The following is a 60,948-nucleotide window of genomic DNA, read 5'->3' on the forward strand; positions in this document are numbered from 1 at the left end:
CTTAAGGGCTGATTCTGAGGCCAGAGTGCTGTTTAGGACATCCACCATTTTATGAATCTGCTGAGTATCTTGCTTCCCATGTTGGATCGCTCTCCCCTTTTTTTATTCTATCGGTTCATATTAGCAGGCACTAGACTTGTTTATGTGATCCCTTTGACTCTTAGTCCTTTCATTATGATCAATTGTGAACAGAAATTGATCACGTGGACTAGTGAGATGGCATTGGTACATGCCACCTTGATGGGATTGAATTGGAGTCCCCTGGTATGTTTCTAACTCTACCATTTGGGGCAAGTCAGCTTGAGCATGTCCGAAAGTGTACATCTCCTCCCTCTCTTACCCCCACCTCATATTTAACAGGAATCACATTTCAGTTAAATTTCAACACTTAAGAATAACTGTGTATTAATTACAGAATTAAACCAGTCATATTAAGTAGAACAGACAAAAAAAACTACTAAGAGGGATAATGTATTAAGTTGTTCATTAACAGTCAGGGCTATGCTGATCAAGTCACCATTTCTCATAGTGTCCATTTCACTTCAACAGGTTTCCTTTTTGGTGTTCAGTCAGTTGTCACCGATCAGGGAGAACATATGGTATTTGTCCCTTTGGGACTGGCTTAATTCACTCAGCATGATGTGTTCCAGATTCCTCCATTTTGTTGCAAATGACCGGATTTCATTGTTTTTTTACCACGGTATAGTATTCTAAAGAGTACATATCCCATAACTTTTTTTTTTTTTTTTTGACAGGCAGAGTGGACAGTGAGAGAGAGAGATAGAGAGAAAGGTCTTCCTTTTGCCGTTGGTTCACCCTCCAATGGCCGCCGCGGCCGGCGCGCTGCAGCCGGCGCACCGCGCTGATCCGATGGCAGGAGCCAGGAGCCAGGTGCTTTTCCTGGTCTCCCATGGGGTGCAGGGCCCAAGCACCTGGGCCATCCTCCACTGCACTCCCTGGCCACAGCAGAGGGCTGGCCTGGAAGAGGGGCAACCGGGACAGAATCCGGCGCCCCGACCGGGACTAGAACCCGGTGTGCCGGCGCCGCTAGGCGGAGGATTAGCCTAGTGAGCCGCGGCGCCGGCCCATATCCCATAACTTTTTATCCATTCTACCGTTGATGGGCATTTAGGTTGGTTCCAGGTCTTAGCTATTGTGAATTGAGCTGCAATAAACATTAGGGTGCAGACTGCTTTTTTGTTTGCCAATTTAAATTCCTTTGGGTAAATTCCAAGGAGTGGGATGGCTGGGTTGAATGGTAGGGTTATCTTCAGGTTTCTGAGGAATCTCCAGACTGCCTTCCATAGTGGCTTGACCAGTTTGCATTCCCACCAACAGTGGGTTAGTGTCCCTTTTTCCCCACATCCTCGCCAGCATCTGTTGTTGGTAGATTTCTGAATGTGAGCCATTCTAACCGGGGTGAGGTGAAACCTCATTGTGGTTTTGATTTGCATTTCCCTGATTGCTAGTGACCTTGAACATTTTTTCATGTGCCTGTTGGCCATTTGGATTTCCTTTTTGAAAAATGTCTATTGAGGTCCTTGGCCCATCTCTTAAGTGGGTTGTTGGTTTTGTTTTTGTGGAGTTTCTTGATCTCTTTGTAGATTCTGGTTATTAGCCCTTTATCTGTTGCATAGTTTGCAAATATTTTTTCCCATTCTGTCGGTTGTCTCTTCACTCTCCTGACTGTTTCTTTTGCAGTACAGAAACTTCTCAATTTGATGCAATCCCAATAGTTGATTTTGGCTTTGACTGCCTGTGCCTCCCAGGTCTTTTCCAGAAATTCTTTGCCTGTGCCAATATCTTGAAGGGTTTCTCCAATGTTCTGTAATAATTTGATGGTGTCAAGTCGTAGATTTAGGTCTTTAATCCATGTTGAGTGGATTTTTATGTACGGTGTAGGTAGGGGTCTTGCTTCATGCTGCTGCATGTGGAAATCCAGTTTTCCCAGCACCATTTATTAAACAGACTGTCCTTGCTCCAGGGATTGGTTTTAGATCCTTGATCAAATATAAGTTGGCTGTAGTGTTTGGGTTGACTTCTGGTGTTTCAATTCTGTTCCATTGTTCTATCCATCTGTTTCTGTACCAGTACCATGCTGCTTTGATAACAACTGCCCTGTAGTGTGTCTTGAAATCTGGTATTGTGTTGCCTCCGGCTTTGTATTTGTTGTACAAAATTGTTTTAGCTATTCAAGGTCTCTTGTGCCTCCATATGAATTTCAGCATCATTTTTTCTAGATCTGAGAAGAAGGTCTTTGGTATCTTGATTGGGATTGCATTCAATCTATAAATTGCTTTTGGGAGAATGGGCATTTTGATGATGTTGATTCTTCCAATCCATGAGCATGGAAGATTTTTCCATTTCTTGGTATCCTCTTCTATTTCTTTCTTTAAGATTTTGTAATTATCATCGTAGAGATCTTTAACATCCTTGGTTAAGTTTATTCCAAGGTATTTGACTGTTTTTGTAGCTATTGTGAATGGGATTGATCTTAGCAGTTCTTTCACAGCCGTGGCATTGCTTGTGTATACAAAGGCTGTTGATTTTTGTGCATTGATTTTATATCCTGCCACTTTGCCAAACTCCTCTATGAGTTCCAATAGTCTCTTAGTAGAGTTCTTTGGATCCCCTAAGTAAAGAATCATATCGTCTGCAAAGAGGGATAGTTTTACTTCTTCCTTCTCAATGTGTATTCCTTTAATTTCTTTTTCTTGTCTGATGGTTCTGGCTAAAACTTCCAGAACTATGTTAAATAGCAGTGGTGAGAGTGGACATCCCTATCTGGTGCCAGATCTCAGTGGAAATGATTATAGCTGGTTTTGATTCTGACATATCTAGTTCTTCCATCATGATTTGTTGAAGAGATCTTGTTGCATTTTAATGTATTCTTCTATTTTGGGAATTTTATATCAAGATATTAATATATTTAAATTTTATCACCTTAGAAGGCCATCCTGAATTCTATGTCTCCTATACCTTGTGTACTCTTCCCATTAATCCTCAAACTTCTAAACAAGGGTTTCATCCATCCATTGTCTCAATTTTCTGGTCCCTCATTCAGTTTCCCAAGTCTTCATTCACTGAAGTGATTTGTCCAAGAGCAGAGTGTGAGTTCATGGTTAACACAACACTCAAAACTCTCACAACTATTTTTAAGTAATACTTTGCTACCTATATTTCTATTACTATAAAAATTATATTTAAAATATTTCTACACAAATAATGTTTGACTTTTAGAAGCCAGTGTAGAGTTACATTAATAAATACCATGTCTTTACAATTAACCCTCCTAAACAGGCCACTGTCAACCTTGGACAGAGAGGTGTGAGGCACTCATATTTCTCCATCCAAAGCCATGATTTCTCAGTGAACTTCCTTGTATACCCACAGGGTAGATTAATTCTCAAATTCTGAGGAACTGTAACACTTTGAAACTGAAATAAGTTTTCATTTTTTAAAATTGTTCTGTTCCATTATCCTTAATTTCTAGATCTCTACTAAAAACTCTTATTCCAAGCATGTAAATCTGAACCTAAGTATTTTAAGGTTTCATGGGAATCATATGAAGGTGTGTTATAAGCTCAGATTTCTTTGTTGCAGTTCACATCAAAATGGATGAAAAAATCTCTCTCCTTAATAGTTGTAATGTTGTCCAACATTAAAATGTATATTTTATGTGCATATATTTCCACATACATTTAATGTTTACAAAAATGTATTATACTGCACACAACTTGACATTTTCACTTGAAATAATATGACTATTTCCCATGTCCATAAAGTTTTATCAAATTTATTTCATTGAAAGTGTAATATTACACCCTCCAATTTCCTATAATATACTCAGGAAAGTAAACACTAACCATAGAACATTTAGATTGCTTTGAATTTTTATATATAGTACTGTTACCATGAAGATTTTATAGCACACACATTAACTATTTCTCTGTGATAAACTCTTAGAAGTGGAATATGTATCTCAAAAGTTTTACACACTTTAAAGCTTGAAACACAAAAAGTTAATAGTTTTGTATGAAAACTAGCACAGAGATATTACCCCATATCGCAAGTATTTGGGAACACAACTGTAATTGGGACCTGGCATAGAGACGGTCTTATAACCAAGAAAGAAAATATTACACAACTTAGCAGGTAAATCCGTATCACAAAGAAACTTTATCATACCAGCTGTGCCTGATATTCATATCTGAGATGATTCAAAGATAACCTCAAATTAGCTAATAAGTAATAAAACCTTGAAGTACAGCTGGAATGATAAATACACAAAGGCTAATAACATATAATAATAGAAAACTCTTCTGTATGGGACTGAAAAGAAATTGAGAGATTGACCCAACCAACTTGTCTTACTAATGAACTGAAACTCATAGGGAAAAATAAGTCAGCTTTTGGAGCCACAGCTTGTTCTGAATCTCCCATCTTTATGTCAATGTTATTTCCAAACATAGTGCTGCTCCTTCTCACATATAATGCACCAAAGCACAGAATTATGGACTTTCAATATGACCTCCCCTGCTGTGCAATTAGTGTTTTTTATTTTTATTTGGAGGTTTTTTTTGCATAATCTGTGTTACACACACACACACACATGCATGCACACACACACATTTCATCATTTTCCAGTTTGGACATAATAAATTTGAATTTTATCAGAGTGACATCAGCAGCAGCCCAAAGACTCCAGCCACTGACAGACCAGTGTTATCTGACTGAAGGTCTAGTGAATGCTGGAACTCATGTGTAATTGTAAAACCTGATCAGTCCAATGTGTATCAACTTTTTAAAGACAAATGGAATGTAATATAAGAGTTAAAGCCAGAAATGAGGTAATGAAATATCACAAGCAATGTCACTTGTATTCGCAGTGTCTTGTTCTCCATGTAACATGTGATAGAGATTAGAACGTCATGAGGCTCACCAGAGTCTCAGAATATTCATCCCTGATGCTTAACCACAACTATCTGTGAAACTAAACAACCTTATAAAGCGTCTCTAGGAATGTGGATTTCAGTCACAGCAGTTCAAGCTTAGTGAAACTTACAGAAAATAGTATTTGCCAGAAAGTTTTCTAAGGAAATCAAAAGTAAACTTGTGTTATGGTAGACATTCAGCCAGGAAAAACAGTAGTCTAAATCACTAAAAATCCCACTGATCAATTTATCCGGAACAGCTTTATATCTGCTGGATTATCACCTCTCAAACTATGGGCTGGATTCAGAAATCAGCATCTCTTGTAGTTATAGCAAGACAATAACTTCCAGATTTAAGGATGTTTAAGGAGTTTGTATGAAGCCCTTTTGTCATCCAAGGGATTCAGTGCCCATAAAAGCCAAACCTAAAGAGGTCTGTGGCTCCTTTGACCTGTGAAGTTGATGCACAGGCCCCTTACCTCATTATTTGCTTAGAGGAACCAAGAGTTATGAATAGTCTCTTCCTTTTAACCTAGAGTTGGGAGGTGGGCAGTTTAGACCATATGACTGACATCTTAGAGATAATAGAGAATAACACTAAATTTCAAAGATAAAGATGATTGCTATACAGCAAACGAATATAAAGCTTGCCTCCTCTTTCTCTTCTTCCTTGCTTTTTTCAGCCAGAACCAAGCCATATGATAAAGTCCATAGCACAATAAAATCTGTCTCAAGTGTCAGAATTCATATGCTGGCACTTGCTAGCTCCCAGGTTTCTTCCCTTGCAATCTTTTCAGTAGTACATGTGGCCAGGCAACCTTCTCATTGTGGTCACAACGCTCTATACCCAAAGCTGAATACCCCAAGTACTTTCTCCTTTGCAGATATGATCCTTCTTTCTTTGCCATTCCTAAGATGATGGTGTGTTTTGCTGGATGCTTCTATAATATCTTTCTACTTCATTTACTTTTGTGTAGTTGAGATGAGACTGTTGGTCTTCATGGAGAGAGAGAGAGACAGAGAGAGAGAGAAAGAGACAGAGAGAGACAAAAACAGAGAGAGCACACTCCCATCCTCTGGTTCACTCCCAAAATACTCAAAAGGGTCAGAGCTACGCTGTGGCCAAAGATAGGAGCCAGGAATTCAATCTGGGTTTCACATTTTGATGGCAGGGGTCCAATTATTTGAGCTATCACCTCTTGCCTCCCAGAGCCTGCAACTGCAGGAAACTGGAATTGGAAACTAGAGTTAGGAATAGAACCCTGGCACTTCAATGCATGATACTTGTATCTTAACCAGCAGCTTAACCACTAGGCTCAATACCTTCCCCTTATTTTTTAACAAGACTAAGTAGTCATAGTACAGGACAGACAACAAAGGAAGAATGTTTTTTGTTTTAAGTTATTATCTCAACTTCTGACCTAGAAACACAAATACTGCATGCTCCCCCCACATATGTGGGAGCTAAAAAGGAAAGAAAAAACTTCAAAAAAAAAAAAAACTAGAATGTTGATTACTAGAGGCTGGTAGGATGGTTAGCACAAGTTATTTGTGTGAAAAAATTTGGGAAATTGGAGGCCAGCATTGTGGCATAGTCAGTAAAGCTGCCCGCTGTGATGCCAGCAACCCATAGGGGTGCCAGTTTGGGTCCTACTTTTCTTCGCATCCAGCTTGCTGCTGATGGCCTGGGAAAGCAGTGGAAGATGGCTTGTGGGAGACTTGCGTGAAGCTTCTGGCTTCTAGCTTCAGCCTTGCCCAGCCCTGGGCGTGGCAGCCATTTAGGGAATAAACCAGCAGATAGAAGATATCTCTACCTCTCTCTCCCTCTCTGTGTGCGTAACTGTGCCTTTTAAATAAATAAAAAAATAAGTCTTGAAAAAGGTTTTGGAAATTGAGTGTGGTTTATGGATTGTGACAAACATACTAAAGTAAGATGTAAATAATAAAGGAAGTTGGGTTTTGGTGTTTGGGAGCTGTATGTACAACTCTACAGCAAAACTACTAGAAAAACCATTGGTACACTGTGATACTCTGAAAAAAGGATAAAAATAGTAAAAAAACAACTAGGAGCCTGTGATAGTTCCCTGGATTCTCTCTAACATTTGCAGAACACAGACTTGTTTCCACTTGGAGAGGAGAAAGCACAATAGCAGCTTCTACACCACATGAAAATGTACACACTTACTTATTGTGTATGGTGCCAAGAAGGGACCCTGTCTATCATCATTCAGTGTAAATCAGTAAATCATATTTTCTGATCTTAGCCAAAAAATAATGACTGCATAACTTTTTGTCATTTCTTCAGTGATAAAATCACTAACTTTTAAAAATATATTTTGGCCGGCGCCGCGGCTCAATAGGCTAATCCTCCACCTAGCGGTGCCGGCACACCGGGTTCTAGTCCCGGTCGGGGCACCGGATTCTGTCCCAGTTGCCCCTCTTCCAGGCCAGCTCTCTGCTGTGGCTCAGGAAGGCAGTGGAGGATGGCCCTGCACCCCATGGGAGACCAGGAGAAGCACCTGGCTCCTGCCATCGGATCAGCGGATCAGCGCGGTGCGCCGGCCACAGCGCACCAGCCGTGATGGCCATTGGAGGGTAAACCAACGGCAAAAAAAGGAACACCTTTCTCTCTGTCTCTCTCTCTCACTATCCACTCTGCCTGTAAAAAAAAATACATTTTAATCATACAAAAATATGAATAGCTACATTTATGCATCCATGAGTCTTGACTGAGTTCTATGGCAACCAGCTGAGATTATGGGTCTGGAGAAATGGTATTCTAATGGGTGAGGAAATTGGGAGTAGACGTAGACAAGAGTAGCCAAGTACAAGAAAAGTCACCTAGGCGATGTATACATTCTACACTTTTCATGATCTTTCTAAAATTATTTTGGTCTTACAGTACTGAGATTTTGGAGCACTGGCTGGTGGGAGAGATTGACCTTGAATAAAATTCTATTTGTGTAACTGCAAAATAAAAGAATTACAAGGAAATTCACCCAGAGATTTGGGGATCTAGCTGTAGTCTTAGGACTAACACACAGATATCAGGCTCCACCTCATTCTAAAAGGAGCCAATAATGATATCTGATTCATACAAAAGCCTTGGAAATGTACATGGTAAAATATATATACATAGTAATGTTCCTAATGGCAAACACACAAAACACCTCCCATGGGTAAACTGTGATGTATCCAGACCCTGAATGACTCTTAGCAATAAACTACATGTTGGACTTTTAGAACGACTATATAAGAAGCTTGAAAAGTCACTTCATCCACAAAACTTGGCAAAAATTTAGACATACATGCACAGAAGAGAAATTACCAAAGTCCCAGAAAAGTAGGCAGAGGACATTCAATAAGGTGAGAAATACTTATAGAAAATTTACAGAGTTTCAAATTTTTTTTGACAGGCAGAGTTAGTGTGAGAGAGAGAAAGACAGAGAGAAAGGTCTTCCTTTTCCATTGGTTCACCCCCAAATGGCCGCTACTGCTGGTGCACTGCACCGATCCAAAGCCAGGAGCCAGGTGCTTCCTCCTGGTCTCCCATGCAAGTGCAGGGTCCAAGCACTTGGGCCATCCTCCACTGCACTCCCGGGCCACAGCAGAGAGCTGGACTGGAAGAGGAGCAACTGGGAGAGTCCGGTGCCCCAGCCAGGACTAAAACCCGGGATGCCGGCATCGCAGGCAGAGGATTAGCCTAGTGAGCTGCAGCGCCAGCCAAATTTTTTTTTTTTTTTTTAAAGGCAAGCTACTATTTCCTCCAGTGGTTTTTACAAATTCTTCACAACACAGGTCTGCCTGACCACAAGAACATCATCTCCATTTCCCCTCTCAGCTCCAGCACTGTAACACATTTTTTGTCAGATGGGAATGAATAGGCAAACTCAGGATTTTTAAGATCTTTACTTAATGTATGCTAAACTGATCTTCTGTATATAAAGAGAATTGAAAATGAATCCTCATGTGAATGGAAGGGGAGAGGGAATGGGAAAGGGGAGGGTTGCGGGTGGGAGGGACGTTATGGGGGGGAAGCCATTGTAATCCATAAGCCGTACTTTGGAAATTTATATTCATTAAATAAAAGTTAAAAAAAAGATAATAAAATGACTTGGAATGTTACTGTAATAGTAAGTACATGTGATTATATAATTTTCTAGATTCACAGAATTCATATCACCAAAAATGACGCCTAATTTAAACTTCAAACTCTGGGTAATGATGACATAACCTACAAATATGGTAACAAATGTCCCATTGTGTTGTTGGGTGTTGATAGTGGGGAGGTCAAGGTGGGTTCACCTACAAATATGGTAACGAATGTCCCATCGTGTTATTGGGTGTTGATAGCGGGGAGGTCATGCATGCATGTGAGTATGAGGTATTTGGGAACACTACTTTCAGCTCAAGTTTTCAGAGAACTTAAAATTACTCTAAATAAAAATCTTTACTTTTAATAAAAGTATATAAAAATATATTATGCTAACATAAATTTTAAAAACCACAGTAATTATATTAGTAATAAGCAAAGTATGATCAAAAGAAAAGAACACTACCAGAGATATGTAATGTTATTTCATATTAAGGAAATGTTGATTAATAAGGACAGCATCACAATTTTAATTGTACATCTCACTAACAACAGAGATTTAAAATGGGTGAGACAAAATCTTAGAGAACCACAGGAAGAAACAGGAAGAAAACTGATCAAAAAATTATAATCAAAGACTTTAATAGCCCCCTCAATAATTGATAGAAGAATTAGAATAAAATTCACCAGAGATATAAAACAATATGACAGATATAAAACAATATGAAACAATTTGACAGAATCAGCATTTGTAGAAAACACTGCCCCAAAATATCAAATTATTTCTTCTTTCTAAGTGTATATAGAACATTTCCTTACCTAGACTGATCATATTCTGGAACTCAAATGAGTCTTAATAAATTTAAATTTAAATTCACACATATATTTGTACACAGATATGAGTATATACATATTCATAATGGTCAAAAACTGGAAGCAGTCCAAATGTCTCTCAATAGATGAATTCATAACATAAGTGTGATATACACGTACAATGGAATACCACACAGCAACAGAAGAGAATGCACTATTAATACAAGCAGCATGATAAGTATGAATTCAAGTGAAGTACATTCAAGTGAAAGAAACAAGGTCACAGAAAGCTCATATGATGGATTCCATTTATATAAAATTATAAAATGCAATTTATTAATAATATTGGACAAAAATTAGTGGTTTTGTGGAAGACAGATGTGTAGAGGGAGGGAAAGAATGGTAACCTAAGAACAAGTGAACTTGGGACTGAGACATGTTTACTCTCTTGACTGTGATGATCTTTTCATGAATGTATATACACAGGTCAAAGCTGATTAATCGCACACTTAAATATGGGCAATTTATTACTTACCAATTGCGCCAAAATAAAATCATTTTAAAGTCCAAAGTGTCAAAAATAGTAAATTTATTCTAAGCTAATATCAAAGCCCATATTATTATTATCTAAGGAAAATAATTTAACATATAGTACATAACTTTCAGGACCTCAATTAATCACAGGTTACACTGAAATAAGTCAGGAAACTGACCAAGATTACCTGCTTATTTGGAAAACCTTGACATGTATTAGGGCACTCCAGAAATATCAGGGGGTTTGATGGTGGATTTACATCATACAAAGCAGTATATAACTTCTCATGCATTGGAAATAAAATATTAACTGGTCTTATTGCATGGATCAAAATTAAATAACAAACCAATATTGGAGAATACATGTCCTCATTATTGATCATCAAATAAATAATACCTTTAACTTTCTTTAACGCTTAATGCTGGGCTGATTTATATGAAGTATATTGTTTTTGAGCTCTAATTTCCAGAACATGAACATCTAATATCATGATTAACAAAGAAGTCCCCACAAGATGTCCGCGGACAATTATTCCCACGATTCTTGTTCTATTCAGAACACTGAATCGGAAAATGCCACCCAAGGGACCTCTTCAAGTTGTGAATATAAGTCAGCCTGAGTAAAAGCACTTCCACAGATACAGTCTCCACCCAACAACGGACACTGTATCAAGCAAACATCAGAAGACTAAAGGAGAATTTGATCTTAGAGAAACTTTGTGTTTAGTAAGTCATCTCATCTCTCTAATTCCATTCTTTAAGATGATTATTAAAATATATCTATGTATCTATTGCACACAGGCCCACCATGCTTGGATATGTGAATAGCTTCTTCAGATTCTGACATTTTCAGAACACTATTCATAATGTTTTCTACTCCTTCCCTATTCCTACTTGCATTTCTACGGTCTAAGAACAGTGCATGTATGACATGAATGCACTGCTTCAGAGAGGCTTTTAGAATTACAGTTGCATAGAAGAAAAATTATGGCATAGATACAGGAGTGAAAAGGTGTTCACTACTGGGTGGGAAGTAATATTACCATAGAATTAGAATTAAAACTCACAACTAAGAACAAGTACTGGGGTGAATTTTTGCTTTTCTTTCTGTGTACATCCCACAATTTTCCATAGGAATCTATTAAGTTTTATGAGTTGAAAATTTCCCTTTGTAAAAATATTGAGAATCACCTGTAGTTTTAGATCCATTATTATAGAAATAGTGTAACGAAGCATCATTGCATATTGAAGGAGAGGAAAATTACGTGCTCATTTTCATTCTCCTAAACCAGACACAATTTGCCTTCTTTAATTTTTCAATTCCACCGATCCCAGAGTGAATACTGGCCATTTTGTGAGAATTCTACTACTGTTGTGGGTAAGAATGCTGGATGTGCTTTTATAAGTTGTCCTATTATCTCTTGTAGATTCTCTGAAAATATCAGTAACTTCTCCAAAGAAGGCAATATGACAGGTGAAAAGGTTAAACTCTGGGAAAGCAAGTAGCATATCTAATGTGGTGTTCACATTTTTACATCATGCAGATTTCTGAGTGTGTGTATGTTCACTTGGAGAAAATATTAGTAAATATTTTAAAGGAAGTTTATCATATGAATTTTTGCTGGCATAAAGTTCTCAGCTAATGCAGTAAAATTGTTTCTGATAAGCTTTGTAAAATGTACTACTTTAAAATCCCATTTAATAAAAAGAAAGGGGAAAACTAATATTTGTTTTACCCTCCACTGAGTATTACAGGAGTGTATGATTTACATGTTATTTTTCAATTATTGATTTATTTGAAAAGCAGAATGATAGAGAGGGAGGAAGGGAAGAAAGGGGGAGGAGAGAGAAAGAAAGAGAGAGAGAGACAGTGAGCACATGAATATTCTGGTTCATTCCCCAGATGGACACAATGGCTGGTTCGGGCTAGTCCAGGCTGAAGCCAGGAGCCCAGAACTTCATCCAGGTCTCCTATATGTGTGACAAAGGCCCACGCACCTGGGCCACCTTCCGTTGCCTTCTCAGGCACATCAGCAGAGAGCCGGATAGGAAAAAGAGCAGCCAGGATTCAAACTGGTGCTCCTATATGAAATGTCATTATTAGAGGCAGTAGCTTACATCACTGCAACACAGTACTAGCCCCCGAGTGTGCTTTAATTCACCTTCAAACACATATGTTAGATTTAGTGTCCTTTTCCTATAGATAAGGAAATTGAAGCAGTAATAGATTTTTCATGAGGTCACAAGTTCAATAAACATAGAGTAAGATTTTAGCTTACATGTAAATAATTTAAAAGCCTATGGTTATTATCTTATTTCTCCTAATATTTTTAATATTAACAGTGGTATAATTGGTTCTCTAATATATGAAATGTTAACAATTTCAAAACTAATAAAAAAGGCATTTTCATTTCTTATTGGTTAGTTCATTCATCTTTCAGCAAATTCCAGTTGAAGTCCTGGTTTTGCCCCTAGCTATCTTCTGCCACTTGTTCAACATGTACAGAACTAGTCATTGAAAACTTTTCCTAGAAAAGCGTGTGATGCTCAGAAGACATTCCAAGGAAACAATCAGGTTGTTTCAGTTTCTCAGGGGGCAAGAATATATTAGTGTAACATCAGAGTCTTTTCCTTAGAACATGAGCAATTCTTTTCTTCTATAATGATATGTTTATTTATAAGCTGTGAAATTGTATTAATATACCTTTAATGAAAAGCAAACATACATAATAATTTCTCTAGGAGAATTTCATTCATGATATCTATAATTTATATTCCAGAGTTCTTACTATAAGGGATTAGAAAAATGGTGCTAACATGAAGTGTTTTCATTGTTCACCCGCTATCCATGGCCACACCCTGAAGATTTATTTTAAATTATAAAAACACATGCAATACACAAAAACTTAAATGGGAAGAGAAATCCTAAAAGGGGAGAAGATATGGGAAAGCATCATTCTACCATCTAACCTGAGAATTTTCAATTTATATAGAAATCAATATAAGCACTAATATTATCATACTTAAAGATAATCAGTGATCACTGAATTTAACCTCAATCAGCACTAACACTCCAAGCTATACTTTGCTTATGTATCTAATTTATTTCCAGAAAAACAGATGAATGATAGCTACACAGACAAATAAATAGACAGGCAGACAGATAATGTCTGTATGTGTGTTGGTCAGAAGATGGTAATATTTCAAACCCTGGCTTTTTCCAAGCAGGCAGCCATGTATTTCAGTGAAGGCAGATATTGATAACAAAGTCCATCAAGTCAAAATCTACATCTGAACAGCCTCCCACTTTCTGCATAACATCTCACTGTTATTTTTTTCTTTTTCTAAATTTATTTATTTATATAAACAGAACATATTTCATGTATTTCATATATACAGTTTTAAGAACATAGTGATATTTTCCACCTTCCCTCTTCCTTCCTTTCTTATTTTTCTTTTAATTTTTGCAACAACATAATTTCAATTTACCTTGTAATCACAAGCTTAATCATCCACTAAATAAAGAATTCAGTAAGAAGAAAGTAGAAAGACTACTGTTACTCATATGTATAGACAAAGACTATGAACAATAATCTAATCTCAAGATATCAATTTCACTCATATACATTACATTATTTAATCCCTTTTTTGACTAAATGATTTCCATTATGTTGCACAAAGGTATTTCAAAAAGTTCATGGAAAATGCACAATATTCATGGTATCACTGCCTGTAGGACCCCAGCAATAGATACTCCATGATTCTCAAGGTATCACATTCTATGATTAGCATCCAGTTAGTAGGTGTTTACAAGTCTGCTCATTCAATAAATACATTAGCATGATGATCTGAATACAAAACAAGGCACATACTTTATCATTCAAGGGAAATTCAAAAAGTTCATAGAAAATGGGATTAAAATGAGTTTATTTTTATGCAAAAATTTTTTGGAATCCATACAGAGTTTTCCTGTAAACGAATTTTCCACTAAATCCTTCATGTGATCTTCCATGTTGTTTTACTCCTAAAGTTCCAGCATATGTTTTAGAGAGGTATGCTAAAAATTTCATTTTATGATGTATTACAGAAGTTCAGCTGAGGACTGAAGAAACTATTTTATATGTAGTGAAGAGACCCTGTAATGCTGAAATATCAACTTACTAGATTTCAATATTAGTTCATATTCATCTTCCTAAATATACGGCCTAATTTCTGTGAGCAAGGGTAATTACTGTTCATCAATACTCACCCAGATTCTTCTCATTGGATTAGTGGAATAAATTAATTTCTAAGTGACACCAAGGTCTTTTTTTCCAGGTTTTCTTTCATCCTCACTCCCTTCAAAAAATGTCTACTTAAAAATGAAAAACATGTATTGCTCTCTGTATCCTGGAAATCCAATCTTAAGCATTTTATTATTTTTTGAAGCACAATGCCAAGTATATAAGGCAGCACTTCTCCTCACAATTGTTCTTTTCACTCTCATATACATATGCTAAATGCCAATCCAAAAAACACCAAATTCAAAAAGTCAAGTTGGTGTCAGTGTTGTGGCACATCAGTTTAAGCCACAGCTTCTGACATTAGCATTCTGTTTCAGAGTGCCTGTCCCACTCCTGGCTACAGCAGTTGATGGTCCAAGTACTTGGGTTCTTGCCACTCATGTAGGATACCAGGATGGATTCCAGGCTCCTGGTATCAGCATGGCCCGTATCTGGCTGTTGCAGCCATTAGGGGAGTGGATGGAAAAAATCAGTCTCTCTCTCTCTCTCTCTCTCTCTCTCTCTCTCTCTCCCCTGCCCCTGTCACTCTGGCTTTCAACTAAATACATCTTTTAAACAATTAAGTCCGTTTTCCCATTCCACTAACTGGTAAACTATCCTTCTCTCTAGGTTCACTCGGAGGACACACTTAATAACATGGATTATGGAAATCAGTCCATGGTATCAGAATTTGTGCTCCTGGGACTTTGCCAATCATGGGATATTCAAGTCGTACTGTCTGTGATATTTTTAATACTTTACCTAATCATTGTATCTGGAAATACCATCATCATGTTCTTAGTCATCACTGACCCCTGTCTCCATTCCCCAATGTACTTCTTTTTGGCCAACCTGTCTTTTGTTGACATGTGGCTTTCCTCCAACACCACTCCTAAGATGATCACAGACATTCTCAGGGAGAACAAAACCATTTCCTTTGGAGGATGCATGTCCCAGATCTTCTTTTCACACTTCATTGCAGGACTTGAGATGGTGATACTGGTGATCATGGCCTATGATCGCTACGTGGCCATCTGCAAACCACTCCACTACTCCACCATTATGAGCCTACAAAAGTGCATTGCACTGGTGCTAACTGGCTGGACCATTGGTTTTGTGCATGCCATGAGTCAAATTGTTATGATTGTGCAGCTACCTTTCTGTGGTCCCAAAGAAATAGACAGCTTCTTCTGCGATAGACCATTAGTGATCAAGCTCGCATGCATGGATTCCTCCAACTTGAAAATCTCAATGAATGCCAACTGTGGCATTGTGGCCGTGTCGTGCTTCATTTTGTTACTGATATCCTACACATATATTCTTCTCACTGTGCACCGAAGCTCAAAAACTGGAGCATCGAAGGCCCTCTCCACCTGCACTGCCCACATCACAGTGGTGGTGCTCTTCTTTGGGCCCTGTATGTTCATCTATGTGTGGCCACTCAACGTCACCTGGATGGACAAATTTCTTGCTGTGTTTTACTCTGTTATTACACCTCTCCTTAATCCAATCATTTACACTCTGAGAAACAAAGAGATGAAAAATGCTATGAAGAGATTCAGAGGCTACTAAATGGATTCTAAGGGAAATATTTAGTACCAAAAAAGCTAACAATATTTATTTACAGGAGAATTATCCCATTAGTCTTTGTACACATTCAACTAGGTTAAATGAGAATATAAGTGGGTTTTGTCTGTTTGTTGCTTTTTGTTTTGTTTTAGAATGGCATACATTTGTCCTTCTAGAAAGCATTTTAATTAATTTCTCTTGAACTTTCTCCTAACTTGCTTAGAAGAAACTGTTTCTCTAACATTGGCAATGCCCATCAAAAATTCCAATGACAGTTTTTCAACAACATAATTTTACTTATTTCTTTAAAGATGTATTCATCTGAAAGGCAGAGTCACAGAGAGGGAGATACCCAGAGAGATCCTCCATCTACAAATTCACTCCCCAAATGGCCCCAACGACCAGGTCTGGGCAGGGCCAAAGCCAGGAATCAGGAACTCCCTCCATGTTGCCCCTGGGATTGCAGAGGTGCAAGAACTTGGGCCATCTTCTGATGCTCTCCCAGGCACATTAGCAGGAAGCTGGATAAGAAAAAGAGCAGCAGGGACATGAACCAGCACTCATATGGGATGCTTGGCATTGTAGGCAGCAGCTTTACCCACTATACCACAACACCAGCCCCAGAATTATTTTTTATTAACATCCTATTCAAATATTATTGGGAAAAAGCAAGGGGGAAAATGCAAAGAGAATAAATGAAAGTAGTAGATTACAAAATGAATAACCACGGAGACTACTTTTCTTGGATTCCATTAAATCACTAAAAGTAAAAATGAATAAATAAATAAATAAATAAAACATGCTGCTAATTCCTTTGCTTCTTTCAGTCTTAATTACTAAATCTTGAGAAGTCTGGAAGATAGCAGAAAAAGGAGGGAGCTTACTGCTCTAGTTTAGGGAAAAATCGTTAAAAAATGTGGAGAGTGCAATTTCAGGGAAGAGTTAGGGATAAAATGGCAGAGGAAACTCCACACAAATTAGAAGGACATTGTGGACCTACATAGAGGGTGTGGACACAAACAACTCAGGACCACAGCAGCCCAGAGCCTCAGCACCAGCTTTGGAAAGAGATGAGACCATTGCAGCAGCCTAAGCCATGGGCCACAAAGCTGCGAGATGAGCCTGACGTGAGCCTTGCTTGGAGCCCTGTGGGGGACAGCGTATCTGCCATCCCAGGGGGAAAAGGCAGCACATTTCTCTCTCCTGACCACCCAGCATCAGCACCCTGTAACTAGCCGAAAGAGGGCGGGCACCATTTTGGACATTTATAACAGCTGAGCCATCTCGTGTCCATGCTCCCAGCAACCAGATGAGAGGAGATGCCTGAGTCTGTCTGAGAGAAATGACAGCTGGCTGAGAGTTCGTGTCTGTGGGAGCCTTGCGTGCTGGAAATGCGAAAACACTGAGGCAGTATGTGAGGATGCAGAGTGTGGCTGGGACTTTGGGCGGTCACTAAGGGAGGCTCCACATGCTCATTGTTCCATGATTCCCTGGTGAGGGTCATTGCTACAGGATCCATGCTCACGCTGAGGACTGCACAGATCCTTTGTATGGTTCTTGGGGCAGCACAGATGAAAACTGTACCAACTGGGTCTAGCACTCAGGCACTGGTCTCCTTTGAGGAGAGTGGGTGTGAGTGAGAACACACCAACAGAGTGCAACAAACCTCTCCTCTTATTAAAAAAAAAAAGAGAGAGAGAGAGAGAGAGAAAGAAGACATTTATATGCCCAGCCTGGGTGTCACCTTGGATACTCCCCTCACCCTAGAGCATTGAACAGAGCTCGCTGACTACACCCAGGACACACCTCTGTGTATTCACTGAAACAGACACTCCACTAAGCCATGGAGACATAGGTCAAAGTTAAAAGCCATCACAAGGTTTAATGCTATAACTAGTACTCAAACAGTATTTTTCACTTTGTGTTTCTATGTGGGTGCAAACTGTTGAATTCTTTACTTAATGTATGCTAAACTGATCTTCTGTATACAAAGAGAATTGAAAATGAATCTTGATGTGAATGGAAGGGGGGAGGGAGAGGGAAAAGGCAGGGTTGTGGGTGGGAGGGACGTTATGGGGGAGGGAGCCATTGTAATCCATAAGCTGTACTTTGGAAATTTATATTCATTAAATAAAAGTTAAAAAAAAAAGCCATCACAAGGGAAAAAAGCTATCACCACAAATGTCTAATGATCAATGCAGCAATTCAAGAAACAAAAATAAGGAAGACAATTTGGCACTCCAAAAGAACACAACAATTCAACACTAGAATGTGAAGATGAAGAGGTTGACAAAATACCAGAAATGAAATTCTAAAAACTGATTGTAGCATTACTTAGAAGTAATCAGAAGCAAATTCACGAACTAAAGAAATCCGAACATGACACGGATGAAAATTTTTCAAAAAATTCAGATTTTAAAGAGAAACAAAACTGAAATTTTAGAAATGAAGATTTCCATAGAACAAATAAAAATATGGTGAAAAGTCTTAAGAACAGTCTTGGTGAGGCCGGTGCCATGGCTCACTCGGCAAATCTTTCACCTGCGGAACCAGCATCCCATACCAGCACCAAGTTCTAGTCCTGGTTGCTCCTCTTGCAGTCCAGCTCTCTGCTGTGGCCCAGGAAGGCTGTGGAGGATGGCCCAAGTGCTTGGGCCCTGCACCCGCATGGGAGACCAGGAGGAAGCACCTGGCTCCTGGCTTTGGATCAGCACAGTGCTGGCCGTAGCGGCCATCTGGGGGTGAACCAACAGAAGGAAGACCTTTCTCTCTGTCTCTCTCTCTCAGTGTCTAACTCTATCTGTCAAATAAATAAAAAAATTTAAAAAAAAAACATTCTAGGTGAGGCAGAAAAAAAGAATATCTGAGTTAGAAGATAATCTCTGAAAATCTTAGTCAGAACAAAAAAATAAGAAGAAATTAGAAAACTAAAAAACAGTGTCAGAAATTTCTTAGAAGTTCCTAAAGGCATGGAAAGAGAGAATGGATTAGAAGGCCTTTTTAGTAAAATAATTACAGTAAAATAATTAATCTGGAGAAAGAAAGAGATGTCTAAGTTTAGGAAGCACATAGAACTCCTAACAGACATAACCTGAAGAGATCCTCACCACAACACATAGTCAAACACTCCACAGTAAAACATAAAGAAAAGATTCTAAAAATATGAACAAGAGAAATGTCAGATTACTTTCAGAAGATCTCCAATTAGGCTCACAGCTGACTTTTCAGCAGAGAGAATGGTACGATATATTCCAAGAAACATATCTCACCAACAAGGCTACATGCAGACTGAAAGTGAAAGGATGGAAAAGGATACCCCATGCCAACAGAAACCAAAAAAATAGTTGGTGTTGCCATCCTAATACCAGACAAAATAGACTTGAACACAAAAGCTCTTAAAAGAGAAAAAGAATGGCACTATGCAATGACTTAGAGATCAATTCAACAGGAAGATGTAACTAATATAAATGTATACTGATCTAATTACAGGGCACCTGGCTATGTAAAAGAAATGTGAATGGATCTAAAGGGGGACATAGACTCCAATACAGTAGTAATGGGGGATATTAATACTCCATTTCAGCAATGGACAAATCAAGCAGACAGGAAATCAGCAAGGAAACAATAGAGTTAACTGACACTATAGACCAAACGACCTAACGGATACCTACAGGACCTTTCATTCCACAGTGGCAGAACACACATTCTTCTTACCAGTGCATGGAACTTTCTCTAGAACAGACCACAGGCTAGGCAATAAAGCAAGTCTCGGCAAATTCAAAAAAATCAAAATCATACCATGCATCTTCTCTGACTACAATGGAATTAAGCTGGAAATTGACAAATCAAGAATCTATAGGGGCTGTCACTGTGGTGTAGCAGGTTAAAGTCCTGGCCTGAAGCACAGGCATCCCATATAGGCACCAGTTCTAGTCCCGGCTGATCCTCTTCCAATGCAGCTCTCTGCTATGGTCTAGGACAGGAGGAGAAGATGGCCCAAGTCCTCGGGCCCCTGCACCCACATGCAAGACCCAGAAGAAGCTCCTGGCTCCTGGCTTCGGATCGGCTCAGCTCCAGCCATTGCAGGCTCTGGGGAGTGAATCAGCAGATGGTAGACCTCTCTCTCTGTCTCTACCTCTCTCTGTAACTCTGTCTTTCAAATAAATAAAATAAATCTTTTTTAAAAAAACAATCTATATAACATATGCAAACACATGGAGATTGAACAACATGTTCCTAAATGAACAATGGGTCATTGGGAAAATCAAAAGCAAAATAAAAAAATTCTGGAAATGAATAAAGATGACAAAGCAACATATTGAAACCTATGGAATACTACAAAAGCATTGTTAAAAGGAAATTTTTTAGCAATTGGTGCATATATCAAGAAATTGGGAAGGCAACAAATAAATGTGCAATCAACACATCTCAAAGATCTAGAAAAGCAACATCAACCAAACCCAAAACTAGGAGAAAAGAAATCATTAAAATTAGAGAATAAACAAAATTGAAGTAAAAAAACTACAAAAGATCAATTAAATGAACACCTGGCTTTTTGAAAAAAAAAAGAAAATTGATACACCATTGGTCCGATGAACCAAAAAAAGGGGAGAAGAGCCAAATCAATAAAATTAGTAATGAAAAATGAAATGTAACAACAGACACAACAGAAATAAAAAGAATCATCAACCAAGGGTGTCAAAGATCTCAATGATGAGAATTACAAAACATTAAAGAAAGAAATAGAAGCAGGCCAAAAAAGTGGAAAAATCTTCCATGTTCACAGAGTGGAAGAATCAATATCATTAAAATGACTATACTACTGAAAGCAATTTACAGACTCAGTCCTTGAATCCCCGGGGAGAACACACGCAAGGGCATTTGTCTCCTAGCACAGCCTGGACTGCAGCAGTCACTCCCCTCTCAAGATGGCACCTAACTGCAACATCCCTTGTTCTGAGGGGTAGGGAAGGGGACAACATAAGTCCTACTCGGAAGCCAAGATGCTACGACTTTTCCAGGGAAATCTGCTTACTGAGCTGCTAGTATGTGGAGACAAGCTTCTTTTCTAGGGAGGATTGATAGGTAATCAGTTGGTCTCTGATGATGCTCTTCTGTTCACATACCACCCTATAACATGGAATTCCATCCATGCACACCACCCCCTTGTAGGGCTGCACATGCCACCAGTTTGGCTTTGTTCATCTTTCCCCTGTACCTATGCTGCTGTGCTATCATCAGTAGCCTACTGTGCTCCCACTGTTCTCGTACTACACTCAGGTGTTCTTCAGGCACTCACATCAATAGGTGGCTGCTCTGAGCTTCCCTCATGGAAGAGGAGGTGAATGCTGGATTTCCTTACATGGCTATCTTAAATCTGGCCCTTAAGTAAAACAAGTAAAACTTTATACATGGACTAATGAGTACATTCATAGCATTGTATATCCTTAGAAGGCAAACCTGAATGTTAAAATCTATTTGTATCAATTTCTTTATTATTCTAAACATTAAGAATTCTGTATTTTACAACAAAATGGATGCAACTGGAAATCATTATGTTTAGTGAAATAAAACAATCTGAAAAAGACAAGTATCTACAAAAAGTGAAAAACAGAACTACCATAAGATCCAGCAAACTCAGTTCTGGGTACATATACAAGGAAAAATAAATCATCCTGTGAAAGAGTCATCTGCTTGCCCACATCTACTGTAACACTATTTTTATTTATTTATTTATTTGACAGGCAGAGTTAGAGAGAGAGAGAGAGAGATGGAAAGAAAGGTCTTCCTTTCACCCCCCAAATGGCCGCTATGGCTGGTGCCCTGCACCGATCCAAAGCCAGGAGCCAGGTGCTTCCTCCTGGTCTCCCATGCGGGTGTAGGGCCCAAGCACTTGGGCCATCCTCCACTGCCTTCCTGGGCCACAGCAGAGAGCTGGACTGGAAGAGCAGCAACCATTAGCCAGTAATGGAAACAACCTTAGTCTGTCCACTGATGAATGCATTAAAAATGCAGTACACTTACACAATGGAATAGTACTTAGCCATGAAAGAGGATGAAATCTTGACATTCACAACACGTATGGAAATAGAGGTCTTTATGTTTCATGAAATAAGCAAAGCACAAAGAGAAAAATCTCACATTACCTTATTCACAGATGGCATCTGAAAAAATTTTTGCTCTAATAAAAATTATAAATATAAGGTGGTTACCAGTGGCTAGGGAGGATAGAGGGGAGTGAGGAATGGTAAAAGATTGATTAATGGGTACAGTTATAGCAGGATAGAAGTAAGAAGTTCTAGGAATATATTGCACAGTATGGTGAGTATAGATAATGTTAACATACTGTACATTTCTGCATTTGCAAAGATAGAAGATAGAATTTTAGATGGCTTCAACACAAAGAAATTTTAAATATTTGTAGAAATAGATATATTTAACCCAACTGGACACTACAATATATACATGTATCATAACATCATATATTATTCTAAACATATGTACCATTTTTGTCTCTTAAAAATTATAGAAGGTAGTATTTAATCTTTTTTAACAAGTATAATAATTGCAATAAAGTACTGACATAAAAGAAGATAAATACTTATTTATGGAAAGTCATTTTCCCACGCTTGCCTGTCCTTTGACCATAATCATAAGACTACACTATGATGATTAGAAAAGAAGACTAAAATACTGGGGAAAATTCAGGTAGAAAGTGTTGTTAAAAAGATAAAAGGAAATTTAAAAATATTCCTGTATATTTTATAAGTGAAGGCAAATAAAATGAACAATAGAGTAACCAAAAATGGGTCTTTTTAACCTCAGTAATGGCAAAAGCTAAGTCAACTTTCTGAATAAGGCTATTAACAATGAATGTGTTTTTCAGAATGTATTCTTGATAAATTCAAAATTCCCCAGGAATCATTTCCTTACACTTCATTGAGAGAAAAACAAAGAAATGTTGCCATATAACTAAGAAAACAAAGCTTTGTGCATGAGAAAAGTAAGTGGAATAGAATAAGACACAAGCACATACATATGTTATGCCATAAATGCAAACAAGACAGTGCCTGCACCATCCTCCCAACGATTTTATGTTTCTTACAAACTAAGAACCTCTGAGAGAAGATCTGGATATCCCAGGATGAGAATCAGCGTAGGAAAGAAACCATGTTACTTAGAGAGCTCTCTTGTGTCCACAAAGGTCAGAGTTCTGTTTGAAACTGCCAAGTCAGAGATCTCTACCAACTGCCAGAGGAGAAAGTTCAATGGCAGATTCATATACACATCCCAATTACAAACGGAAACATACTCAGTTACGATAAATATTTCCCAGAGGGGTCCTTTTCCAAAAAGTTTCACTCAGTTTACTTTGCTATATGATCTGGTAATCCACAACCCAGCAATTTTGGTTATTCCTTTGTTATAAAAACATTTCATTTTTAAACATACAATATTTAAATATACAAAAATACAAAGGCAACACATTGCTTATTTTCAGTCATAAGCCTGTCTATCGATTCCTTTTTTTTTTTTCGTGACAACAAACAGATCAAATTCCTATGGAAAATGAATATGGAGACTAAGAGTAGATATGGAAGAAGGGAGAGAATAACAGTGGAAATGGCCTGGAAGACACGTTTTTAGACATATCATATTTTTCTAGACATACTTTGATCTTCCTGTAATAACACTTAATAGCATTGGCCAACAAAAGAATGATTTTATAAAATATTATATTTGCAAAATGCAAAACAAGATCTAACTCTAAAACACTGAATCTGGATACTTGGGAAGCTATATCAGTATCAGAATTACAGTCAGGATTGCAGTACTATCTCATTCTAAAAAGAAACAACTGTATTGGATCCACATGGATGTCTTGCACATATCCATAGCAGCTGGATAAAATTTCACTTTGATTTCTCTTCTCTGCCAAGCGTGAACCTCCTACCAGATTCTCTGTACTTTATCCTCCTAGCCCTGTGTAGCATCTACTCCCTAATCCACCATTCTTTTTCCTCCCACATCCACTCTTTACTTCAGTGTTGTGTATGTGTTTTCAAGGCTTCCCAGAGTGACCATGATAGACAAGAGGCCCTAGAAAACCAATGACTCTGCCTGAAAAGGCTAACATGAAGAAAAACATGGAAAATCCAGGTACACGGATCGCTGTTGAAAATATTTGCAAGCATTGGGGCTGGCACTATGGCACAGTAAGTTAATCCTCTGTCTACAGCGCTGGCATCCCATGTGGGTGCTGGTTCTAGTCCCGGCTGCTCCTCTTCCAATCCAGTTCTCTGCTATGGCCTGGGAGAGCAGAAGATGGCCCAAGTCCTTGGGCCCCTGCACCACATGGGAGACTGGGAAGAAGCTCCAGGCTCCTGGCTTCAGATCGGAGCAGTTCTGGCTGTTGCGGCCAATTAGAGAGTGAACCATTGGATGGAAGACCTTCCTCTCTCTCTCTCTCTCTCTCTCTGCCTCTCCTCTCTCTGTGTAACTGTGACTTTCAAATAAATAAAAATCTTAAAAAAAAAAAAAAAAAGTGGGAGCACATAGCTATCCGGAGGCGTTCTCTTAGAATGGATACTCTCGTGTCCTATCTCATTTGAAAAACCCCAGTTTGCAAAAATTGAAGCTGGAACAATTAGACAGACATGTAACAACAACAAATAAACTACACACAGACTATAATCTTAACAAATGTTAACTGAAGAACAGATTGCAATGGTTCACCTAAATATAGCATGCAATACCACAAAGTCTCCAAGATAAAAATAGGACTGCATTCTAGACGACCCTGGCAAAGATTGTTAGATATAACACCAAAGTCAAAATCTATGAAATTATCCAATGTATGTAAACAATGCTTAAAACTCAATAATAAAATAATAAACTGCAATATCAGCAAATGACCCAGGAGATAAATAGAACCTTCACTTAAAAATACGCACAGGTGAAAAATACGCACACAAAAACAGTATGTCAAGTAAATGAAAGTTAAAATAGTGTAACATACCACTATCTATTAAAACGGTTGTAGCCAAAACACCAAATGCGAGTGAGGATTTGCAACAACAGTAATTACTATTCATTGTTGATGGGAAGGCAAAGTGCTACAGCCACTCTGGAAGACATATTAGAAGTCTCATACCAAACTAAACTTACTCTTGCCATATAATCCAGCAATCACACTCCTTTTACTTACCCAAATTAACTGAAAACTGCACATTAATATTTACAGCAGTTCGTTTCATAATGAGAATTGATAACTATTGACAAAATATTATATTTGCACGAAGACTGATATCAGTATTTCTTGTCGTTGTTTGTGTTTTAATTAAAAAAAAAAATTCAGTTCCCACATATGGGAGAACCAAAGGTATTAATGAGAGCCAACCTCAGTTGCAGGTGGGCAGGTAGGACTGTGACTGGAGTGGGCCGGGGGAGGGAGAGCGCGGTAGGCAGGCGGGAGAAAGCCGCCGCCCAGAGGATATGGACGTTCACAGCTTTGATTTTCGTGCGTGCTAGGAAACTGCCTGCCCTTGCTGGAGGGGTCCTCCCTCAGCGGCCCGCAGAGCTCGCGGCCGCAGCCAGCGTGGGCGAGGTGCAGCCCCGCAGGACGAGCCCGTGTGTGTTCCCGCAGGACGAGCCTGTGTGCGTTCCCGCAGCTCGGAGGAAAGGAGCGGGTGCTGGGCGTCGCAAGCCGCGCTGCAATGCCGCGCTGTTCCCCGGGGAGGCGTTGAGACCCGCACCGCCGCCCGCAGGCGCAGCCCTTGTTTCCGCAGCTCCGGGGGTGCTGGGCGCCGAGGGAGCCGGGCTGCGATGAGGCGCTGTTCCCCGGGGAGGCGTTGAGACCCGCACCTCCGCCCACAGGCGCAGCCTGGCCCCGCAGCCCCGGGGGTGCTGGGCGCCGAGAGAGCCGGGCTGCGATGCATCGCTGTTCCCCGGGGAGGCGTTGAGACCCGCACCACCGCGTGCAGGCGCAGCCTGGCCCCGCAGCCCCGGGGGTGCTGGGCGCCGAGACAGCCGGGCTGCGATGAGGCGCAGTTCCCCGGGGAGGCGTTGAGACCCGCATCGCCGCCCGCAGGCGCAGCCTGGCCCCGCAGCTCCCCGCCCGCAGGCCCGCGGCTGCCACCCTCCCCCTCGAGGAGCTGACACAGACATGTGCGGAACTGCGGAACGGAGAAGCATCTGAGCCTCAGTTTCCCCCTGATCCAGGATTCCCAGAGCATAGAGTCCAGAGGAGCAGCGCCCGGGGGTGACCAGTCCTCACCGCCAACGGGGGCCGCCTGACGGGTCAGCATCGGTCACCCGGGACCCCGGGGCCGCCTGACGGGTCAGCATCGGTCACCCGGGACCCGGGGCCGCCTGACAGCGTCAGCATCGGTCACCTGGCAGCTGGCCTGACAGGCATCCAGACAGCGCTGCTAGCACTGTCAGCCCCTGCGGGGAACCGCCATCCTGCTCAGCCGACCCAGGCCTTCCCCAGGTCAGCAGTACATTCAGCTCCCATCACAGAACTGCCCACCCCGGGCCACCTGCAGCAGCCGCTGAATACACCGCATCTGGACACGCACACGTCTACAAACCCACAGTGGCCATGGGCGCTCTGAACAGCTATGTGTCAGCCAGCCACCAGGGGGCCTTGACACACACACACACAGTCACACAGACATACACAGTCATACATACAGACACACACAGTGACACACAGACACACACACAGTCACAGACACACACAGTCATACATACAGACACAGTGACACACAGACACACAGTGACACACAGACACACACAGTCACAGAGACACACAGACACACAGACACACACACACTCACACACAGACACACACAGTCATACATACAGACACAGTGACACACAGACACACAGTGACACACAGACACAGTCACAGAGACACACAGTCACACACAGACACACACACAGACACACATGCATGCACACACATCTACCGTCCCACAGGCTACAAAGAACCAGTTCCAGGCCATGTCCCCTTGCACACACACAATGCCAAGTCAGTCTGCCATGGCAGGCCACTTCCTTTCCCCTGTCACCACCAACCTCACAGGCACACAGACACACAGTCACACACAGACATAGACACACACACCTGCCATCCCACAGGCTGCAAAGAACCAGTTCCAGGCCACACCCCGTTGCACACACACAATGCCAAGTCAGTCTCTGCAACAGTGGGCCGCTTCTTTCCCCCTCACCACCGAGCTTACAGTCTGCAAGGCCAGCAGAGATGCTCCAGAACATAACCCCGCGGCCAACCCGTGTGCTGGCATGCCTCACAAGCCAAATTCACCCGCCACCCTGCCAGTCGGTTCACTGACCGCCACCCATCAGCGACGACAGAAGGAGCAACACCGACCCAGAGAGACGCTGTGTCCACTGCGACTGTCCTGGCTGCACAAGCTGACACACGTCTTCCCATTTGAGCGCTCACCTGCTGACTCACACTGCTGTGGAGCCATGCAACTGCAGCGTTCCGACTGGCTGATCCTCCATGACAGGAAGCAGGCGGGTGCCACGCCTTCTGGGGGCGGGGTCTCACGCTCGGTCCTGCCCACGAAGTGACGTCAGAACTCAGCGCCGACGCCCTCCGCCCCAGCCTCCTTTGCAGCTACAAACTTAGCCTATTCCTATATGTGTATGTGATACTGGAAATGTATATTTGAGAAAACAGGGACTACAGCGTATGAATATCAGTGTTTGGGCGGCTCGCTGCAATGTCCGGCCGCTCCTCAGGCCGCTCCTCAGGCCGGCTTCATCTCAGCACAGGCAGCGGCATCTCGCCGGGTCGGGGCGCCGATGTAGAGTTCTCCCGGGCAGCGTCATTTAACCGGACAGTGTTTAGTGAACGGGTCCGGGCGGGCCACAGAAGAAGGGGGATGGATTGTGTGTCAAGATTTGACTTGACGTCAGGTAGGTTTTCCATGAATAGATAATGCCTGAGCGGTGCGTTGCAGTTCCTGGCGTTTCACAAGTAACAGCCATTGAACATGCGGTTTTTATTGTTTTTAAAATGAGTTGCTGGCCAGCGCCGTGGCTCACTAGGCTAATCCTCTGCCTAGCGGCGCCGGCACACCGGGTTCTAGTCCCGATCCGGGCGCCGGATTCTGTCCCGGTTGCCCCTCTTCCAGGCCAGCTCTCTGCTGTGGCCAGGGAGTGCAGTGGAGGATGGACCAGGTGCTTGGGCCCTGCACCCCATGGGAGACCAGGATAGGTACCTGGCTCCTGCCATCGGATCAGCGCGGTGCACTGGCCGCAGCGCCCATTAGGGGAGTGAACCAATGGAAGGAAGACCTTTCTCTCTGTCTCTCTCTCTGTCTATAACTCTGTCTCTCTCTCACTGTCTAACTCTGCCTGGCAAAAAAAAAAGAGTTACCTAATATTTGCTATTCAGGATTTTGTAAATATGCAAATCAGCTTTATGGGTTTATTGCAAGTTTTTTAGGATTCTTTGGGAGGAAAGTCATGCTTCTTTTTGAAAATACCCATGAGTACATTCACAGAATTTGTGGTAAGGTACATCTCAACATCAGCAAATTCATTCTTTAAGGGATAGGAATCATAATCATTCAAAGAACTTAAAAAGCAGATTTCATGCACTGATTAAATAGGAGTGTTTAAGTACAAAAGTACGTTTTATTTGAATTGTAAACTGAAGAGCTTAAAGATAGTTACAATACACAAAAGTTAAACCTCTTACATAAACTAAACTATCATTTTTAAGGACTGTAGTTTTCACATATGACAATGTAGAATTGATGATGAAGTTTTCATATAGAGATATTTGCTCGTTCAGTACTGTTGGGCAAATTATAATTTATATAGATTTTGCATGTAATATACAATGAGACAATAATTTAATCAATTACATTGCAGTTAATCTGCTGTTAATACAGACTCGGTGTCTGGCTTTAAATAGAAAAGCTATACTGAAAACTTAAGGCAGCAAGTGCTACACATATACAACATAAAATAGTAATATAACGCTAATGCTGTTAACCAAAGAGCGGAATACGTAAGCAAAATGCCAAAAGTGGTCTTAACTGAAATGCAAATTTAACTTTGTTTTTAAAATATTGTTTATTTTCGTGTAATATAGTGCATTTTAGAAAGCAATTTTCATAACTTGATAAATTATAGTTTTCATTTGTTAAAAAATTTGCACTTAAAATATGTAAATCATGTAAATAATTTTGTAAGAGGCTTCAAAATGTTTATATGTGGAAACATACCTACATAAAAGCATAAGTCAGTTGCTGTTTTGCTTCTTTTTCCCTCTTGTTTTTGTATTCTGGGCATTTCCTATTCAAATAATGGAGCAATCAGCTGTATAGTTGTAGAATGTTTTGAGAGAATGAGGTGTTTATATATAAATGATATTTTTTTTGGAAAATATAAAGTGCCTAAAAGCAAAAACGAGAGAGAAGCCGACTTGAAGGATATGTTTGGTATGATTTTAGCCATATTATATTCTTGCAAAAGCAACATCATTGAGACATTAGAAATACCAGTGTACAGAGTAAAAGAGGGAGTGTTGGATAGACAGAACACGGAGAATGTTTAGGGCAGGAAAACCACTTATGTGGGGAGCAACTGGGAGCAACTCGGACTAGACTAAGTTACTGGAATTAAGACTTATTCTATGCATCTGCTCTCCCACAATATGGCGCTGGGAGAGGAGCAAACAGCTTCTACCCAGCTGCCTTTCACCAACTTGACAAGCTGCAGGAGCTGCTCCTGATTGGAGGAGAGCAGCATACTCGGCGTGTGGGTAGCAGAGTTGGGATTGGTGGAAGAGGACTATAAAGGAGGAGAGAGACAACATGCACCAGGAACATCTAAGGAGAACATCTACCTGAAGGAACACCTGTGCAGCCCCCGAGAGAGCCGGCCGGCGGTGTGCTGCTCGCCCGCGGAAGTGGGGAAAGTGGCTAGGGGGAACCGCCCTTCCACGGAGGTGGAAGGGACGGTAGCCAACCCGGGAAGAACCAGCAGCAAACCCGGGAAGGGCCGAGCAGACAAAAGAACAGCGCAGGGTCCTGTGTCGTTCCTCCACGAAGAGGGGGAGCGACATAATGGTGCCGTGACTCGGATAGGAAACCTAGGAGGGAAGAAACGGGAAGAAGTGGGAAAATACCAGAGAGAGAGACTAGCAAAGAGCCTAGGGAAAAGCCGGACGAAAAAGGTGCCGGAAGAAGCTATCAAAAGCCTAGGCATAGACTCGGATACGGACTACGGGGGGAGGCTGGGAGAAATCTCTAAGGTCGAAAGCGAAAGTGAAAGTTAGAACAAACAGACTCGGATACAGACTGTGGGGAGAAGCCAGGAGAAATGAGGGAGGAATATTGTTGGAAGAAAACTTAGGGAAACATACCGGGTAGAGAAAAATGTTAGGGAAATTGAAGCTGCGGGGGCTGGCCGAGGCGGAGACGTAAGCCAGCTTGGAATTCTTTAAGTCAGCCCGGGGAGCAAAAGGCGAAAAGTTAAACCAGAGGCGGAAACGTGGCCAGGTTGGAATCCGTCAGATTAGCCCGGGGAGCAAAAGACGGGAAGCCAAACCATAAGGCGGAAACGTAAGCTATAGGTTGAATTCGCCAGGTTAGCCCGGGGAACTTAGATTGAATACCGGTGGCGGAAACGTAAGCTATGCTGTGTGATTCGCGGAAGCCGCCGCGTGCAGAGAGAGCACGGGGCGTGAATAGATAGGGAACGTGGGGCTAGTGCGAGGCCGTGGTGCGGGCGCGAAGGGGCGCGGAGACCGCGGAGTGCGTGCGCGAAGCCTGGGAAGCCGCGCAGATGAGAGAAGCGCCGGCTGAAGCGGCTCAGAGCCGGGAAGCCACCGAGAAGCAGCCTCAGGGCGGGCGCCGGGAAGCTGCGGGGATAAGAGAAACAGAAATTTAGAAGTAAAATGAGAGAAATAGGAATGCTGGCAGATATAAGTAAAATGGGAGAGATAGGAATGCCCGGAGATAGAGAAATAGAGAAAAATAAGGCCTCCCCTCAACATGGCAATGAGAGAGCTTGGATTCGGTCTGCCTGATTAGGGAGGTGGTGAGCACCTGCGGGTGGCTAGCAGCTTATGCGCCGCAGGTCACCGAAGACAGGCATGAATTAACATCAATAAGTCTCCCCACAATACGGCAATGAGAAGGCTTGGATTCGGTTTGCCTGATTGGTAGGGCTTGTAAGCACCTGCAGGCAGTTCTAGCAGAGCAGAGCATGCGCTGCAGGGCACCGAACACAGGCACGCATCAGCGCCTAAAAACCTCCTCACAACATGGTGAAGAGAGGACCCGGATCCGGTTTGCCTGACTGGTAGGGCTTGTAAGCACCTGTGGGCAACTCCAGCAAGCAGAGCAGAGTATGTGCCACGGGGCACCGAAGACAGGCACGTATCAACGCCAAAAACTTAAATCATATCACATGATTATATAATTGTTCAAACTCGTAGAAGATACAACACCAGGAAATGAACCCTTGTGAAAACTATATTGTGGTAATTATATGTCAGGGTAAGACATTTTTCCCACTGTGGTGAATGATATTAATATTAGAAAGGTTGTGCATGTGTGTGGGCATGGTGACACCATTGATACACATAACACAGAGTCATAAATATGAAAGTATGCTTGTGTGACCAGGAACCAGGCCATAAATGTACATATGATTGATTTTGTTTATTTAAAAAAATGCTATAAAATCTAACTACTGAAAAGTGATACAAAAGATTGGCGGTTGTCGTGGAAGGGTAGATACGTGAAAGAGTGATTATCAAGGGAAAAGTACACTTAGAAACTGAAGCATGTGTTCACTGCCTTGACTATGACAGTCTTTTCAAGGCTGAACACACAGGTCAAAACTAGTCAGATGGGACAATGAAGTTTATTGCATATAAGTTCTGCCACAATAAAATCAAAATACAGTAATTATAAACAAGCTTCAATGTTCTGATCAAAACATCTAAATATATATTAGTAATATATATTTATTAACATATCAGTAAGCTAATCAAGATTTTCTGCCTACTTCGACAACCATAACATACTTTAAGACACTGAGCCAATAACACTTAGGTTCGTTGGTGGTTTTGCATCACTATTAGGACACAGTTTCTTTTATAACTGAAAGTAAAATATTAATTGTATTTCATTATGTAACTCAAGATAAGGTAACACATCAACATTGTAGAAGATATATCCTTAGTACTTATCATAAGAATATTTTTTCAAAACCACTAATGCTTAATGCTGGTTGATTTATGTGAGGTTTTCTTCTCTTCCTATTCTGATTTCCAGAAGATGCAATGGTTGGAATTATTTAAATATTTATTTATTTTATTTGAATGAGTTACACATAGAGGGAAGGAGAGGCAGAGTTACAGAGAGAGGTCTTCCATTTGCTGGTTCACTCCTCAGTAGGCTGCAATGGCCAGAGCTGCACCAATCCGAAGCAAGGAGCCAGGAGCTTCTTCCGGGTCCCCCAAGAAGGTGCAGAGACCTAAGGACTTGGGCCATCTTCCACAGCTTTCCCAGGCCGTAGCAGAGAGCTGGATCAGAAATGGAGCAACCAGGACTTGAACCAGTGCCCACATGGGATGCCGGCGTTGCAGGCGGCAGTTTTACTTGCTACACCACAGCACAATCCCCGGAATTATTATTAACAACAAAGAAATCCCAAAGAGATGTCCAAGATAATTATTACTATGATCTTTGTTCTGTTCAATAATTTCTTTTCAGTTCTGTTGGGTAATTTCACCCAAGGGATTACTTCACATGCTGAATATATGTCAGGCTGCAGGAAAACAGTTCCACAAAGATTGTCCCCACCCAACAAGGGACTTGTCTGGAACACCTATCACAAGACAAGACTAAAGGAAAATCTGATCTTAGAGAAACTCCGTGTTTAGTAAGTCATATCACCTCTCTGATATCTTCTTTAAGATGATTCTGAAAATATTTCTATGGATCTGTTTCAAACATGTCCACTATTCTTAGACTTGAGAATGAATTGTTGAAAAGTCCTTGGCATTTTCAGGAAACAATTCTGAGGTCTTCTCTTCCTGTCCTATTTCCTGCAATTTCTGTGGTCTCCAACACTGGGCCAATCACCACCAAATTGCATTGCCTCTGAGATTCTCTAGGTTTGCCTGAGGAGCTGCCAAGTCTTTTGATGGATACCTAAATATAAGCAGCTTCCAGTGATCCCTGTTTAAATGATCCCTCTCATTCAAGACCTTTAAGACAATAATTTCTTCACATCATGACAGCATTGCAAGTAAGATAAAATATATTATAGACCTAGAAATAAAAAGGGTGAAAATAAAATAATTGATACAGAAAACTATTTACATGATATTTCAATTTTTTAAATTTAAATTATTACAATGCCAAATATAGTCACAAAAATTATTTTTGATCATCATTCAGTGTATTTTACAGAAAAAAATGGAGATCAGTTACTAACTGAGTGAGTTGAGTAAACGGAAGTCCACTAACAGAGTTTCTACTCTATTATTCTCTCCACTTTGAATTTGAAGAATATAAGCTTAAGAAAGATCATTGTAATAGGCAGTGAAATACAGGTCGTCTTACTAATCCTGGGTTTTTACTATGTGTTATATTTTGCTAAAAACCTGTTTTGTATTCTGTGTGTCTTTGAGGGAAGAAAATGCCTTTCTAGGTCACCATAGAAATACATGCCTGAGGGATATATCAGAATAAAAGAAGGCAACATTAGTGACTGGGCACTTTCTCCCTACTTACCTCACAGAGTAGATATCTCTGAAAATCTCTTAAATTCCATGAGTACATGTTTCTCTTTATAAAAATACAAATATGGACGATCTCACACAGTTTTAATGTTATTAAAGGAGCGAATATATACGGAAGGACATTGCATGCAAAAGGGATGAAAAATTTGTCTCATGTTTTCATACTCTTAAAATTTTTGTGCTACAAGTGGGATTTACAAAGATTCTTTAATAAAATGCCCTTTTGCCTCTAGTAGGGTCCCTTAAAATATTAATAACTTCTCCTAAGAAGAACATAAGAAAGGTTGAAAAGTCATTGAGTTCCTGGAAAGCAAGCAAAATGTATGACCTGCTACTTGGATTGTGCATCTTATAGGATCACTGAGTATGTATATATGTTAATTTAGAGAAATTTGCCTAGTAAGTATTTTAAAGAAATGTTATTATAAGTATTTTGAGACAAAAGTATTCAGATGTACAATATTGTTTCCAATAAGCATTGGAAAGTATTCTCATTTAAAATCAATCACAATACAGAAGATAAATAATATTATGATCCACTGAATTCTAATGATTTTTATCTGTTCTGATTGACCCTCACTTTTGTTAATTTGAATGTACTATTTTACAAATGAGAGAATACAGACAGAAATAGGGTTAGCTGAGGAAACAAGGTCAGCCACTAATGGAATAAGTTTTCAGCCTACATTTGAAATAAAAAAAAATATGATTATTAATTCTCCTAAATATTGGTTAATATTAAGAATTAATTGGAGAATCCAAAAACATTCATGGAAAAAGGCATGTTATTAAGAAAATATGTGTGCATTTAAAAATTTTTGCACTGAAATAAACACTTTAATTCCATTTGAAGTTCCCTTATATAATTTGCTAATATGAAAAATTAACAAATACAAAGCTGATAAAAACACTATTTCTCATTGGAGAATTTTTCCCTATGAACTTATGAATTCATAATTTAGCAAATTCATCTCAAACACAGTTGGAGTCCTGGTTTTGCTCCTAGTTATCTTCTCTGTTACTTATTCAACATATACAGAATTAGCTAGTGAAACCTTCTGAAACATTTATATTGATAAGAAAAAGTGTTTTAAGAAAAATATCAGGTTGCTCAAGTTTCCCAAACTACCACATCTGGGATACAATGTATATGCTGCCCACATCACAGTGGTGGTGCTCTTCTTTGCGTCCTGCATCATCACTTCTACAGCCACTCAGAATCACTTGGGTGGACAGAATTCTTGCTCGGTTTTAAATACAACCACTTACACTCTGAGAAATAAAAATATGAATATACTGTGAGTAGTATCAGGATATTTTCTTTAGAAATGAGAGAAAATTCTTCTATTGTTGTGAAAGATATGCTTATTTGTAAGTTGTGAGACTCTTATCTGTGACCTCTGTCCTTTTCTGTAACAAATATGTGTATCAACTAATTTCTTTAGGAGAATTTGCTCTCATGTTGGTCTTAATCAATTTCTGAGTTTTTAAAGTAAGGGAGGGAAAGTCATGATCATGAGTGGGTAATAGTTTTCATTGTTCACCTGTGGACCTGAGAAACACCCTAGAGATACCAAAGTATAAAAGAAAATGAGACACATAAAAACAGAAATAATGCCAAAGGAGAAAAATAATAAAAGGGAAGGAACACTGAACCTTTTCTTTTTTTTACAGTATCTATTTAGAGAATTATGTTCAGCTTAAAGAGAGATCAAAGTAAACAATATCATTAGTATTTAATACTTAAAGATAATCATTAATAATCATTATAGGTTTACCCTCAGATCCACTCGACATTAACACTCAAAAGAGGAATGCTGTTTGCACATGGATGTAATTTATTCCTAACATAGAAAACATAGGTAGATGAAAGATGCATAGATAGGTAACAGACTGAACAGACAGAATTTTGTCTTATTGAACAGGATAATATTTATATTTCAGAGTCTAGATATTTCCTAGCATCCATTTATATAATTGAAAATAAACCTTGCTTAGTGATAATCCTGAGTTATGAGGAGCTTACATTCAGAGTTCATCAATCAGAACCTCATTTCCTTTCAATTTGCTTAATCTGTTTCTGCATGACACTACTGTGATATTATTTTCTAATCAATTTACTTCAGATAAATTCTGCTGTATTATAAATTTTAATTAATGGTAAATTGTATGCCATAAATCATTATGCCAAGAATATATTATATGATCCTTCTCTATAGGTTCTCTCCTGAAAGTTCTCCTAAAATATATATAGCATAATATATGTATATATAATAGTATATAGTAGTAGTAGTATATATAGAATAGCATATTGCATAGTGGTAGAATTATATATATGTACATATTAGGAGAGAGTAAGCCAAAAATTTAATTTTATAGTAAGTACCTTATAGAAGGAGAGCAACTGAGAATTGAAGAAGGCCTATACACAGTACAGAGAAATGGTAGGGTTGTGTTACATCATTGGTACTGCATTAAAATATCCCCTCAACTCCCAAGTACAGTAGTGCCCCCCCTTATCTGTAGGGATAGATTGAGGATCTCCTGTCAGTGCCTGGAACAAATACATGCTATTTTGTTCTATACATGCCTATGATAATATCCCATAAAAAATAAGGCACAGTAAGATATTAGCAATAATGATTAATAAAAATAAAACTATAATGATATATTATAAAAAAGTTACATGAATGTGAACCTTCCCAAAAGAGTCAAGACAAATAGTAATATTTTCATACTACAGTTCAATGCAGGTATGTGATACGTAGGAAAGCATGATAGTAAATCAGTGAGGCTACTGTATATGACCTAATTAGAGTTACTTAGTACACTGGCTACTGTTAGTGCCCCACCCGGATTCCCAGCACTAGTGGACTGAAGCTAATTTACAGGACACCACTGTCCTTAAACCATACTCTTTGCAGACCTGATTTCCTCATTCCCCTTTTATAAAGTGTACAATATAATCTCATCTCAGGCTCTGCTTCCTGTAGAATCAATAATAGACATGTAGTTTCCATTTCTCCAAAATTTCTCTTCACAATTATGCTTTACAATCTCTAAATAGATGCTAAACTTCAATGTGAACACCACATAAATAAATCCCATTTTTCTTCTCACTAACTGATAATCTGTCAAATCTAGGTTTAGAGGACATCCTGAATAAAATGGATTATGGAAATCAGTCCACAGTGTCAGATTTTGTGCTTCTGGGACTCTTCCATGCCTGGAATATTCAGGTCTTACTCTTAATATTTTCTACACTTTACCTCATCATTGTATCTGGAAATATTGTTATTGTGATTTTAATCATCACTGATCCCCATCTCCACTCTCCTATGTACTTCTTTTTGGCCAACCTGTCCTTTGTTGACATGTGGCTTTCTTCAAACACCACTCCTAAAATGATTACAGACTTTCTGAGGAAGAACAAAACAATTTCCTTTGGAGGATGCATGTGCCAGATCTTCTTTGCTCAATGTATTGCTGCACTTGAGATGGTGCTTTTAGTAGTAATGGCCTTTGATCGCTACGTTGCCATCTGCAAACCACTCCATTACACTACTATTATGAGCCTACAAAAGTGCACTGGGCTGGTAGTGACTGCTTGGACCATTGGCTTTGTGCACGCTCTGAGTCAAATTGTGTTTATTGTGCAGCTGCCCTTCTGTGGTCCTAGGGAAATAGACAGCTTCTTCTGTGACAGACCATTGGTGATCAAGCTTGCCTGCATGGATCACCATAATTTGGAAATTTTCCTGAATGTTAACTGTGGGTTTGTGGCTATAACTTCCTTTATCCTTTTGTTGATATCCTACACATATATTCTTCTCACTGTCTGCAAAAGTTCTAAAGCTGGAGCATCCAAGGCCCTCTCTACCTGCACTGCCCACATCACAGTGGTGGTGCTCTTCTTTGGGCCCTGCATCTTCCTCTATGTGTGGCCACTCAGCATCACCTGGATTGACAAGTTTCTTGCTGTGTTTTACTCTGTGTTTACACCTCTCCTAAATCCAATTATTTATACTCTGAGAAACAAAGAGATGAGAAATGCTATGAAAAGATTCAGGAGCTACTCCATGTATTCCTAGGCAAATAATAAGTGTCCAGAAACCTAATAATTCTTCATTATTTGGGAGTATTCCAATCAGCCTTTCTATATCTTATTCTATATTAAATGAGATCTGACAAAGATATACAACCATCTCATTGAAAGCATCTTAATCAGTTTCCTTAAATTTTCTCTCAAGTTCACTTGGAAAAGTGAATTTTTGAGCATTGGCACCACCTTCAAAGTTTTCTTTTGAATCTTATCAATGAATATTTCTGGGGGGCAGTGCTTGGCAAAGCAGGTTAAGCAGGTGCCTGCAGCACCAGCATCCCATATGGGCACTGGTTCAAGCCCCAGTTGCTCCACTTTTGATATAGCTCCAAGATAATGTGCCTAGGAAGGCAGTGGGAGATGGCCCAAGTGCTTGGGCCACTGCGCCCACATGGGAGACCTGGAGGAAGCTCCTGGCTCCTGCTTTTGGCCTGCCCCCCATCCCTGACCACTTTGGCCATTTGGAAAGTGAACCAGCAGAAGGAAGGTCTATCCCTCCTCCTTTCTCTTTGTCACTCTGCCTTTCAAATAAATAAAATAAATCTTTGAAACAAATTCTGTTATTATTTTCTTAACCTAGCCTCCTAGGTTCCCCCCACTAATGGGAAAAAAACAAGGGAAAAATGAAAAGTAGATGAAATAAGTAATAAAGTATATAGGGAATAGCAATGGAGACTATTCTTGTTTGGATTTCACTAACTTAATAAGGTTAAAGAACATAAAGTAAGACCTATTTGTATTTAATTTAATTATCTCTGTCTCAAGGTCTAAAATTTTTGTAAATTATTGTATGTTTGGAAATTCATTTCTGTGCATTTTCATAAGTGTTTGTTGGTCATTTGAATTTCCCCTTGAAAAATCCCTGATTAACTCGTTCACCCATTTCTTTACTGGATTGTTTGTTTTGTTGTTATTGAATTTCTTGAGCTCTTTATATATTCTGGATGCTAATCCATTAACAGTTTGCAGTTTGCAAATATTTTCTCCCATTCGGTCAGTTGCCTCTTCATTTTGCTGAGTGTTTCTTTTGCAGTACAGAAGCTTCTCAGCTTGATGTAATCCCATTTTCAATTTTGGCTCTGATTCCTGTGCTTCTGGGGTCTTTTCCAAGAAGTCTTTGCCTATGCCAACATCTTATAGAATTTCCCCCATGCTGTCTAATACTTTGATGGTATTAGGTCCTCGACCCATTTTGAGTGGAATTTTGTTTAAGGTATAAGGTAGGGATCTAGTTTCATACTTCTGCACATGAGATTCAGTTTTTCCAGCACCATTTGTTAAAAGAGACTCTCTTTGCTCCACGGATTGATTTCAGCTCTTTTATTAAATATGTTGGCTATAGATGCATGGATTGTTTTCTGAGTTTCTATTATTTTCCATTGGTCTATAAGTCTGTTTTGGGGCCAGTACCAGGCTATTTTGATTGTAGCTGTCCAGTGGTATGTCTTGAAATCAGGTATTCTGATGTCTCTAGCTGTTGTTGTTGTTGTTGTATAAGATTGCTTTAGCTTTGGAAGATCTCTTGTGTGTCCATATGAATTTCAGCATAGTTTTCTATAGATCTGTGAAGAATGTTGTTGGTATTTAGATTGAGATTGCACTGAGTTTATAAATTGCTTTTAGTAGTATGGACATTTTGATGATGTTGATTTGATTCTTCCTATCCATGAAATTGGAAGATTTTTCCATTTTTAATGTATTCTTCCATTTCTTTCTTTAGAGTTTTGTAATTTTCACTGTAAAGATCTTTGACATTCTTGGTTAAATTTATTCCAAGGTATTTGATTCTTTTTGGAGCTATTGTGAGTGGTACTGATCTTACAAGTTCTTTCTCAGCTATGGCATTGTCTGTGTATGCACAGGCTGTTGATTTTTCTGTGTTGGTTTTATGTCCTGCCACTTTACCATAGTCTTTTTATAAGTTTCAATAGTCTCTCAGTGGAGTTTTTTCCATCCCCTATGTAAAGGATCAAGTCATATGCAAATAAGGATACTTTGACTTCCTCTTATCTAATTTGTACCTCTTTGATTTATTTTTCTTTCCCAATGGCTTTAGCTAAAACTTCCTGGGCTATATTAAATAGCAATAGTGAGAATGGGCATCCTTGTCTGCTTCTGGTCTTAGGGGGAATGCTGCCAGCTTTTCTCCATTCAGTGGGATGCTTGTCATAGATTTGTCATAAATTGCTTTGATTGTATTGAGGAATGTTTCTTCTACACCCGTTTTCCTTAAGGGTTTCTTCGTGAAAGGACATTGTAATTTATCAAATGCTTTTTCCACATCTGTTGAGATTATCATATGATTTTTGTTCTTCAGTTTGCCAATACACTGTATTATATTGATAGATTTGTGAATGTTGAACCATCTTTTCATTCTGGGGATAAATTCCACTTAGTCAGGGTGAATGATTTTTCTGATGTGTTCTTGGATTCAATTAGTTAATATTTTGTTGAGGATTTTTGCATTTATGTTCTTCAGGGATATTGATCTATAGTTCTCTTTCTCAGTTGCATCTTTTCCAGGTTTACATTTGGGAGGATTGCTTCCTTTTCAATTCTTTTGAATATCTTGAGAAGAATTAGAATTAGTTCTTCTTTAAATATCTTGTAGAATTCAGCAGTGAAGCCATCCGATCCTGGACTTTTTTTTTGTTGGGAGCATCTTTATTACTGATTTAATATACATCTTAGTTATTGGTCTGTTTAGGTTTTTCTATATCTTCATGACTCAATTCTTGTAGATTGCATCTTTCTAGGGATCTATTCATTTCTTCTAGGTTTCCTAGTTTGCTGGCATACAGCTAAACAGCTTTTAATTTCACTGATTTTTTGTATTTTTGTTTCAGTTTTATTTCTTCTCTAATTTTAGTTATTTCTTTCCTCCTACTAGTTTTGGGTTTGGTTTGTTATTGATGTTCTAGGTCCTTGAGATGCAATGATAGTTCATTTATTTGCTACCTTTCCAGTTTCTTCAAGTTGGCACTGATTGCTAAGAACTCCCCTCTTAACACTGTTTTTGCTGTATCCAGTAGTACTTGATATGATGTGTGGTCATCTTCATTTGTTTCCTGAAATTTTTTGATCGCTCTTTTGATTTCTACTATGACCCACTGTTCACTCAGAAGTATGTTGTTTAGTCTCCATGTGTTTATCTATGTTCTAGAGATTCTTGAGTTGTTGATTTCTAGCTTTATTCCATTGTGGTCAGAGAAGATGCATGGAATGATTTAGATTTTTTTGAATTTGCTAAGACTTGCTTTTTGTCCTAGCATATAGTCTATCATAGAGAATGTTCAATTCACTGATGAGAAGAATGTGTATTCTAATACTACTGGATTTCAAGTCTTATAACAATATTAAGATATCAAGACATGTTACACTGGAAAAATACCAGATACATAGGCAAATAGACAGACTCAAGCCAATAAATAGACATAAATGTGGTTAACTGATCTTTGACAAAGTACCAAAGGAAACACAATGGGTGAAAAAGAGTCTCTAAAACAAAGTTTGCTGGCAAAACTAAACATCCACATACACACACAAAAAAAATAATTCTAGACACAGACCTAAAATCCTTCACAAAAATTAACTCAAAACAAATCACAAACCCAAATACAGAACTCATAGAAAATATTAGAAATTTAAGTAGCCTTGAGTGTGTGGTAACTTTTTAGAAATTACACCAAACACACAATATATAAAAGAAAGAAACTATATATTGAATCTTGTGTCACTACAGAAATACACATCAGAACAGCAACAAGATACCATACGCACAAATTTGAAATGGCCAAAAGCTGTAACACTGATAATACCAAATGCTGACAAGAGAATAGAGCAAGAAGAAATTTCACTCATTACCAGTGGGAGTGCAAAATAATGGCATCATCTTGAAAGGTATTTCTGGAAAAAAAAAACTGATATCTTAGGTTTCAGCTGTTTTGATACTTGGTATTTAACAAAAAGAATTAAACAATTATAACTGCCTAGTAATCTGATAAAAGACATTTATGACAACTTTATCATTTCCAAAACTCAGAAACAACCAACATGTTCATCAGTAGATGAATGAATGAATAATCTGTGATAATGTCCAGATAATTGGACAGTGTTCAGCACTACAAATAAATGAAATATAAAGCCTGAAAAAATGTTGAGAAAACTTAAATTCATGTTACATCACCAAATAAGTGTTGCTATGCATAAAAGTGAATAGAAGCCTAGGGAAACCGTGTCCAATGTACAAATTACAAAACTTAGTTTACTAAAGTATACAACTTTATAAATAACAGATGGGATGTGACATGACAGATAAAAGAAGGAAGCAAAACATTTAGATATCATAAGAAATGTCTCTTGTGCTCATAGCATCTTCTTTATTCCCTTTGGAATATATGATTCCTGGTCAAATGGAACAGAGATACTGAGACTGAGAACATCCATCCCTGCTGCTTAATGCCTTTGCGTTGTGTGGACTTTACAAGAACTTCTAAGAATGTTTGTTTTGGCCACAGCAGGTAAGGGATACTCCATCTGCCAGAAGGCTTTTCAAAAGTATGAAAATAGCAGAAACCCGTTTATTATCTGATGGAAGCTCAAAAGGGAGAAGATAAAATTCTTGTTTATTCTCAACCTCAATTACTCAATTACCAAAATTACCTTTTAATCTTTTGGATCACAGCCCCTTAAAACTCTGGGCTAAATCAGAAGTAAAGCAGAATTTCTTAAGGTAGTTTTATTTCCAGGTACACTAAAAACTTGAACTTTAAGGGATCAGCATTGTGGGACACACTGAAGGTTAAGCCACTGTCTGCAACAGCAGCTTCCAAGTGAGGATTTGTGCCCCAGCTGCTCCAATTCCGATCCAGATTCCTGCTAATGTGCTTGGGAAAGCAGCAGAAGATTACCCAAGTACATGGGCCCTTTCAACCACGTGGGAAACCTGGATGGAATTCCATATTCCTGGCTTTAGCCTGGCCCAGCCATGACTGTTGTGAATAGCTGGGGAATGAAACAAATGGATTGACAATTTATCTCTCCCCTCCAGAACTATGTCTTTCAAATAAATAAATAAATATTTTTTCAAAAATAATTGAACTGTCTTCAAAGGAATTCCATCTAAGACATCTCATGTCCATATAAGCACAACCTCATAAAGATGCATGCTTGTATCTCTTTTGACCCATGAAAATGAAACATGTGCTTCTTTTCTCATGATTTTCCTAGGAGAACCAAGAGATATGGATAGTTCATTCATTTTAATCCTGGATTTGAGGTCAAAAGCTTAGAAATTATGTCTTCCTTATGTACATCCTTCTTTGATGGCCCCTTCTTTCCACTGGGGTCTCACTCACAGAGATCCTTCATGCAGAACCGTTTTTGCCACTATGTCTTGGCTTTGCATGCCTGAAATGCTCTCATGGTATTTTCAGTTAGACCTTAGGGGATGATTCTGAGGTCAGAGTGCTGTTTAGGATGTTTGTCATTCTATGAGTCTGCTGTGTGGACTTCTTCCCATGTTAGAACTTCCTCCCTTTGTAATGCTATCTATTGTTATTACCAGGCACTTGGTCTTATTTATGTGATCCCTTTCACAGTGTTTTATACCCCAAACCCAAGCACCCCATGTACTTTCACCTTGAGATTCTCTCCATCATGGATATGACCCTTGCTTCCTTTGTAACCCCTAAGATGATTGTGAATATGGTAAAAGAAGATGAAGAAGAAGAAGAGGAGGAAGAGGCAGAGGATGAAGAAGAAAAACATTACCTCCTCTGCTGGATTTACTCATATATAACTCCTTTATCTCCTGGATAGGGTTTCAGTGGTATTCATAATCTACACAACATGTAGCTGGTCATTTGCAAACCTACACACTATATATCCATCATCTACAAGAGGGTGCATGTTTTGCTAGTAGTTAACTCACAGTTCATCGGTCTCCTTCACTCCTGACACCCTTTGATGTGAAGTTGCATTTCTTTGTTCTCAACATAATAAATAGCATTTTCTGTGGTCTCCCTCTGGTTGCTAAATGTGCTTCCATAGATACCTGTAATATACAGATAGTATTGTCAGCAGCACCATGATCTGAATAGATTTGTCATGTTGCTTGCCTCCTACAGTCTGATCTTCTTAACCATTAGGAACCACTTATTCTTAGCAGTAAAAGTTCTTTCCAGGGGCCAGCACTATGGCTCAGCAGGTTAAGCTGTTTCCTGCAATACCTGAATCCCACATCAGAGCACCAGTTTGAGTCCCAGTTGCCCTGCTTCCAACCTGCCTCCTTGCTAATGTGCCTGGGAATGCAAAGGAAGATGACCCAAGTGCTTGGGATCCTGCAACCGATGTTGTAAGACCCAGATGGAGTTCCCGGCTTTAAACTCACCCAGCCTGAATGTTGCAGGCATTAGAGGAGTGAACCAGCAGATGGAAAACCTTTTTCTCTGAATCTCTCTCTCTGTCTCTCTCCCTGTCTCTTTGTCACTCTGCTTTCAAATAAATTAAATGCATCTTTAAAAAATTCCAGTCCAGCTTTACTCACATCATGGTTTACTCACATCTTCCTTTACCCATTCATCTTTACTTATACATGCCCTGTAAGCAACTATTCTGAGCATAGATTTCTTGCTATATTTATAGCATCGTTGCCCCTCTCTAGGCAATCCTTTACATGCTGTGAAACAAAGAACTGAAGATAGCCATGAGGAAACTGGAAAGCTTTTGTGAGTTTAGCCAAGGATAGTAAGGTTAAAAATATGATTTAGAAGTAAACAAAGGATTTTTAATTAAGGTTTTCTTCTTAGATTCAAGTAATTGGACCAACATAGAATAAGGAAAGAAAAATACAACAATATTATATAGATCAAAGGGTACTTTTTTGAAGTACCCTTATATTTAGGTAGGATTCAAATAATCAAGGTGCTCTAAAATCTTTAATATTCATATTTATTATTATAGAGATTTAAAATATGTGAAATGAAATCTTACAAGACTGTAGTGAGACTTGGGAGTGCATGTGGCACAGTGGTTAAGTTTCCTCTTGGGGCATATCCCATATACGTCCCATATTGAACTGCTTGGTTTTAGTCCCAACTTCTCTGCTTCAGATCTAGCTTCCTGCTAATATGCTCACTAAAGGGAATTAGATGACAGCACAAGTACTGAATCCCTGCAATCCTGTAGAACTGGATTGCATTCCATATTCCTGAATTTAGCCAAGCCCAGTCCTGGTTGTTGAAGGCATTTGGGAGTGAACTAACAGATGGAAGATTTTTGTCTCTCTTGCTCTCTGTCACTTTTTCAAATAAAATGAAGATAAATAAAATTTTTTAAAACTACAGACAGAAAAACAATGTAATCAAAGATTTTGGTATGCTTCTCTCAATAATTGGTAGAAAAAAATCACAAAACACATAAGATAAATAGTAGACCTGAATAACCAACTTGATGCAGTTGCCATTTTTACAACACTTTGATCGAAAGAGGTACCTTTCTCTGAAGGGAGGAGAGAACTTCCACTTTGACTATGACCTTGTCTAAATAAGATCAGAGTCGGCGAACTCAAAAAGCTTCCATAGCCTTGGCAGCTCATGACAAGAGCCTAGGGTGATTACTGACGCCATAAACAAGAGTGTCAATTTGTTAAGTCAACAACAGGAGTCACTGTGCACTTACTCCTCATGTAGGATCTCTGTGTCCTTAATGTGTTGTACATTGTGAATTAATGCTATAGCTAGTACTCAAACAGTATTTTACACTTTGTGTTTTTGTGTGGGTGCAAATTGTTGAAATCTTTACTTAATATATACTAAATCGATCTTCTGTATTAAAAATAATTGAAAATGAATCTTGATGTGAATGGAATGGGAGAGGGAGTGGGAGAGGGGAATGTTGCGGGTGGGAGGGAAGTTATGGGGGGGGGGAGCCATTGTAATCTATAAGCTGTACTTTGGAAATTTATATTCATTAAATAAAAGTTAAAAAAATAGAACACTTTGATCAAACACATCAGAATGTTCCTTAATTTCTTTTTTTAAAGATTTACTTATTTTATTTGAAAGGCAGAGTTACAGAGAGGCAGAGTCAGAGAAGTAGAGATTCCATCCCCTGGTTCACTCCCCAAATGATCGCAGCGGCTGGAGCCACACCAGTCCGAAGCCAGGAGCCTGGAGCTTCTTCTGGGTTTTCCATGCTGGTGCAGGGGCCCAAGGTCTTGGGCCATCTTCTACGGCTTTCCCAGGCCATAGTAGAGAGCTGAATCAGAAGTGGAGCATCCAAGACTCGAACTGGTGCTCCTATGAGATGCCGGCACTGCAGGCGGTGGCTTTACCTGTTAGACCACATTGCTAGCCCTTCTTAATTTCGATAGTATACAGAATATTTACCAGGTATGACCATAATCTGGGCCATAAAATAAATTAAAGCAAATCATGATAAATTTTTAAACATTTGAACCAAAATATTTGTTCACAAATGTACACAGCAGTTTTACTTGTGTTAGCCAAAAACTGGGAACAGCACAAATGCCTCTGAGTAGATGAGTGGGTAAGCAAACTGGTATAAACACACAGTGAGATACTACCCAACAATGAAAAGGAAGGCACTACTGGTGCACACAGTATGATAAATATCTAAATATGCTGAGTGAGAAAGCCAGATGTCCCCAACCAAAAAAGAAAAAGAGTACACACTAATCTAATTCTTGAATGTAAACTCTAGTATATGCAAACTGATACATAGTAATAGAAAATAGATTCGTAGTTGTCAGGAGAGGAAGAGTATGTGGAGAAACTGGAAAGGACAATCAAAGGATGAGGAGGGCCTGTGTCATGGCACAGTGGGCTAGGGCAGCAGCCTGCAGCACTAGCATGCCATGTCGCACCAGTTCAAGTCCCCACTGCTCCACCTCTGATACAGATCCCTGCTGGTGTGACTAGAAGTGCAGAAGAGGATGGCCCAGGTACTTGGTCCTTGCCCCCATGTGAGAGACCTGGAGGAAGCTCCTAGCTCCTGGCTTCAGACTGGTCCAGCCCCAGGCATTGCAACCGTTTGGGGAGTAAGCCAGCAGATGTAGGATCTCTCTCTCTCTCTCTCTGTCTCTTCTCTCTTTCTGTAACTCTGTCTCTCAGATAAATAAATAAATCATAAAACAAGCATGAGGAAACTTGGGATGCTGCAGCATTTATGCGTCTCCTGCTTGTGATTGCCCTTCCATGGCTATAGACATCTGTATACTTTAAATATGGACAGTATATTGGATGTCAATTGTTTCACAATAAAAGTGCCTTAAAATGTCAAAATGAATGTATTTTAACTAACAACAAAGTCCTGTTTTTAATTTATTTTCCAGTTACTTATTTTTAAATGTTTGAAAGTGAACAAATTTCATGTGTTTCATATATACAGATTCAGGAGCATAGTGATACTTCCCCCGCTACCCACCCTCCAGTCGACATTTTCATCCTCCCTCCTCCTTCCTTTTTTATTCTTTCTTTTAATTTTTATAGTGATCTGCTTTCAGTGTATTTTACACTCATAAGATTAACCCTACACTAAGTAAAGAATTTAACAGATGGTAAGAAGGAAAAAAACTGCTCAAAATATTGTTTTTAAATCTAAAAATATCTTCACAATTTGACATCCAGTGTGTACCTGTTAGATGTCAAGTAATCACAGATAATATTGAAAAAAATCAGATTTTTGACTAAGATTGCCCACATTTGTCTAGACAACCTTGAAATGTATTGGTCTTTACATTTATATAAGGGGTTTGGTAGATGGTCCTATATCACACTAGTGTATGATTTTGCTCACTACTGAAATTAAAAGCTTTAAGAATAAGATAACAAGAGATCAAGTTTCAGTTCAAGATTCCAGACTGCATCTCTTCATCACTTATAGGAATGTTTGAAAACTTCACTAATATTTAACTTGACTGATTTATGTGAGGTTTCTCTTGTTTCCCTGCTCCGTTTTCCAATAAGTGCGAATTTTATATCACTCTTAACAAAGTTTCCAGGAGATAATCATGATAAAAATATTCCATGATTCTTGTTTGTCCAGAACGTAGAGCAGGAAAATTTCACCCAAGGGACCCCTTCAAGTGGTGAATATGTGTGAGGCTGAGGGAAAGGACTTCCACAGGTGCTGCCTCCACTCAACAATGAATGTTGAATCCAGCACACGTCAGAAGAGAAGACAAAGAGCATCTGAGCTTTAAGAAGCGCTGTGTTTAGTACGTTATTTCATTTTCTTTGCAACTGTCTTCAAGATAATTTTAAAATATTTCTATATGTATGTTTCATATATGCTTACTATTGGAGTTAAGAAGGACCTTTTGAGTATGTGACATTTTCATAAAATGCTATTCAGGCTTTCTTTGCCTATGCTATTCCAACTGGAGTTTCTGTGGTTTCCTTCACAGTGGTTCTCTGACAACCCATATGCACTTACCAAAAGCTACTCTCAGGTCTTCTCTGAGAGATCTCATTTTTTTGTTGTCTAATTGCTTGAGTGGCTTCCAACTATCCTTGTTTATGCAGTACATCCTGTGTAAGAGAAAAAACATTTTTCATTTCAGAGCGTTAGTCTAAGAAAAACAGTACAATAAAGATGTAAAATGGGTTAGATAATCAATGCAAACTGATATTACTCCAGAAATAGGGTTAAGATTCATAGCATAAGTAAAATGAAAGCAGAGTCAACAAGCTACTTGGAGGGACTTGAAGTTTCTCTGTACCTCAACCGGGACATATCTTAGCAAATCTATTGCATTCTCTCAGGGCAAGATTCTCCTTATAAAAATATAAATATGAAAACTTTCATATATTTATACAGTTATTAGAGAAATAATTTCATGGAGAGATGTGCATAAAGGAGGAAGAAATGTTACTGCTGTGCTTATTTTTTAATTGATAAATAATAACTATATATAATAACGGGGCACTCTGATGTTGTGACGAATGAGAGGACATCAAAAAGTTCATGGCCCATTACTAAAAATCTATGCCTGAATTTCAAAAACTTTTGCATGAAAATAAACCTACCTTCTAATTCTGTTTTTCCATGAACTTTTTGAAGTTCCTTCATTCCTATTATTTTTAATGTCTCCATTACATAATGTCTCATTTGTGATGAGACATTTGTATTCTCATTCCTAGCAATTTTAAAATGCTTAATACTTTTTAACATAATCACTATGCTGTGCCATAGATCAAAAAATCCAATTCTTCCCATCTAACTGGAACTGCTCTCTTGGAGCAACATCTTCCCATTCTCCCACCCATCCCCTGCTTCTGTGTGTTCTGTTGTTTAGATTCCTCATGTAAGTGAGATCACATTTTTACATTGCTATTCCTATATGATGTATCTCCTAAGACAGAAATTCCATCTATCAAATTTCGCTAACTTTTCAGTTCTACCGATCCCAGAATTATTTCTCCAGTCTGTGAAAATTCTGAGTTAACTGTGAGAATTCCCAAGATACCTAATGGAATGTCCTCTTGCCTCTTGTAGTTCCTCTTCGATTTTATAAACCCTCCTGGACAAGAGTAAAAATATGGGATGAAAAAGCTGCTACATTCTTGGAAAGCAAGAGATTAGATAAGTTCTTACTATGAAGGATACATTTATTTGAAATTTGAAATTTTATCATATGTATTCTTTTCTACAGAAAACATTCTGTAGATTCTAAAAACAAAAAAAAAAAAGATCTTAAACTTAAAAAGTGAAATAAAACCCAGAGACATAATTAATAAAGGGGGGAGGAAATCAATTACCTTTCCAATATAGAGTTGAGAAGCATTCTCAATTTATATAGAAAATTTTCAATTATATGGGAAACTATATAAACAAAATTCTCTATTTACGTAGGAAATAATATAAGCAATATTGTGACTATATATGGACATGAATAAGTGATGATCAATGATACTTTTTAAAAACATGTTTATTTATTTGAAAGGTAGAACAACAGAAAAGGAGGAAGGGAGGGGGAGAGAGTGAGTGCACTGCTCTCTGCTGGTTATCTTTATTATTGATTTTAGAATTATAAGCTAAACATTAGTTTTCTGATATATTTCTTTAGTAAAGGTTCAACTCAGACTTGAAGAAATCTTTAAACACAGTTCAGAGAAAATGAAGATTGCATCATGCCGTTTGTACCAGAATTTGAAATCACTTTGCTATTATCTTCTTAACTAAATTTTTGTTATTTAGTGTTATGTTGTTGGTAGCACCCTACCTACATTCTTTTTACTGGACTACTGGACTGAAGCTAGTTTCCTGGCAAATTTGTGATCTTTTTATCAACTGTTCACCTTGCTGTTCTGCTTTCCTCACTCCCCTCTCCGGAAAGAGAAACTCCAGATTAATCCTTTTCGGAACACTTCTACCTCTGGCTCTATTTCTTGAAAAACTGACCTTAAGCAATTAACATCTCTTTGAGGTCATAACACTACATATTATTTCTCTTTACATAACACTATATTTTTCCTCACATAGTGCTGTATGTTATTTCTCTTCGCATGCATTTCTTTTTCTTTCTTTCTTTCTTTCTTTTTTTTTTTTTTTTTTTTTTTTTTTTTTTTTTTTTTTTGACAGGCAGTTAGACAGTGAGAGAGACAGAGAGAAAGGTCTTCCTTTTTTTGCCGTTGGTTCACCCCCCAATGGCCACTGCGGCTGGCGCACTGCAGCTGGCGCATCACGCCAATCCGAAGGCAGGAGCCAGGTGCTTCTCCTGGTCTCCCATGGGGTTCAGGGCCCAAGCACTTGGGCCATCCTCCACTGCCTTCCTGGGCCACAGCAGAGAGCTGGCCTGGAAGAGGGCAACCGGGACAGAATCCAGTGCCCCCACTGGGACTAGAACCTTGTGTGCCGGCACCACTAGGCAGAGGATTAGCCTGTTGAGCCATGGCGGCGCCAGCATCTCTTCGCATGTATTCCTTTTACCCTCAGATATGGATGTAACTTTCAGTGCAAAATTCAAAAAAAAAAATTAAAGCTCTGTTCTATCCCACTAATAATCTATTTTCATCTCTAGGTTATTTTAGAGAACACGAGAACACATTGACAAAATGGATACAAGAAATCAGTCTGTTGTGTCAGAATTTGTGCTTCTGGGACTTTGCCATTCATGGAATATTGAGGTCTTACTCTTCATGATATTTTTGATGCTTTATCTGATCATTGTATCTGGAAATATTTTCATCGTGGTCTTAATCATCACTGACTCACATCTCCATTCCCCCATGTACTTCTTGTTGGCCAATCTGTCCTTTGTGGACATGTGGCTTTCCTCAGTCACCACTCCTAAGATGATCACAGACTTCCTCAGAGAGAACAATACCATTTCCTTTGGAGGCTGCATGTGCCAGATCCTATTTGTTCATTTTGTAGGAGGGGGTGAGATGGTGCTACTTGTGGTAATGGCCTATGATCGCTATGTGGCCATCTGCAAGCCACTCCACTACTCCTCTATTATGAGCCTGAAAATGTGTAACGGGCTGGTGGTGACTTCCTGGACCATTGGCTTTGTTCATGCTGTGAGTCAGATGGCTGTGATTGTGCAGCTGCCTTTCTGTGGCCCCAGGGAGATAGACAGCTTCTTCTGTGACATACCGCTGGTGGTCAGGCTGGCCTGCATGGAGTCCTCTAACTTGGAAATATTAATGAATGCTGACAGTGGGGTTCTGGCTATGACCTGCTTTATTCTACTGCTGATATCCTACACATATATTCTTCTCACTGTCTGCAAAAGCTCAAAAACTGGAGCATCGAAGGCCCTCTCTACCTGCACTGCCCACATCACAGTGGTGGTGCTCTTCTTTGGGCCGTGCATCTTCATCTATGTGTGGCCACTCAGCATCACCTGGGTGGACAAGTTTCTTGCTGTGTTTTACTCAGTTATTACACCTCTCCTAAATCCAGCCATCTATACCCTGAGAAATAAAGAGATGAAAAGTGCCATGAATAGATTCAGAAACTATTACATGGATTCCAGAGCAAACAGTTAACACCTAAAAGCCTCAATAGGAAAAATTCAAATTGTCAACATCCTGTTTTTATAAAATAGTTGAGACTTCAGGGTGTTTTTGTGTACCTTTTACTCCTAGCTTTATATACAAGAGTAGAGGTTAGCATAATTCAGTGAATTTCAACATTTCCTAATCAAACAGAAAAACATTATGAAGTGTTTCCCTAAAATCCAAATATTAATGATATCTATTTGTGGAAGTCTTATCAAAATTATTTTCTGTGTCTTTAATAACATTAAAAGAATACTGCAATGTTATATGTACATTCCGATGAGCAGCATCTTAATGAAATTTTTCCTAATTTCTTTTAACCACATTGGCAAAAAGTGTTTATGTAACATTGATACCTCTCATCTAAATGTCACTTACCTTTGGCAAAACATTATCACTTTTTCCTTAACTTAAATTCCTGCTCAAATACTAGTGGGAAAAATCAGGGGAAAAGCCAAGAGTGGATGATATACATTTGGCAAAGTATATAAGGAATAACAGTGGGGGTTATACCCTGCTTGCTTTTATTGACTTTATAAGAATTAAAATATATAAAGAAATCCTAATGATATTTTCTTAATTAGATCATTGTCAAAGAATGATATTTACAACTTATTAATAATTTTATAAAAATCCTATAATATACTGTCCCCAAAGCGGGGACCATGTCTTACTGATAATTTTTTCAAAGCCAAAATACATAGTACAATGATTAATTATAAAATGGATACTTATGAAAATATATCAGTAAATCAACAAATGTTAAATTTTTCACTCAAATGCCTATAACATTCCTTTTCAAAGTATGTATAAACTACTCTTGTATGTAAAAAATTTCTAGTGATTTTTAAAATATTTCTTTTCTTTTTCCCAGAATGATAAATTAAGTGAATTGAAATTCATTACTAAGAATCAGCAATATATATCATAAAATGAAAAGAGGGCACATACGTAATTTTATTGCCTTTAATATTGGAACAAAATACAACATACAGATGAAATAAAATAATGCTTTTTTTAAAGACTTGTTTTCTATTTATTTGAAAGGCAGAGTTACAGAGAGATGTAGAAAGAGGGATATTCCTGAGAACAGTGTTGATATTTTGATTGGGATCACATTGAATCTGTAAATTGCTTTTGGTAGTATGTACATTTTGATGATATTCTTCCAATCTACAAGCATGGAAGAGTCCTCCATTTTTTGTGTCTTCTATTTCTTTAATGTGTTGTAATTTTCATCATAGAGATCTTTCACCTCCTTATTTAAATGTATTCCAAAGTACTTAATTTTTTTGTGGCTATTGTGAATGGGATTGATCTTTGAAGTTCTTTCTCAGCCATGGAATTATATGTATGCAAAAGCTATTTTTTTATGCTAATTTTATATTCTACTTTACCAAACTGTATGAGTTCCAATAGTCTCTTGGTAGAGTCTTTTTTCTCTTATATGGAGAATCATGTCATCTGCAAACAGGGATATTTTGACTTCCTCATTTCCAATTTGTATCCATTTGATTTCTTTTTCTTGCCTAATGGCTCTGGCTAAAATTTCCATAACTATAACAAATAGCAATGGTGAGAATGGGCATCCTTATCTAGTTCTGGATCTCAGTGGGAATGCTTCCAACTTCTTCCCATTCAATAGGATGCCGGCCATGGGTTTATTATAAATTGCCTTGATTTGTTGAGGAATGTTCCATCTTTGCCAAATTTTCTCAAGGTTTTTTTTTTTTTTTTTATCAAGAAACAATGTTGTGTTTTATCAAATGCTTTTTCTGTATCAATTGAGTTAATATGGTTTTGGTTTTTCAGTTTGTTAATGTGATGTGTCACGTTGATTTGCTAATGTGATTTGCTAATTTATCCCTGGTATGCAGGGATATAAATTGATGAATTCCACTTGGTCTGGGTGAATATTCTTTCTGATGTGTTGGGGTATTTGATTAGCTGGTATCAACACTCTTCTCAGGTCCAAAAAAAAGTGCTAAAAATGTTTATTGAAACACAAAAAACTTAAATAGCTAAAAGTAACCTTAAACAAAAAAAAAAATACAAAGCCAGAGGCATCACAATATCAGATTTCAAGACATACTACAAGGCAGTTATAATCAAACAGCATGGTACTGGCATAAAAATAGGCTTGTAGACCAATGGAATAGAGTAGAAACTCCAGAAAACCAAACCACACATCTATATCCTCTTAATCTTTGAAAAAGGAGCTAAAATCTTTTCCTTAAGGAACAACAATCTTTTCAACAAATGATGCTGGGAAAATTGGATCTCCTCATGCAGAAATATGAAAAAAGACCCCTACTTTATACTTTTTACAAAAACCAACTCAAAATGGATCAAGGATCTAAATCTACAACTTGATACCATCAAATTACTATCAGAGAACATTGGGGAAACTCTGCAAGACATTGGCATAGGCAAAGATATCTTTGAAAAGACCCCAGAAGCACAGGCAATTAAAGCTAAAATAGACAAATGGGATTACATCAAACTGAGAAGTTTCTGCACTGCAAAGGAAATACTCAAAGTGACGTGGCAACTGACAGAATGGGAGAAAATATTTGCAAACTATGCAACTTATACAGGATTAATATCCAGAACCTATAAAGAGCTCAAGAAACTCAAAACAATCCAATTAAGAAATGGGCAAAGGACTTGAACAGGCATTTTTCAAAAGAGGAAATTTAAATTGCCAACAGACACATGAAAAAATGCTCAGGATCACTAACCATCTAGAAATGCAAATTAAAACCACAAGGCAGTTTCACCTCATTCCAGTTAGAATGGCTCTCATACAGAAATCAACAAAGAAATGTTGGATGAATGGAAAGAGGTATCCTAGACCACTATCGGTGGGAATGTAAACTAGTACATCGATTATAGAAAACAGTATGGGGATACCTCAGAAAATAGATCTACCACATGATCCAGCAATACCACTCTTGGGAACTTACCCAAACAAAATGAAATCAGCATATGAAAGAGTTACTGTACCCCATGTTTATTGCAGCTCAATTCACAATATCTAAGATATAGTATTAACTCAGATGTACATCAGCTGATGTCTGGAAAAATTGAAGAATTTATATAGTATGGAATACTACTCAGGCATACAAAGGAACAAAATCCTGTCTTTAACAAAATGGACACAACTGGAAACCATTATACTTAGTGAAATAAGCCAGTCACAACAAGACAGATACCAGATGTTTCCCTGATCTGTAATAATTAGTAGAGTACCAAAAAAGTAATGTATATGAGCAAAATTGACACTGAGATTTACAGCTTTGTCTTTACTGTTGATGAACAGTGTTTTTTCCTTCCTATTATTTGTTCAATTCTTTACTTTGTGTAGGATTAATCTTATGAGCATAAAATAAACTGAAAGTAAATCATTGTAAAAAAATTATTTAATGAATAGTGTTGAAATAAACAGCCAATCTTTGGGGGAAAATACGTTGAATCTGTACATTGTAGATGTCATACAAAATATTCTTAAAATTAAATCAAAAAATTAAATTATAAAAAAAAAGAAAGAGGGGTATTCCATTTGCTGGTTCACTCCCCAAATCCAATCACCATAGCCAGTGTTAATGTTCAATTTAGTGTAAATAATTTTCCTACTCTATGGAAGAATTCTTTCCCTGAGAACCAAGACCTTCAAAGCAAACAGACCTCAACATTGTAAGGATGGGAAGAAATAAATTTTTTAAGACATTTATTTATTTATTTATTTATTTATTTTAAAGAGTAAGAGAGAGAGAGAGGTTTTCCATCTGCTTGTTCACTCCCCAAGTGGCTACAATGACCAGAGTTGGGCCAGGCTGAAGCCAGGAGCCAGGAGCTTCTTCCAGGTCTCCAATGTGGATGGAGAGAACCAGAGACTTGCACCATCTTCTGCTGCTTTCCCAGGTGCATTAGCAGGGAGCTGTTTCAGAAGCAGAGCAGACTGGATTAGAACCAGTGCCAATATGGGATGCCAGCACTATAGACAGTGGCTTAATCTGCTGCACCACAGCACTGGCCAAAGGGAAAAAATTTCTGAGCAGGTAATTAAGTATATTAGTGAGAAGACCTTCTTCTGCTCCCTCATCTTCATTCCCAAATCCAGGGGATGAATATCTCAAGAGACTGACAGGTGTCTTCAGTATGCCATTCTAACATTCAATACACCAGCTACTCATGGGGGATTATGCATTTAGAATAGAGAACTCATTGGTCATGACCCTATTGCTCATTTTAAGTTACTATAAAACAAATCCCTTGATGAGCAAAAATTTGTAGCTAATAACTTACCAACAAATAAGACATTATTTAAACTCATAGGTGGTGGTATAACCTTAAGTATTATGGTTAGGAAAAATATACATAACCAGAATACACATTGATTTGCTTGAGACAAAATTCTACTTCATCCAAGACAGAAGGATTCCAACATCATTATCAACCTGCCACAAAGGATTCCAGTATCATCAACCTGAGAGATCCTCATATATTAGTGGTTCAGTATTAATGGGGATTATCCATACTGATTTCCAGATATTGCTTGTGAGAAACATCATGTGGTTTTGCAAAATTTGAATATAAACCCTAGTCATTTTTGTATAGACACTCCTTAAGTATTGGGCTAGCCAGAAAAAGAGGCTAACATACAAAAACCTGTAGGGTGGTTGTCTTATTAACAAGATTTTCTTCTATGATGCATGCCCTTTGGCAAGTATTAAGTTAAAACCCCAATATTTTGAAAGTCTGGGGGCCAGTGCTGTGGCACAATGGGTTCAAGCCCCAGCCTACAGTGCCAGCATCCCATATGAGTACCGATTCAAGTCCCAGCTGATCCTCTTCTGATCCAGCTCTCTGCTATAGTCTGGAAAGCAGTAGAAGATGGCCCAAGTCTTTGGACCCCTGCACCCACGTGGGAGATCCAAAAGAAGGTCCTGGCTCCTGGCTTCGGATCAGCTCAGCTCAGCTCTGGCCTTAGCAGCCATTTGGGGAAATGAACCAGCAGATGGAAGACCTCTCTCTCTATCTGGCTGTACCTCTCTCTGTAACTCTGTCTTTCGACCTCTCTCTCTATCTGGCTGTACCTCTCTCTGTAACTCTGTCTTTCAAATAAATAAAATAAATCTTAAAAAACAAGAAAAAGGAACAAAGTCCGTGCACATTCTGAGCAATCTATCACCAGCAATCTATGCAGTCACCTTTGTCACTATCTTCTCATTCTGTTCACTTGAAGCCCTAACCCTCCAAACAAATCACAATTAATTATTGCTCGCTGGTAATAGCAAAATGAAATACTGGCTCATTGTCTTCCAAGGTGAAGAATTTCTCTTTGTCATTATCCTTTAGGACCACAATCATGGTACTAACCTTACTAATCCTTGAACATAAGACTTCACTAAATTGAGACCACATGAAGTTGAAGATATTTACTTTTAGTCACTGCCAATGTATCATGTAAAACCATCCATATATTTAAGTTTTTATTTCCAATCTATTGTTACAAGGAACTCTGTGTAGTAATAGGTATGCACTGAGAAGTAAATCCAGCAAGAGCAGATATTGAAGGGGTGGAGTCATAAGCTAATGCAACTGCTTAGTGCCACAGGACCTGCCAAGCTTCATCAATTAAATATATTTTCACATTTCAATTTTATAGACTGAGCAATAAGATGGCATCCATGCCATAATGAGTATGGGTCACATAATACCTGATTCCAAATTTAGTCATTTCTTATCTATGACAGCCCAAATAGGATGGTGATCACTGGATCTCAAGAAATGTTAATAAGGTGGTTAATCTCCTATTATCTGGTTCAGATATGTCTAAAGCATACAAAATTTTCTCTTTGCTCATTATTGCATACAATCAGAATTACTGTATCAGTGTAATAAATTGGAATATTTTTTGAAATATAGAGTTGAAGGCATTGAAGAATATTGCAGTAAATGAATTTTATGGTATATGAGTTATATTTTGAAAAGATTATATATAAACATATGGAATATTTAAATTTTTATGGAAAATGTGCATTATGAAAATTTACATATGGATTTCAAATTTTTGCACCAAAATGAGTTTATTTTTCATTTTAATTTTTTCCTCAAACTTGATGAAGTACCCTCATATATTCGTGGATATGTATTTTTATTTATTTACCAAAATATGTACACTAAATGGTAGATTTTTTAACATTTTGAGTTTGTTAGAGGTACAAATTAGAGATGTATACCTACCTCTAATTAGATGTATACCTCTAATACAGTATAGGCTATGAATTTTCTAGGTATGGTTAACATTAGACTTACTCTATGCCATATTTTAGTTTGGACTGCATTTTTTCATTTTGCATTAAGCAAAGAAGTACAATGGGAAGGAAATCAGACCTCAGTTATTCTGGGCAGTTTAGAGAAGATGATAGTTTATATATAGTTTGAGTAAAGTACCAGTAAATTATTATTTTGAGTACAGGTAATCTAAAATTTGAAGCCACACTTTGAGCAATATATGCTTTTTCATCACCTTTATATACATGTATAGTTGGACTATACCTCATTTGCCAAATAGTGTACAAATAGGGTTGTCATAATTCAATGTAACTTCATAAGTAATTCTGAATATTGTATAAAAAAGTTAGTTCAGAAAAATGTTTAAAGCTAGAAAGTATATATTTCATGGTAGTTTAAAGTATTTTCCAAAACAAGTCATAAATGAAAATAACTAGCTCAACATCAAACATGTAGCTATTTTATTTCAAAGAAATGAATTCTTTATTATAATATAAATAAAAAGATTTTATACATAAAAAAATAAATGCAGTGAGAGCTCTTGTTGTGAGAAGTCTTTCGATCTATAAATAAAAGAAACCATTGACACTGGTTATAGTCTTGTGAATACAGTGCTCTGCTCTGTGTTTCATAAACTTTTAAGGTCATGTGGGGACTGCTAAAAACAAAGACATACACACAATTGTCCTATTATATTTAAAACTATAAAGTACATAAATAATCTATAAAAGGAAATTAAATAAGTAAGCAAACGAATTATTACTGATTTTGGACATAAGTCTCCAAGATTTTCTGAGCTTTTATGGATACAAGACATACTTGTTCCATAAGATGGTGTATGTATCAAACACTTTTAGTATCTGTCATGTAATTCTTAAACTGCATATATTCATTAAAGTATTTGTGTCATTTGTGTGGTAGAAAATACACTAAATAACTTGTACTCTCATGTATTACTTAAGAGATCCTCCTCAAACCTGGGACTTGATTACCCAGTCTCCTCATTGCCGTCTTCATGTCCTTATTCCTCAAGGTATATATGGCAGGATTCAGAATGGGTGTAATCATGAAATCCAAAATGGCAAGAAATTTATCCACTGATACTGTGGGAAATGGCCACATATAGACAAAGATGCATGGCCCAAAAAACAAAACCACCACCGTGATGTGAGCTGAAAGGGTGGAGAGGGCCTTGGACAAACCACCCGAGGAGCGTTTCCATACAGTGACCAGGATGAAGATGTAGGAGATCATCAAGAAGAAGAAGGTGCCTGTGGAAATGAACCCACTGTTGGCAGTCACTATGAATTCCATCCTGTAAGTGTCTGCACAGGCAAGTTTGATGAACCAAGGAAGATCACAGTAAAAACTATCTATCTCATTAGGACCACAAAAAGGCAAATGAACCACAAAAGCTAACTGAGCCAATGAGTGAAGGAGACCAATCATCCAAGCACCAGACAGAAGCAAAACGCACATCTGTGGGTTCATGATGGTCAGGTAATGGAGGGGCTTACATATGGCCACATATCTGTCCAAGGCCATGGCTAAGAGCAGCACCATCTCCGATCCACCCAGGACATGAAGGGCAAATATCTGGAGGATGCAACCCTGAAATGAAATGATATTTTTCCCAGAGTAAAGGTCAGAAATCATTTTAGGAACCGTAACAGTAGAAAGGCACATATCAATGAATGAAAGATTTCCCAAAAGGAAGTACATTGGAGAGTGTAAATGAGCATCGAACATCACAGAAAACACAACAAGGAGGTTCCCAAGAACAATAATTACATAAAACACCACAGAGAAGGCCAGAAGAAAATTCTGCACTGGTCTATAGGTAGAAAGTCCCAGGAATACAAATTCAAATACTGCTGAATAATCTGTTTTATTCATTGATTTTGTATTACCTGAAAGGAACAACAAGAAATAAAGTAATGTACAAGAGATATTAAACAATGTAGATGTCACAAGGCTTCAAATTCTAATATTAAAAAATTAACCACAGTTACAAAATCCCTTTGCAAACGTTATACATTAATTTGTTCATTTAACAACATCTATTGAGTAACTTTACTGAATACCCCTATATGTTAGTCACAGCATCGCATTCCAAAATGAACATAGACCTCATCATTCTACATTTTTCAGTCTAGCTGTGAGGCTAGGCATTAAACAACTAGTTACATATGTAGAGGATTATGCTGATTATAAGTTATATAAAAAGACAAACTAGGTGCTGGAAGATGTGTGTGCTAAGATCTAAAAAATGAACATGGTTTCAGGGGCTGGCGCTGTAGCACAGTGGGTTAATCCTCTGCCTGTGGAGCCAGCATTCCATATGGGTGCCAGTTCTAGTCCCCACTGCTCCTCTTCCAGGCCAGCTCTCTGCTGTGGCCCGGGAGTACAGTGGAGGATGGCCCAAGTGCTTGGGCCCATGCACCCCATGGGTGACCAGGAGGAGGCACCTGATTCCTGGCTTTGGATCGGCACAGCTACGGC

At 38.6% G+C, this 60,948-nt stretch overlaps 3 protein-coding genes and 1 pseudogene across 3 annotated transcripts; 3 read left to right on the forward strand and 1 right to left on the reverse strand.

Annotated features, from left to right (window-relative positions):
- Window positions 1-15,290: 15,290 nt before the first annotated feature.
- On the forward strand, window positions 15,291-16,232 carry LOC100340776 (olfactory receptor 4K14-like; annotated as a pseudogene).
- Window positions 16,233-37,178: 20,946 nt separating this feature from the next.
- LOC100340518 (olfactory receptor 4K3-like) lies at window positions 37,179-38,105 on the forward strand. The gene has a single exon (XM_089311001.1). It carries the CDS (start codon window positions 37,182-37,184, stop codon window positions 38,103-38,105), a length of 924 nt encoding a protein of 307 aa, XP_089167127.1. The 5' UTR covers window positions 37,179-37,181.
- A 13,087-nt stretch (window positions 38,106-51,192) lies between these two features.
- Window positions 51,193-52,134, forward strand: LOC100346389 (olfactory receptor 4K14-like). Its single transcript, XM_089311002.1, has one exon. It carries the CDS (start codon window positions 51,196-51,198, stop codon window positions 52,132-52,134), a length of 939 nt encoding a protein of 312 aa, XP_089167128.1. The 5' UTR covers window positions 51,193-51,195.
- A 7,269-nt stretch (window positions 52,135-59,403) lies between these two features.
- On the reverse strand, window positions 59,404-60,345 carry LOC100346132 (olfactory receptor 4F15-like). Its single transcript, XM_051822283.3, has one exon. It carries the CDS (start codon window positions 60,340-60,342, stop codon window positions 59,404-59,406), a length of 939 nt encoding a protein of 312 aa, XP_051678243.3. The 5' UTR covers window positions 60,343-60,345.
- Window positions 60,346-60,948: the final 603 nt, after the last annotated feature.

Source organism: Oryctolagus cuniculus, chromosome 12 (genome assembly GCF_051225735.1).
Source record: "Oryctolagus cuniculus isolate XC-2025 breed Fujian yellow rabbit chromosome 12, ASM5122573v1, whole genome shotgun sequence".
Lineage (NCBI taxonomy): Eukaryota > Metazoa > Chordata > Mammalia > Lagomorpha > Leporidae > Oryctolagus > Oryctolagus cuniculus.

Bases quoted from the DNA above. Each gene is read 5' to 3' on its own strand.
- LOC100346132 (XM_051822283.3), bottom strand. From the start codon at position 60,342: ATGAATAAAACAGATTATTCAGCAGTATTTGAATTTGTATTCCTGGGA.
- LOC100340518 (XM_089311001.1), top strand. From the start codon at position 37,182: ATGGATTATGGAAATCAGTCCACAGTGTCAGATTTTGTGCTTCTGGGA.
- LOC100346389 (XM_089311002.1), top strand. From the start codon at position 51,196: ATGGATACAAGAAATCAGTCTGTTGTGTCAGAATTTGTGCTTCTGGGA.